At 41.5% G+C, this 66640-nt stretch overlaps 1 protein-coding gene, 1 long non-coding RNA gene and 1 pseudogene across 2 annotated transcripts; 1 reads left to right on the plus strand and 2 right to left on the minus strand.

The window, feature by feature from the left end:
- Positions 1-17238: 17238 nt before the first annotated feature.
- LOC143416131 (uncharacterized) lies at positions 17239-21475 on the minus strand. Its single transcript, XR_013096484.1, has 3 exons — positions 21309-21475; positions 17694-17842; positions 17239-17374 (listed from the first exon to the last, which is right to left on the minus strand). It is a non-coding gene; the product is annotated as an uncharacterized LOC143416131 (long non-coding RNA).
- An 845-nt stretch (positions 21476-22320) lies between these two features.
- LOC112433449 (tonsoku-like protein) lies at positions 22321-23830 on the minus strand (annotated as a pseudogene).
- A 3266-nt stretch (positions 23831-27096) lies between these two features.
- LOC112433448 (uncharacterized) lies at positions 27097-35520 on the plus strand. Its single transcript, XM_076881533.1, has 5 exons — positions 27097-27334; positions 30117-30332; positions 32359-32574; positions 34601-34816; positions 35198-35520. Exons 1-5 carry the CDS (start codon positions 27172-27174, stop codon positions 35470-35472), a joined length of 1086 nt encoding a protein of 361 aa, XP_076737648.1. The 5' UTR covers positions 27097-27171; the 3' UTR covers positions 35473-35520.
- Positions 35521-66640: the final 31120 nt, after the last annotated feature.

The following is a 66640-nucleotide window of genomic DNA, read 5'->3' on the forward strand; positions in this document are numbered from 1 at the left end:
TCAGGACGGAGGTTTCTATTTCCGAGATAGCTTTGTCCCCGTTGCTCTCACTGAATTAAATAAGAACTGTTTTTGATTCGAAATATTAAATTACTATATATGTGCTACAGGGAGGTTTATATCTTTATTAGGTATGTGTGTTTTTGAAGGGATGCTAAATGCTATCATTTTTTCTGTAAAGCAGATTTACCTTGCCTGTGGGTATAAATAAAGTTACCTTGACCTTGACCTCCTGTAATGATCCTCCTGACACAACAAACAGCGCTCACCTCATCTGCAGGTTATACATATTGCAAAGTCATGCAGCAGGGTGCACTGAACTGGATCAGATCTGGCATATTGACACCCCTGAACTAGCTGATAAGTCATTTCATACAAAACCATATATGTGAGTCTCATGGAGGCACTGCATTACTCATTCTTTCATCTCTGAGTAGAAGGAGCACATTTTAGTTTTGACCATTTTCAGCTGCCCAGGCAGTATGTGGGAAACATTATTATACACTATATTACCAGAAGTATTTCCCCTTTTGCCTTCACACACATATAACTGAGATCCCAGTCTTATTCCATAGGGTTTGATATGGTGTCGGCCAACCCTTTGCAGCTACAACAGCTTCAACTCTCATTGGAAGGCTTTCCATAAGGTTTAGGAGTGTGCTTATGGGAATTTTTGACAATTCCTCCAGAAGGACATTTGTGAGGTCAGGCACTGATGATGGATGAGAAGGCCGGCCTTGAAGTGTATGCTCTAATTCAGCGGTCCCCAACCCCCGGGCCTCGGACTGGTACCAGTCCGTGAGTTGTTTGGTACCGGGCCGCGAGAGTTGAGGCTCAGGTGTGAAATGTATGGTTTTCAGGGTTTTTATCGGTTTTCAGCGTTATTTTGTTATTGTTTTTATCGTTAACTCGGTTTTCAAGGGTCTTTTCACGTGTGTTATGAATAAATCTTCTTTTTTTCTGTACCGGTACTAGTTTTATTTTGTTGTATTTATCCGTGACACCTTAAAGGCCAGTCCGTGAAAATATTCTCGGGCATAAACCGGTCCGTGGTGCAAAAAAGGTTGGGGCCGCTGCTCTAATTCATCCCAAAGGTTTTCTCTCGGGCTGAGTTTAGGACTGTGCAGGCCAGTCAGATTCTTCCACACCAAACTCACTCATCCATGTCTTTAAGGACCCTGCTTGTGTGCACTCGTGCACAGCCATGCTAGAACAGGAAGGAGCCATCCCCAAGTTGTTCCTACAAAGTTGGGAGCATGAAATTGCACAAAATATTTTCAGTTTCTTTCACTGGAAGTAAAGAGCTGAGCCCAACTTCTGAAAAACAACCCCACACCCCCTCCAGCAAAGTTTAAACTTCTCTATATTGTGCTCGGCCATGGAAACCCATTCCATCAAGTTCTCTACACACTGTTCTTTAGCTAATCTAATGGCCACATGAAGTTTGGCGCAAACATAATGTGTCCTTCCACACCTTTGCTGATGACATTCAGATCTACCTCCCTCTGAGGTTAGACTGTAAGGACTCTCTGCAGCCGTTATTCTCCTGTTTGTCTGACATTAAGACTTGGATGGCTCTTAACTTTCTACATCTAAATGAAAGTAAAACTGAAGTCATTGTGTTTGGGCTTCCTAAAGACCCCAACCTTTCCTTTGATTTTGTGGGACCCCTAACTTCTGAATGTACTTCCTCCATTAAGAGCCTCGGTGTTACTTTTGACAGTGCTTTTAAATTTGATAAACAAATCAGCTCCGTAGTCAAGGGATCTTTTTATCATCTACGGATTTTAACTAAAGTCAAGTCCTACCTGTGCAGGAACGATCTAGAAAGGGTGGTCCATGCTTTTATTACATCACGGCTGGACTACTGTAACTCCCTTTATGCTGGTTTAGATCGTTCCTGTCTGCATCGCCTCCAACTGATGCAGAACGCTGCTGCTCGCATGCTGACCGGTTCCAAAAAGAGAGACCACATCACTCCGGTCCTCTGCTCTCTCCACTGGCTCTCAGTTGCTTTTAGGATTGATTTTAAAATTTTATTGCTGGTTTTTAAGGTTCTTAACGGTACTGCACCTCCTTACCTGGCAGAGCTTCTTAGCATTTACCGCCCCAGGAGATCTTTGAGGTCAGCAGACCTGATGCTTTTAGATGTTCCCAGGTACAGACTAAAGACTAGAGAAGAGAGGGCTTTTGCTGTGGCTGCACCCAGACTGTGGAACAGTTTACCTCCTCACATCAGATTCTCCACAAGCCTAGGAACTTTTAAAACTGCTCTTAAAACTCACCTCTTCTCATTGGCTTTTAGCAAGGTTTAACTTATTGTTTTAATTTATTGTTTTATCAGTGAGGTGTTTTATGTACTTGTGTTTTATTGTATTTTATATTTGTATTTTATTGTACAGCACTTTGGTCAGCCTCGGTTGTTTTTAAATGTGCTTTATAAATAAACTTGACTTGACTTGACTTTGGAGGTCTGTACTGACTGAATCTGAAAAAAGTTGGCAACCTCTGTGCCACAGTATCTGTTGAGCCCGCTCTGTGATGTAATGTGGTCTACCACTTTGTGCCACTTTTGAAATATTTAATATTGAGGACATTTCAAGACTGGACTTGTTGCACAGGTGGCATCCTATCATAATACCACGCTAGAGTTCACTGACATCCTGAGAGCAACCCATTCTTTCACAAATGCTTATAGAAGCAGTCTGCATGCCTAAGTGCTTAATTTTATACACCTGTGACCATGGAAGTGATTGAAACACTTGATTTCAATTGTTTGGATGGGTGAGTGAATATGTTTGACCATATAGTGTATGATACGTCCATTGTGAGATTATTATACTATTTTATGCCATGTTATACCTCTAATTAAAGCTTGTGAAATCATTATGTAGTTTTAGGTTGCATTATTCTCCTGACTTAGAAGAAGGTGATAACTATTACATTTATTAGAATGATTTGTATTACATTAGACTGCTGATTTATTGTGAATGAATGACATTGTTTTATGATGCATTATACTGCTGATTTGTAAGAAATACTGTTTTCAGAGAATCATGGCCTTATTTGTCTGATTAGAAAGAACAGAACATACTGCACAGGAAGCCAAGGTCATAACTTAGGCTCACTGAGAGAGAAAGAATGTGGATGTTTAGGTTTTATGACTTTGGAGGGGGGCTGAAGCTATAAGAGTTCTGGCGGACACCCTCCTCTCCATATCTCCCGTCCAGATGGTAATGCTCAAAAGTGTTGTATGGAACAATGAGAATTGTATGGAATAAAGAGACTGTTGATTGAACATTTATGTTGTTCTTCCTTCAGCCCAAAGATCAAAGATTGGGATATTTAACACCATTAAACAGATGTAAGTGTTCAATGGATCAACATCGACTGACAGTAGGAAGAGCATTGCATGATGACAACTTGCATCAGGATGTAGCTAGCACCTAAATCTGGACCCACAATTATTACCCAGCATAACATTGATATGATGACAATGTAGGAGCATGAAGACAAAGGTGTCATGATCCTCTAGTCCTCCTGTGCCAACACACCTTCTATCTTTCTCTTCTATATCATTGTGTGTGTGTATGTGTGCATGTGAGTAATTCTGCTGTGTGCAATCCTACGATCACTCACCTTCTAGTTAAGGCTGAAGATTTCTATGTCTTGCTTGTGTTTGCCGCTCTGTTGTACTTTTTAGTGAGGCAGATGTCCTGTTTCACTGGTATTCATGGATGCAGCTGAAAGTCAATAAACCTTTGAAAGTTTAGAACACATTTGAATGGTGACTATTAGTTTTAGTCATTAATTCATTAATTAGAATATGGTTGCTTTGTCTATGCCTCATTTGAGGCTAATATACTATACTAGACTGCATAAATAATAGATTATTCTTACTTTAAGTTTATCCTCTAATGCAGTGGTTCCCAAACTCACGTCACGCTGTGCACCACGTTATTGTTTACATGAGATGAATTGCAGAATGGCAGATAGAGACAAAATACTGTTAATCTGACTATCTTCTGTTTTTATGCGCTTACATTTACACACGCACCTATTGTCACTCTGTTTAGAAAGGCAGAGGCGTCACGGTGTGATTATTTTACGTATAGTTGTTTTTTTTCCTGTGTAATAATATTCAACATTGCTATCAAATCAAAAAATGCCTCTCTGTGCAAAATGGGCTTAAAAACATAAACAACTGTGGAATGCCGTTTTTCCGTGATTTCGACAGGGGGAACAAATCAGCCTGATATTATTTGTATCCCACTGTAACTTTACTGTATAAAGAGCTAACATCTCCAAAATGTCAGGAGTAGTTAGTCATTACAACAAGTGTTTGTGAACTAAAAATCAAGAATGTGGGATACTGTTTGTCTGTGATTTGGAGAGCCCAGTGCTGCTCCCGACAAAGGGAAAACCAATTCTGCAGGGGAGACCTACCTTGGCACTTGTGCAGGTGAAGCCAAAGGGAAGACATGCTTCACCATATTCTCTAGTCTTTGGAAGTTAGTAGAAAGAAAACTTTAGTTTGAACTTTAAACTCAAATGTTCTCTGGCTTGCACATAAATCCATCATAAATGAATGGAATGCTGCAAATAACTTGCTTTACTTAACATGTTTATCCTCTGAACAAAACAGATGCCATATTTCTGATTAATCAGACTCAACTTCAGAGTCACAATTCTGGCACACATAAATTGCCTGGCCTGAGGTGCAAGCATCATGGGCCCATTAGTTGCATTTTACGCATTTTACCCAGGTCTCTTTTGGACAACTGTTTGAAAATGGCTCCACACAGACAAGGCAGAAGCACTCTTCATCATCTGATGATGACTCTTGAATTATTTTTCTTCTTTTAGCTGCGTTGTTCTTCATAGGTCCAGATGTTTCCCCCCCTCGCGTCCCTCTCTTTTGAAACAGCTTTTTGCTAGATTCAGCCTTATTCTTTTCTTTTTCTAGTTGCTGCTTCACTGGCGTGTCGGTTAGAATTGCTGATTTGCGTTGTTTTCTTCCTTTGCTGGATGGTTTTCGGCGGCCAGCTTTTGGATATGGCCGGATGTCCTCTGGAGTTGGTAGTCCGCTGTCAGTAATTGCAGTGCTGGGTAAGGGTGAGCTCGTGATAGAGATGGTGCTGGAGCTTGGCAGTTCAGAGTTGGTGCTGGGGCCTAGCAGTGCAGAGTTGGTGCTGGGGCCTGGCAGTGCAGAGGTAGTGCTGGGGCCTGGCAGTGCAGAGGTAGTGCTGGGGCCTGGCAGTTCAGAGTTGGTGCTGGGGCCTAGCAGTGCAGAGTTGGTGCTGGGGCCTGGCAGTGCAGAGGTAGTGCTGGGGCCTAGCAGTGCAGAGTTGGTGCTGGGGCCTGGCAGTGCAGAGGTAGTGCTGGGGCCTGGCAGTGCAGAGGTAGTGCTGGGGCCTGGCAGTTCAGAGTTGGTGCTGGGGCCTGGCAGTGCAGAGTTGGTGCTGGGGCCTGGCAGTGCAGAGGTAGTGCTGGGGCCTAGCAGTGCAGAGTTGGTGCTGGGGCCTGGCAGTGCAGAGGTAGTGCTGGGGCCTGGCAGTGCAGAGTTGGTGCTGGAGCCTGGCAGGGCAGGGTCCGGAATAGGGCGATCTGTGATGTAGGATGGTGCAAACTCGGCTTCCAGAAATACATTTCTGTTGTAAGGTTGAATCCCAGCCACCCTAAAACCAGCCTGAATGTTCAATGGGGTTGCAGCCAGAGGATATGCAATTGCCACAATCCCAGGAATGTCATAAATAGACATTGTCTTCCCAGGGTTGTTCCTCATCCAGGCATCACACGTGCTGTTGATGTGCCTCTTTAGTGGCCCGTAGACAGACCTGTCTAATGGTTGGAGCCGATGTGAGCAGTGCGGTGGGAATGACAGCATGATTATGCCATTTTCTTTGGCATAATTGAGTCCATCAATGGACAGATGAGACTCGTGGTTGTCCAAAAGGAGTAAACAGGGCTTCTCCTTTGAACACTTTGTATGTTCATTGAAATGTTGCAGGAAGTCAACAAAGTGTGTGTCTTTCATCCATCCAGAGGAATTTGCCCCTCCTTTGCTGCCGGGTGGCCCGTTGATCAGGAAATGGTCACGGAAGTGGACACGTGGGAAAATAAAGTATGGAGGTAAACTATTCCCTATGGCTGAGACAGAACAGGCCAGTGTGACAAGGGTTCCCCTTTCAGCAGAGGTCAATGACCCTACTTGTTTGAATCCACGTCTGGCCAACACTTTGTCTGGTTTATGTACAGTGGTGACCCCAGTTTCATCAACATTCCAAATGTCTCCTGGTCCAAACTCATATTTGCATAACACTTTCTCTAAGTTGTCAAAGAAAGCACTGACATTCTCTCTGTTGAAGCTACTTGCCCTGGCAAGGCTAGTTGCTTCTGGCTTTCTCAGTGACAATGTTGTATGCTGCTTTAAAAAGCCTGTAAACCACTCTTTGCTGGCCTTTTCTTTTTCTGCCCACAAAGGCACAAACTTCAGTTCGTGTGCCACAGCAAACTGGTAGGCAAGCTTTCTGACCTCACTTGGTGACAGACCAAAATAAATGTCAGCTGACCTAGTAATATATTCAACAAGCTGCTTTTCCAAATCAGGGGAAAAAATCTTCCTTGGCGTTGTATAACCAACCATTGTTGTTGGCATGGCTGTCTGACTTTCAATTTCTTCTCTGGTAATCTTTTGACAATACCGAGTTAGAGTACGGTAATTTATGTCAAAATCCTTTGCTGTACTTCTGATTGATTTGTTCTGCATCTTTACCTGCCTGACTGCCTTTAACATAATGTCAGGTGGTGTTCTGCCACGCTCTGTCTTTCGTTGATAATTTCGAACCATCTTACTTTCTTCCTTCCTTCCTTCCTGCCTCTCCTTCCTTTCTTCAAAAACCTTATTACAAATACAAATGAATTACAATATCAATTTTTTGGAGCATTTATTTGTACTGGGGCAAGTTGTCACATGTGACGACTTGCCCCAAAGTTAATGAGACAACTTGCCCCAAACTGACATTTATGCTAAATTTGGCTAAATGTCAGGGTTAGCTCAACATAGCACATCAGCTGAAGTATCAAAAGACACGTTAATGTCTCCTCTATTTTGTGTAAAATAATAATTTGTAACATCTATACCTAACAAAGTTGTACTGATGAAAATTTAAAGTGATTTATTTTTCCTTTTAGGTCAAAAAAATAAAAAAGATGTGCTCACCTCAGATTAGAGCAGTCTTGACTACATGTGAACAGGAGGTTGACTATAGAAGAAGAAGTCACACAAAGTGGCTATTTCATTTTTGAGATAGAGCCTCTAGTGTTGGAGTTATGAACAGTGTGACAACTTACCCGTGTGACAACTTACCCGTGTGACAACTTACCCCGCTCTCCCCTACTACATGGAAGCTCCTGTCAGGCATCATATCGGCTAAGATGAACAGGCACATGGGTCAATACATGAGCAGGACACAGAAAGGGATTGGCAAGAATACCAGAGGCGCAAAACACCAGCTACTGGTAGACAGAACAATCAGCCGAGACTGCAAGACCAGACTGACCAACCTGTGCACTGCCTGGATTGATTACAAGAAGGCCTATGACTCAATGCCCCACAGCTGGATACTGGAATGCTTAGAATTGTACAAGATCAATGGGACCCTAAGAGCCTTCATCAGGAACTCAATGGGGATGTGGCGTACAACACTAGAGGCCAACTCCAAGCCCATAGCACAAGTCACCATCAAGTGCGGGATCTACCAAGGAGATGCTCTGTCCCCACTGCTGTTCTGCATAGGCCTGAACCCCCTCAGTGAGATCATTAACAAGACTGGCTACGGATACCGACTACGGAACGGAGCAGTTGTCAGCCACCTCCTGTACATGGATGACATCAAGCTGTATGCCAAGAGTGAACGAGACATCGATTCACTGATCCACACTACCAGGCTATACAGCAATGACATTGGAATGTCATTCGGACTGGAGAAGTGTAGTCGGATGGTAACAAAGAGAGGGAAGGTAGTCAGAACTGAGGGGATTGAACTACCAGAAGGCAACATTGCAGACATAGAGGACAGGTACAAGTACCTGGGGATCCCGCAGGCGAATGGGAACCATGAAGAGGCCGCTAGAAAAGCTGCAACCACCAAGTACCTGCAGAGGGTCAGGCAAGTCCTGAGGAGTCAGCTGAATGGTAAGAACAAGATCCGGGCCATCAACACGTACGCCCTGCCCGTGATCAGGTACCCTGCTGGGGTAATAGGCTGGCCAAAGGAGGAAATAGAAGCCACTGACATAAAGACAAGAAAGCTCCTTACCATGCATGGAGGGTTTCACCCCAAGTCCAGCACCCTGAGGCTGTACGCTAAGCGCAAGGAAGGGGGCCGGGGACTGGTGAGTGTCAGCACCACAGTCCAGGATGAGACAACGAACATCCAAGAATACATTGGGAAGATGGCCCCAACTGACCGAGTGCTCAGTGAATACCTCAGGCAGCAGAAACCCAAGAAAGAGGAGGGAGACGAGGAACCATCATGGAAGGACAGGCCCCTGCACGGTATGTACCACCGGCAGATAGAGGAGGTGGCTGATATCCAGAAATCCTACCAGTGGCTGGACAAAGCTGGACTGAAAGACAGCACAGAGGCACTAATCATGGCAGCACAAGAACAAGCTCTGAGCACAAGATCCATAGAGGCTGGGGTCTATCACACTAGGCAAGACCCCAGGTGCAGGCTGTGTAAAGATGCCCCAGAGACAATCCAGCACATAACAGCAGGGTGCAAGATGCTAGCAGGCAAGGCATACATGGAACGCCATAACCAAGTGGCCGGCATAGTGTACAGGAACATCTGTGCCGAGTATAATCTGGAAGTCCCGAGGTCAAAATGGGAGATGCCCCCAAGGGTGGTGGAGAATGACCGAGCTAAGATCCTGTGGGACTTCCAGATACAGACGGACAAAATGGTGGTGGCTAACCAACCGGACATAGTGGTGGTAGACAAACAGAAGAAGACGGCCGTAGTGATCGATGTAGCGGTTCCGAATGACAGCAATATCAGGAAGAAGGAACACGAGAAGCTGGAGAAATACCAAGGGCTCAGAGAAGAGCTCGAGAGGATGTGGAGGGTGAAGGTAACGGTGGTCCCCGTGGTAATCGGAGCACTAGGTGCGGTGACTCCCAAGCTAGGCGAGTGGCTCCAGCAGATCCCGGGAATAACATCGGAGATCTCTGTCCAGAAGAGCGCAGTCCTGGGAACAGCTAAGATACTGCGCAGGACCCTCAAGCTCCCAGGCCTCTGGTAGAGGACCCGAGCTTGAAGGATAAACCGCCCGCAGGGGCGTGCTGGGTGTTTTTTTTATTTTATTTATTTATATATATATATATATATATATATATATATATATATATATATATATATATATATATATATATATATATATCTGTCCATTTAATATGCCCATTTCACTTACCGGTAGCAGTTTTAGAAAGATATAAAATTAGTATTTAGCAGAATTGAGTTTAGCTTATCGGTGTGCCCCTCCACAACAGTCCCAGTTTCCCTTTGGGGTAAATTAAATTCCCACCCCTGCTCTTGACTGAAGGTGGCACTTGGTTTTTCCACTTTATGCAAAGAATGGATCAAATTGCTAAAACTGTCTTCATGAAGCTCTGACTGGGGTTTATCCCAGCTAACAAAAAAAGAAAAAGAAAAAAAGAAAGAAAACCCTTGGCTGTGCTAAACTTGCTTTGCAGTCTGGTGTGGTGACAAGAAATATTTATATCAAAACTTGAATTACCTCCAGCTCTGATACATTGTTATCAAATTTAGCTTCCATAAACACTCGTGTGCACAGATTTCTGCCAAACTGGCTGAACCCTTTTCATCTTCTTCTCTCTAAACATCAGACCATGTGTCCCGTGTGTGGGCGCTGAGACACCTGTAATGGATCACAACAATTTACATATCACAGCTCACTTCAAGCTGCTCCTTGCTGTCTAAAAATAAGTAACTCCAAGCTATGGTGGTGATGGAAATTAATATCAGGCCTAAATTATAAACATATAAATTGGGGCAGGGTATAGGGGAGAGGCAGATCATGCGTGCACGGGGAGGCCTCCCAGATCCTGTGTTTAGAAAGAGAAAAACGTGCCGTACCTTGTCCGTCTGAGCTTCATGCTCAAATGAGGACTTACCATAAATATTTCCGACAACAGAAATGGGAGAATGTTATCAAACGCAAAGGTTGAATGCACACACATGGCACACGCATGTTCAAAATACATGGGTCTTTAATGTGGCATGTACAGTCTTAAAAATAAATAAAGACAAGCTTTAAAATGTTACATGTCACAGCTATGCTTTCCTCCACTGGGACACTTTGACTGTTTATCTAAAAATAACAGTCTTCACAATTCGCACGGCAATAGTAGCCAAGCTCACACGGGAAACATTTTTCTTCTGTTTTCCTCACAGAAATGATCACAAATCTTAAACCCACAGAATCTGTGATCTAAACATTTTAGGGAGTTGTTCTAAATGTTGAACAACCCAGAGGACATTTTAGATTCTTTCAGCTAATTGTTTTGGTTTCACCTCGTCTTCACTCTCACTTTGCTTATCAATTTCCAGCAGCTGAGCATGTTTGGTAAATTCAGCATATACAGTAGTATACCTACCCAGCTCCAAAAAGAGTTAGCATTATACTTTTTAAAAGAGAAAGTGTGCACACAATGTCTCACTTCATGCTTGCTCTTCACCAACCTTTGGTGTCACTTTGTCATCACTCGTGTTGTTGTTATTGTCTTATTTGTTACGATTTAGGGTCTGTGAGCATAAGCAGAGGTTTTTGCTCAGGTAGTAACTGTGACCTCTTTTTCAGAGGCTTCTCTAACATTTAATGGTTGCAAAATATGTCAAACTTTTTGATAAGGGGTTGCACTGAGGATTTTGGACGATGGTGTTTAAGTGTTGTCACTGCCCAGGATTCGTGGACACAGATTCTTGTTCACTTAGCCGCTGTTTACAGTTTAAAAGTCTCCATCAGAACAAACACTTCTAACTGTACTTTGCTCCTCATTGTCTTTGAAAAGCAAGAGCTGATAAAACAGTTAATGCCCTTTTATCTTTAAGTTTGGTATAGTATTCTGTCTTAATCTATTTTGTGTTTTATTTACTATATGGGGAAAAGTCCTGTCAGCCCTGTGCTGAGAGGGCTGTGGTCATCAATCCATCCTGTTCTAATAAAGCCAAATTTCCGGAAGACTTTTAGATGTGTTCAGTTTTATTCATATAGCACCACTGTCAACAAATCTTTTATCAAGGCACGTCATATTGTAAGGTAAAGACCCTACAGTGTTAATCTAGGACAAATGTTCACTCTGATTCATTGATGAAGCGAATGCAAGTCAGTAATCAAAGGAGAGTTTTTAGCCATAACTAACTACATATGTATAGTATATCATGAGTGGACAGACATGGATGTAAAGCACACCTTAACTGTTTGGCTGAGCCAAAACAAGCACAGCAGTGGTCTGGATATTGTTAAATGTGCAAATATTGTTTCACTTTTTTGTATGTCAGGTGTCATGTTTGAAGAAAGCACTTTGAAGCCACTTGAATGTATATGAACACATTTACATGAGCACAAGCTGACAAAAAGGTTATGCTGTCATTATGTTTTAGTATAGTTTATGAGTTGAGGACAATAAAAGAATATTAAAAATCAAATGTATCAATGCTCTTGTGTACTACTTGTGCACAGATAATTTTAAGTCGTTTTGGGGGCATAAAGTGTAGGAAATACACGTGTAAAAGTTCAGGTATCCCTTTAACAAGGCTTTTTCTATTGCTTGTGCCTTGATGTGGTAGAGATATCTCATTATAATTAAAAAAGAGAAAGCTTTTAATCACTGTAAAATCTGAAATTTCTATAGTTGTGAAATAACAGGAAGATTTCTATCATTTAATCATTTATTTATTACTTTGGTATAATTTAAATAGCTGTGAGGAAGGTCTTTATCAGCAGAGGAAAATGCAAAACTTATAAAACACAGTTAAATGTCCAACATTTGTGTTCTCCCTCACATTTTCCTTTGGGCCGGATTAGTCCTTGCTTGGCCCCTGGGCCTTACACCCCTGCACACACACACCTTTTTTTTTTTCTTGCTGTGCACCAACCAACTGATGTTATTTTAGCCAAAGGGACTAGTTTTTATTTGCCACTATTTTTCAACATTTATCTCATTTTCACAATAAAAACTTAAACAGTGAACTTGCAAACTAATCCTATGAAGACTAAGAGGAAAAAACAAAAAGGTCTTGGCACATGCTATTTTAAGACTTATTTCCTGCCACTAGAGGGAGACAACACTACATATTTGTTACCTTTCTTGATCGCTGTACTGGACTGTATGACAGCCCTCTGTCATATTACACATAATCATTGTTAGGGTGATGGAAGACATGTCCTAACAAGCCAGGTTTAGAGGAGTATTAGGTATTAAAGCAACATACTGTGATAATCTGTTTATTGGAGGCTGGATTTTATTACTCTGTAATGTTCTGTAATGTTCAATAACTGGTATTGTAACTGGTATGTGGCTTCCTGCTGTCATTCTGTTGTGTCATGAATTGATGTGCACAACAGTTCATGTTCAATAACTGGTATTGTATATATTCTATATTACATACAACACTTCGGTGTAAGCAAAACAATTGTCAAAAATTGAAAGTGAGGAGATAAGAGCTAAGATGGTTATCGTTAGCAAGAGTTTGGATGTTTGTTTGTTTTTTTATGTACAAAGGCAAAGTAAGTAAGTAAAAGTAAAGTAAAATCTATTTATATAGCATGCTTCACAGATAAAAATCACAAAGTGATTCACAATACAGAGAATGAAAATGAATAAGAATGAAAATATAAGAAATAACAATGTAAAACAACATAAAAACAACTAATTAGTTGACAACTTGTGTATATAAAAATGTCTTTAGCTGCTTTTTAAAAGAAACAATGGAGTCAGTGCAGTGTAAAAACAGTGGAAGAGAATTCCACAACCGTGGTGCCACTGCCTGAAAGGCCCGATCACCACGAGCTAGCAGACTCTGACCTGATGACCTTAGAGCTCGGGAAGATGAATGAGGTTTCAGCAGGTCAGACATATACTGAGGAGCCTGACCATGTAGGGCCCTAAAGGTTAAAACTAAAATTTATGTAATCAGCAAACAGCTTCATGTAATGTCAGTGTAGGTTCTCAGTCATCCAGGTCACAGTAGTCTAAGAGCATGAAAAAAACAACAACTGGACTCCTCTATGTTTCACCTGGTTCAGAAGGCTTCTTCTCTTCTAAGACCAAATGGTGCAGAGTCCCGTGTATTTAAACGCTAGTGGGGATGGTCACTTAAGAGGGTCTTTAACCCACTATTCAAAGTCTAGTTGCTTTCTTTTCAAAGCTCCTTAGACAACTTCATGTGATCTTCAACTGTACTTATTTGATTATTCTGATTTTTAATTATAATGTGATAAGACATTATTTTACCATTAAAGGCTCTGTCTTTATTTCCACGTGTTGTATTTTGTCCCCATTTATCCTTTGTCAGGCATCCAATAGCTTCACATCAGTGTTTGTAATCATTTTCAAGTAATGGTTTTACCTGTGTAAAATTATTACTTGAAACAGTAAAGAAAGAAAAAAAAAGCCACCTCTTTCCTATTGGTGGAAAAATGTACCATGTTGAGCAATAAAAAAAATGGCAACACGTGAGATTTGGTTGTTTAGGAAGAGGGGAAAGTTTTGGGAGTGATGGCAGCGAGAGAGAGTTTTGAGATGTGAAAGATTTGTGACGTTTAGCGTGGAGCTTATAGTTAGTGTGTTGTGTGTTCGTTGCTTTGTTTTGAGTGTCGGTGAGGGTACTAATGAATGTCACAAAAGCAGATTGCAATGTAAACACTGTCTCCAAATGGAAAACTGGATCCCTGTGGAGTTCTCTTCTGTCTTGTGGCGGACAAACTATTTTTTTATTTTTTTATTTTTTTACAGGCACAAATAATTTGTGTGGCATCTTATTGTGACACTTGATCGTTCTCTCATTTTAGCTATCGTAGTACTTTTTAATGGTTGTCCAAAAAAAACCCACTACATGCACTGGCTGCATTTTTAGATAAATAGTTGTATATAACTTTATTGTTTACAAAGTTTGTGCACAAGTTTTCAAAATTTACAATTTATATTTGCATTTCAAGTTATGAAAATAATTCACTAAACGTGTCTGTGGTACTACTAACTACTACTCGGATTTTTTGTTTTTCTGTGATTTCAGATCAGTTGTGTTAATACACTGCGCAGGTGACCAAAAATTACACAAGCAGCTCATAATTGCATAATTGGGAATGTAATGGCAGAAGCCTGCAGGCCTTGAATATTTTCAACATGCTAATGGGAGTATGTTGAGCACAAAGTAAACAAAAACAACAACAACAACTTCTCTGATCTTATCAATTAAACGGCCTCCTTCGCTGTCACCTCATGATTCGCTGATTGAACAATCACGTTTCTCAGTTGGGTATAAGAAGAGCTGCTTGCAGTCGTAGCTGTGTGTGCAGTTTGGACTTGAGCAGCATCCTGCTGGCACAGCTGGCTGTGGTCCGTATCATCAAAGTCATGGTTAACATATGTTGAATGACAGAGCTGCCACAGTGAAGAGGCATTTTTAGTAATAACATCACCGTCATGCATTTAGGATGTCAAACTGTTTCACAGTTTAAGGTTTTTATAATAAAACCGAGATGCCCTGACGATGATACCAATGGTTGATTTTCATTGTTATACAAGACTTCCACCTGGTGGTGAAAGAGTTTCAATGAGTTCTTTGACTTTTTTGGCTTTTTCTGACGACGCATCTCCCCACACACAGCTTTAATGTCAAATCAGGCTAACAACCTAATTGTTAACCTTAGTATAGAGACGTCTTCATCTCTGTACTAATGTACAGACACAAACTTGTATTGCTGTTGTCTCAATCACAGGAAGAAAGCTGACTATAACTCATTCATTTAAGAAGAACCATTAAGTTTATTCCTACAAGAAAGTTACAGCCGTGTAATCAAATAGGCTTTGATAAGATAAGATAAGAGGTAATCTATCTTCAATGTGGTTTTACATAAATGGGCTTCTTGTTGCACCAATCTCCATAAAGTGAGGCGTCATACTAAGAATAGTTGTCTTGCTCTGATTTGTCCATGTTGTGGCTGCTTTGATCATTGCCAGAGCCCAGGTACAGTTCTCCTCACAAAGTCCCCACATCTTTCACCCAGCACAAACAGCACCTGGCATGTAATGTACAAAAATGTAATGTACAAAAGCAGCAAGCTGTCAAAATTCAATAAAACTTTACCGTTGTATACTCCTGGATGAATTGTAGTATTTACAAAACTCGTATATATCCAAAAGCTGATGAAACAATTTCCCAGCAGCAGCTCTGAGTGAATAAATGACTGTTTACAGACTTAATGTGTCTGTATTTGTCAGTTCATCAATGAAAATATGAATAACAAATTTAAAAATATTCCAGCTGATGACAGGAGCTGACGAGTAGCCTAATTTACACCGACAAGTTGAATCAGCTGACACTTGCACCAAAGATCACAAAAAACTATCAGCTTCATTTATCACAAAGTCCTACTTTGTGATTCTCTGAGACAGTTTGAAAAGCAGCCTCTAAGAAGGCATCCACACAGTGATCTTTCTGTGCTGATAGAAGAAATGTTAGTTTAAAGAGTCTTCACATTACAACCCAAAAAAGAAAATAACAGAACTATTTCTGAATGAAATAAGCCTGTTGTTGGGCAGCATCTTTCATTTTTTGACTACTAAGTAGTGATGTGACGTTCTGTATCGAGGCTTCGAAGCTTGTGTCGAGTAATGGAGGGGGCGTTTCCGCGATGCGCGTATCGAGGCTTGCTTCATTTATGGGAGGAGCTGAAAATGATGACGTCCGAAGCCTCGCTGCCCGGCTGTACCACGTGACTGGTTCATGAAGTGGTTCGAACTTTGCCGCGAGCTATGACAGCGATATAAACCCCTCAGACTTCATTCAAAATGTAGGTGTTTGATGGAGAGTTGCGGTTAGAGAGAGTTTGGAGGTTTAGAGAGAAAGTCAGGAGAGAATGGAGCCAGCTAAGAAGAGGAGGATGTCCTCCGCTGTGTGGGAACATTTTGATCTTATTCCTCCCAACAAGGTATGTAAATTTCCACAGAAGATGTATTTTCATAATACTGATGGTGCAATACAATTTATGTTAAGCTGTCTGTACTTTTGTACAAGGTGAAGTGTTTGCTATGTGCCAGGGAGCTGGGATATAACAACAACACCTCATCCATGCTTAGGCACTACAGAGCTTTGCATGAGAATAAGGGGAACACCGATTGTGGAGCAAGACCAGGTGAGCCATCAAATGCAATGATAATATAGGATGCAGTAATGTTACTAAATGATATAACAATATTATACAACTGTAATAAGTTACGTGTGTGATATTTATATTTCTGCTTTGTCTTTATTGTCTTTCCTCAGGAGAACAATCTCAAATAGATGAAGACCTGGTTAGCATGGTGATTGAGGACTCCCAGCCATTTAGCATTGTGGAGGACAAAGGATTCAAAAGATTTGTTAAATCATTAAATCCTAGCTATGTTCTCCCCACTAAAAGGTCATAAAAGCAGTGAAAATTTTGTTTTTACAGAATAAAATGTGAACAGGCAGGACTGAGGCTCAAAGCCTCAGTGTGTAGCTGTCCATACCTCAACGTTACAAAAGCACAACCACTGTCCACACCCCAACCACACCTCACCTCACAGTAAATGATCATTTCCATTTTAAGCATTTCCAAATGATCATTTTCCATACTGCCAGTATAAATATACACAGTATGCTGCCATCACTACAATATACATGTTTTACACACTCCTTTAGTTGTTGACATTTACAGGCTGTGTGCAAAAGGCCACACTCTTCAAATTCATGCCAACTATTATTTTTACATCCAGTAGATGTCCTACTAGAGCAAATGAAGCTTCAAGAAGCTTTGCACTGGGGTGAACCAATTGGATGAAAAGCTTCAGTGCTTCATGAAGCTTCATCTGCCCATCACTACTACTAAGAGTTTAAAACTAAAGACGACTTGAATAATTTTGACTCACGTAATGAAAAGAGAGGTTTGTTTTACTTACCCTGAAGGCTCTGAGGACTGCTAATGGGTCATCAGCTGTGAGTCTCTGCAGGAGTGCTGGCCAGCAGTGATGAGCCACAGGCAGCAGTTCATTTTCCCTGTCATTCAGCACCTGAACGCACAACTCCAGCACGTCCAGTACCTAAGGACAAAGAAACACAACACACCTAACAATTATCTCTGTTTTGATCCTGATTATATGTGAGCTGAAACTAATTATTGAGGTCTTCATTGAGAGCCCAAACTCCTGAGCAGGCACGACTTCAGCACAGACTTATTTCTGTTTCACTCCTGGACCAGACTGAATGTTTTTCCTTGATGAGCATTACACCACTGAACAGTCCTCCACACAGTTCTGACAGGATGAATTGTACCAACGCTGGCGGTCCTACCTTCACAAGAATGATTATTTTTGTTATTAGTCCAACAGTTGACTCTACATAAAACTACTGATACAGTACCTTGAGTCGGAGCCTGAGGCTGGGATCAGACAGCAGATGAATGCAGCGCTCCATAACATCCTTAGTGATGCTGAGGTGGGAGGGAAGCTCTGCTTTCACATCAGGACTACCAGTATCTTCAACATCCTCACACTCAAGGGGAAGGACCTCTGCAATGGAGCACATGTACAGTTAGACCGCCAGTTTTGCAGTGAGGTTCAGATTTCTATGACTCTTAATTACAATGATCCATCTCCTCTACACTCTGAATCTAAAATAGGGCTGCCGCAAACGATTATTTTGATAGTCGACTAGTCACCGATTATTTTTGCGATTAGTCGACTAATCAGATCATGCATCCATTGGACGTAAAACGTACAGCTTATTCCACCAGCAGCATCTGCTCTTATATAACTATCTTTAGCTTACAGCTTTAAGTGTTTAAGGTCTGTGCTAACTAAAAATAAAGACAAGATGATAGTTTATTAAATTTTAATGAAATTTGCAGATTGTTTCGGTGAAGTTTAATAAACTCAGCCGTCTGCTCCTTGCTATCTAAAATATAACAGGACACTGGAGTATATTCTCGAGCATCTCACACTTCTGATAATCAGTTGTCTGCTTGACGTTTATTCAGCTGTGTAAAAACTATAACTTTAATCTCAGCCAAACCGACTTACTCAGGAATAAATAAAATTATCAAAAAAAGCCAAACAATAACATGTTTAAGTTATCTAAGTGACTTATATATCATGTTTAACCTGAGTAGCGAAAGGGTTTGAAAACGATTTGCAGGAGTCCGGTGTTCTCACAGGCTCTAGGCTGTAGTGATGTGCGGATCAATCCTGAAATATCGATTCCTCCGATACCAGTCATTTATGTTCTAGAATCGATTCTCACATTAAAATATCGATATTTTTTAGTAATTTAGGGTAAATTTGTAGTTTATCATTAACAGCAACACAGTGGAAAGAAACTATAACATTCGGATTGTCTACATTCAAAGGAACTACTTCCGCCTTTCATAGTCATGTGCGAAATACGGCTGTATAAATGTCTCGCAGCCCCTTGGCGCGCGCACTCACAACAATGGCAGAGCGTAATTGTGCGGACGTATTTTACCTCCACAAACAGCTGAGACATGGTTTGCAATACATGTGGCAAAAAAGTGCTCCAACAGTGAGGTGTGGTGGCTATACTTTCCCAACCTTGAGACCTCAGAATTAGGGAGACATTCAAAAGGGCTGTTGGGGGGGTGATAAATACATTTTACAGGGTTTATTTATCGGATAAAATACGTTAAATGTCACCGTTATTATTAGCCGGCCCGGAAACAGCGGGGGTGTCGAAATTCAGAGGCTGCTTCCACCTGAGGACCCGCCCTTCGCGGTCTAAAGAAAGCCGGGTGGTACGTCATGAGTTCCCTCGGTGGAGTGAAACTGCCGTCTGCTCCTTGCTATCTAAAATATAACCGGGCGCTGGCGTAAACTCTCGACCGTCTCACACTTTGTTTAATTAGTTTTCTGTTTGATGTTTATTCAGCTGTGTGAAAACCCCGGAGGAACCCTCCCGAGGGATTAATAAAGTTAAATTTAATTTGATCTAATCTAATAACTTTAATCTCAGCCAAACCGATTTACTCACGAACAAATAAAACACTGAAAAAGCCAAACAATAACATTTTTAAGTTATCAAAGTGACTTATATATCATGTTTAACCCGAGTGGTGAAAGATCGCGGGGGTTTGAAGACGATGTGTCGATCGGCTCAGATATTTGAAGTTTACACAGCTACATTCTCACCTGAAAATATGTTAAAAGTTTTGTTTTTGTTTTTTGCGACCCAGAAAGAGAAATAAGAGTAATATTAAAACTAAGTTGCTGCCGCCATTGTTGTAAACTGGAATTGGCTGGGCCGTGCTATGAATGCTGCAATATGGTTTTTCAATGTTGTTGTCCAGGTGGAAATTTGGGAGAATGGTGGCTCCGGGATTCTCCCGGAAAAATCGGGAGGGTTGGCATGTATGGTTGTGGCAACATCACTAACCTTGTCAAACACCTCAGAGTAAATCATATCACAGAATATGAGGCGCGTATGTTGAGACGAACTGAAGAGGAGGAGGGGACAGGTGCTGCTAGGGCGAGACAGACCTCTCTCATGGAGTCCTTTAGTGCTGCAGGCAGGCAAGGTGTTCAAATAGCGCACAACTTCAGTTTTTTTTATTTCTACATGATAATTCTGCATTATTAAGTGATAAGAACAAGTAATCTGATATCCTGTAATCATTATGATGCTATAATTTGAGATACAATAAATAAAATACGTTTTTGTATAAAGTATCGGTATCGGATCAGTATCGTCGATACCACCCTGAATATTACTTGGTATTGGATCGGAAAGGAAATCAGTGGTATCGCACATCACTACTAGGCTGTATCCCAATTCAGGGTCTGCAGCCTTAAAGGCCGCATTTTAAGGCCGATTACGTCACCGCGACGCGACGAAGGCTGTCCCAATTCGAAGGCTGCTCGAAATGCGGCCCTCAAATGCGTCCTTCATTTCCCTGAATTTTAAGGACGTGGCGGTGTAGACTTCGTTGGCCCAACATATCCCAGAATGCATAGCGCGGCGGTGGGTGTGGATAATTTTGCCGAAAAAAACAGCGGATGAGGGGCGCCCGAAGAGTAAACTTTAAGTACTGAATATTATGTCACTTATTTATGTGCAAATGTTTAATAACGAAGAACATTAAAACATTACTGTTGGCCACATGTCGGCAAAGTTATGTGACATTAGTGACGTTTGTACTAACTTGGTTTTAAAGCCTTTACTTTAAAATATACGCCGTTCAATAGCTGAGCTTAATCTTACAGAGAATGATCAAAGCTCATGTAGAAACAAACAAACAAATGAACAAAAGATTTTCTCCTTCATTTCTGTCAAACAAAGCTGTATGAAACGTTTCCAGCTGTTAGTATCATGGTTGCTAGGAAACCTGGGCTAGACCGTCCCATTTCACAAGCCTCGCACTTCCGGCCTTAGCAGTCTTTAAGTACGCGGCCCTTGAGGATCGTTGAGGCTGCGTACTTTGGCTGCAGACCCTGAATTGGGATACAGCCCTAGTGAGCCTTGCCCCCAGTTAGCTATCGAACTAGTGGGTAACAGACGTCTCCGAAAACGTGTGGTGTCTTGATAAACTGAGCAAATATTTGAGGTTTACACAGCTACATTCTCGCCTGAAAATATTTTAATCGTTTATTTTGTGACCCAGAAAGAATAATAAGAGTAATATTAAAACTAACTAGCTGCCGCCATTGTTGTAAACTGAGCTGCGCTGCGCTATGAATTCTGGGATACAGCTTCTTCTTCTTTGGGGTTTAACGGCAGCTGGCATCCTTGTACATACAGTGCTGCCATCTTCTATTTCAGTCCGTTATTACACTCTTAAATCCTACTACTTATTCCTGCGTCTTTTGTGATGCTTCAAACGAGGCGTCGACTATTAAATCAGTCGTCGACGATTTTGATAGTCGACGTAATCGTGACTAGTCGACTAATCGTGGCAGCCCTAATCTAAAATAATCACCACTACAACATATAGCTTATATTCCACTGGCCCTTAGACAGACCTATTACCTTGGTCTTCAGTGTTATAATCATCCTCTATTCCAATGCCCTCTGTCAGTTCTTTCTGTTTGCGGTAATTCAGCAGGAATTGGTGAATGCTGAGGTCTTCCTGGTCACTGGAGCTCTACCTGGAGCTGGCAGACGTACTGGTACTGCTACAATTGGAAGGAAACCACCTCGCTAAAGGAAAAACAAGACAACAATATCAAAATAGGTTTGATTACAATAAAATAAGTCAGTTAATCAAAATCAGTGTGACACAGACGCTGATTTTTTTGAGAAGAGCCCATTAGTGACATTTAATTCCATATTTTTACCGTGAGGGCTTGTAAAACTGCAAAAACTGCCAACACCTATAGTGCCGCTGTCTAAATATTATTATGAATATGAATTCTACAAGAGAAAACGACTGAGCATTTAAACCATCACAATGTATTAAATGTTTCCAGAGATACTGATAATTTGATAACGAGCAAAGTTATTTCTCCTCAAAAAAGTGGGATCAACCAGTACATATAATATTCATCCTGCTACATTTAGAAAGTGGCAACAACAGTAAACATGAGTAACTTCACCGTGTGTCTATCCGGTCTTTAAGTGATGACGTGATCAATCCTACTTCTGGGCCCAAACTACTCTGCGTTTAATAAGGCTGTTGTGTTTTTAACATGTTTTAATGCTTTGTAACTTGTTCTATTTAATCTCAACAAGCCCCTTACAAAAAGTAAGCGATCACTGTCGGCCTCTCTCAGTTTTCTAGCGCATCTGTGGCTGTGTACCATTCGTGGTGCGTTGGCTCCCTCTACTGGTATGCGCCTCATTCAAATGTCGCCACACATTTAAAATTGCAGGGTGTCTTTACACTGTCATAGCTCCTAGATAGATTTCTTCAGAGACCTGAAAATCGCTGTGATTATTCACCATAGCCTGCTGAGTCTTACAGTGAAAGAACGATGTCAACGTATAGCATCGTTGGTTACTTTAATTATGTTTGGTTTTTTTTAATCAAATCCTCCAAAACAGGACCATTGTGACACAAAACCTCTCACACACTAACACAAACTCTTTATACAGATACAGAGCTTTACATGTATAAATAAGGCAGACAAAAATGCATAAAACACAAGCTATCCACAGACTGTCGGTGGACGCCATGTCACTTTATTTTGTTTTTATCTTGTTTCTTTTTGGTGTAGCCTCATTAAACAAAATGTTTATAAAAATGACCACTTTTATTATGAATTATTAGGAAATTAATAATTCATTATTAATTATTTATTATGAACACACCTGCCACCCTCAAGTAGAGGTGGCAGAGAAAGTGTCCGTGTGACTGAGTCCTGTCCCAGCTCTGCTTCAAGGTCTGTCGGTCCAGCTTGTTGAGGGCCTGAGAGCAAAGACGGATATCCTGGACCAGCTCTGACAAACTGTCCAGGTCTTGACTCTCACACACGCACACCTCGCCAAGGTAGCTACACTGCTGTCTGTCAGCCCATTTGCAGCCAGGCTGAGGTGGGTCAGAGAGCACTCGTCCTGCAAAAACACAAAAGTCTTAACCTGATTGCACAATTATATCTTTCGACAATAAATGACATTGCATGATTTTTGCATGCACACCTGTGACAGGACTTTGGCGAGGTGTTCCAGTGCCGGGTAATCAGCAGGCCCTCTGCAGACAGCTGACAGGTCCACGTGTGGGAGGCAGTGGAGGGGCAGTCTTTTTAACACCAGCTCAAAGCCGGTGGAGCCTAGGGGATTGAGGGACAGGCACACTGCTTTCAAATGGCCTGTGCCTGAACGTTCAGAAGATGTAAAGTTAGTTGCAGTTTTGCTTATGGGTGGGAGTTCAGTGAAGCTTAAGGCTTCAGTCAGCTGCTTGTTAGAGTCACCTGTGAGCGCGCTGGCTAGCAGCAGTCGATGCTGCTGAAGGAAACGAGCAGTGAGGCCGCAGGCCTGCAGAGACCGCTTGGCTAGCACAGGGCAGCAGGACAGCAGACAGGACAGAGACTCAGACATGCCGTCCCCCAGTGGGTTCATACTGAGGTCCAGCTCCTCCAGGCACTTTGAGTGGAAACGAGCAGAAAAAGCAAATGATCACGAGAGCCAATTCTCTCTGACAGATATCATTGATATGAATCAGGTTAGCTTGTTATTAAGATCTAAGGTAGTTATTAAGACCAGAGGTACTTAAATACAGGTTAGATGGTAAACCTGGAGCTGCCACTATTGGCTAGCTGAGGCCCTTACCGGGAATGCAGGTGCACTCTGTCCCTTTAAAGCATTTACAGCCTTCTCCAGGCCGTCCCCTGTAATGCAGTTGGCAGAAATGTCCAGCAGCTGCAGACGAGGCATGTGAGCGTTGTGGCAATCAGCTCAGGGAGAAGGTCGTCAGACATACGGTTTCCAGAAATTCGCAGCTCCGTGAGGCTGGCCTGAAGTTTTAGGGCACGGAGGAGCGGGCCGAGGGAAGAGGCGGCCAAACCGAGACACTTGGAGTCCTGACACGGAGGAACCCCGGTCCCGAACCTCATAGCCGGGAGACACGCTTGTTCTCATCTACAGGTAGAAAGAGATGGTACTTCATAACAGAATACAAGAATGCACATGTGTCCGTTTTATAATGCATTTCCTCTGTGTTGCTCACCCACTGCCAGACTTTGACAGGCCTTCTTGTATCGCTCAGGGAGAGGAGGGAGATCCGAGCAAACTTCAGCCAGAACCTGCAATACAAACCCATCAGTTATCCTGCACTGGTGCAGGAAAGTGAAGCCAAGGATTCAATCCCAAAAACTGTGATTCCTTCAGTGTCTTCTGGAAGCTGGCTCCAAAAGCAAGTCAGCATCCAGTCTGGTAATAGAAATGGTTCTAATCTTTACAGTTTCTCAGATTGTAGTTTCTCAGGCAGCTTAACATAATCAGCCCTTCACCTTCTTACCAGAATCATACAGTCTAAAACCTGCACGCCTCATCTGGGTAATGAAAGATGAAGTCATTGTGGAAGGACCTAGAACCTCCATTCCTTCTATCAGTGATTTAAAAAAGACCTCTGTGTCTATGAGAAAGTCTATTTTATGAATTTGGGCCATACTTTGCCTAAGAAAAGGAGTATGCTCACTGGCTGACATGCAAGCTGTTTCACAGTCATAGCCGTCCTCTTGTCACTGTGGGTTTTTTAAAAAAAAAATCCAAGATAGCAACAGTGACAACATTTGTCTTAAACACTCGTGATCAGACTTCATCAACCAATCATGGTAGTCTTCAGCATCTTTTAAATTGTCTGTGGTCCAAGTATGGTCACTTCTGGCTCTCCTCAGTGTCACCTCACCTCTTCATTTGTGTGCAGGACGGCCAGTAGCTGGTCCTGCGGGGAGAGCAGAGCGCCTTCTTTCTGCAGAGAGAGACGAGGCAGGAGGCCACATTTCTGGTAGTAACGCTGAGCTGCCTGCTCACACAGCCACGACACAGAGCAGGAGTTGGCCTCACTGGGATGCAGAGCAATGACCGGCGATTAAACAGAAATTAAAAACAAAACAACAACAACAACAACAAAAAAACACTATACCAATCAGATTGGGATTTATTTTTATATAAGATAGGTTGATCTTAAATATGATCAACCTATCTCTAATAATCGGCTATGTACCACAGGCCTTCAAGCTGGCTGTAGTTAAACCTTTACTCAAAAAGCCATCTCTAGACCCAGCAGTCTTAGCTAATTATAGGCCAATCTCCAACCTTCCTTTCATATCAAAAATCCTTGAAAGAGTAGTTGTCAAACAGCTAACAGATCATCTGCAGAGGAATGGTTTATTTGAAGAGTTTCAGTCAGGTTTCAGAGCTCAGCACAGCACAGAAACAGCTTTAGTGAAGGTTACAAATGATCTTCTTATGGCCTCTGACAGTGGACTCATCTCTGTGCTTGTCCTGCTAGACCTCAGTGCAGCGTTCGATACTGTTGATCATAATATCCTATTAGAGCGATTAGAACATGCTGTAGGTATTACAGGTACTGCACTGCAGTGGTTTGTATCATATCTATCTAATAGACTCCAATTCGTGCATGTAAATGGAGAGTCCTCTTCACACACTGAGGTTAATTATGGAGTTCCACAGGGTTCAGTGCTAGGACCAATTCTGTTTACATTATACATGCTTCCCTTAGGCAGCATCATTAGAAGACATAGCATACATTTTCACTGCTATGCAGATGACACCCAGCTCTATCTGTCCATGAAGCCAGATAACACACACCAATTAGTTAAACTGCAGGAATGTCTTAAAGACATAAAGACCTGGATGGCCGCTAACTTTCTGCTTCTTAATTCAGATAAAACTGAGGTTATTGTACTCGGCCCTGAAAATCTTAGAAATATGGTATCTAATCAGATTCTTACTCTGGATGGCATTACCTTGGCCTCCAGTAACGCGGTGAGGAACCTTGGAGTCATTTTTGACCAGGACATGTCCTTCAACGCACATATTAAACAAATATGTAAGACTGCTTTCTTCCATTTGCGCAACATCTCTAAAATTAGAAATATCCTGTCTCAGAGTGACGCTGAAAAACTAGTTCATGCATTTATTACTTCCAGGCTGGACTACTGTAATTCATTATTATCAGGATGTCCAAAAAACTCACTGAAAAGCCTTCAGCTAATCCAAAATGCTGCAGCAAGAGTCCTGACAGGGACTAGAAAGAGAGAGCATATTTCTCCTGTTTTGGCTTCCCTTCATTGGCTTCCTGTTAAATCCAGAATTGAATTCAAAATCCTGCTCCTCACATACAAGGTCTTAAATAATCAGGCCCCATCTTATCTTAATGACCTTGTAGTACCATATCACCCTATTAGAGCGCTCCGCTCTCGCTCTGCAGGCCTACTTGTTGTTCCTAGAGTATTTAAAAGTAGAATGGGAGGGAGAGCCTTCAGTTTTCAGGCCCCTCTTCTGTGGAACCAGCTTCCAGTTTGGATTCGGGAGACAGACACTATCTCTACTTTTAAGATTAGGCTTAAAACTTTCCTTTTTTCTAAAGCATATAGTTAGGGCTGGACCAGGTGACCCTGAATCCTCCCTTTGTTATGCTGCAATAGATGTAGGCTGCCAGGGGATTCCCATGATGCATTGAGTTTTTCCTTTCCAGTCACCTTTCTCACTCACTATGTATTAATAGACCTCTCTGCATTGAATCATATCTGTTATTAACCTCTGTCTCTCTTCCACAGCATGTCTTTATCCTGTCTTCCTTCTCTCACCCCAACCGGTCGCAGCAGATGGCCGCCCCTCCCTGAGCCTGGTTCTGCCGGAGGTTTCTTCCTGTTAAAAGGGAGTTTTTCCTTCCCACTGTCGCCAAAGTGCTTGCTCATAGGGGGTCATATGATTGTTGGGTTTTTCTCTGTATCTATGAAGCGCCTTGAGGCGACTTTTGTTGTGATTTGGCGCTATATAAATAAAATTGAATTGAATTGAATTGAATACTGCTCAAACTTAAAAGTTTTCACCGACTTTTGTGGAACTGGGATCAGGAAGACGTCTTCCTGAACCCGGACCCTCATTCTGATTGGTGGAGGAAGTGACGTGGGCATAGGAGCAACCAAAGTTTGAGTTGGAGGCTAGAGTAAACAAAATAAAACATTCAAGCACTGTTAAAACATCTGTATTTAATGTCATCAACTCTTTGTAGAAAGACAAAGCAGAGTCTGTACTAGAGAAATCAGGAGACCTGACGAGGGCAGTATTACGCCTTTTATACCTCCAGCCTACCGTAAATTCAGTAGAAGAAGAATAGCAGCAATGGCGCCATTGAGAGATCCCATCGCGATCCTGAATTAAGTTTGAAGATGTTGGTTTGGCCGTGTCGGTTGTTGTTGCAATAATGTCTTCAGTTCAGAATCTTAGAGAGTTTATCAAGGAGAGATTAACTTCTGCTGCAGAAGAAATCTTCTCAGAGTTTGAAAAAACGATCGTCCGGTATGAGGAAGAGATCCGTCAGCTAAGACTGCTTGATATCAGACCCGGGATAAAGTCACACAATACAGGTGTGGAGGTGTGAGGGTTGCGGGATCATCGTGTGATTCACGTGGGCATGATCTAAATGCATTGAACTAGTAATACACCACAGTAAAGTGTATGAAGTTATATCTGTGCAGTGTTGAGAAGGTTACTTTTAAAATGTTTTCCACGAAAGATTACAGAATACATGGCCCAAATGGAGTTTGTAACTATTCCATTAAGTTACTCAATGTGAATAACGTATTCTGAATACTTTGGTCCGGATTACTTTATTACTTGCTTGTTACAACTACTTGAATGTACTATTGCTGTGTGAATTATTGCTATAACTGAAGGCTACTAGCCACCGAGCTAACATTGTTAGCTGGCTTTAGCTAAAGTTATTTCATAGACTAAAGACTGTTAGACTTGATTCATAGCATTAACATCCTGCTAGCTACAAACAATCATGTGCAGTTCTGAAAGCAATCTCAAGTAAATTTTTAAATCGTGATGTAAAATGAGTAACAGTAGGGTGGACATTAGGCAAGGCTGCAGTTTTTGCAGCGATCTCGTATAGAACACAATTTCTGTATCAGTAATAGGTTTTCTTTCTGTTTGCTTTCAGAACTGCACATAATTATTTGCAAGTAGCAGGTTGTAATGCAGCCTTCAGTAATAGTAATGAGTCACACAGCAATAGTACATCGAAGATTCTGAAGTGAGACATAACCTAGATAGCTACATAAACTAATACAAGGTAGTTGTAGTAGGCTTACGTTAGGGCTGTACAATCAATAAAGATGAGGCAGAACCTGGTAGCTCCAAACAGAAGGACCAGTCAAAACAAATTGAGGATGTTATTCCTAAATGAGGGGCTCCCCCTGTTGCATGGACATGGTTTGGTTATGAAAAGTCTGACACGGATCAGAAAACTGTACTATGGAAATTATGCCCAGACTGGTTCCCACCACGGACTCAAACACGACAAACCTCTTCGACCACCTACGCATGAATCATGTGAAAGTTTGTGGAGAGAGTTTATAGATGAGAAGCAAAAAAGAGCCATCAGGTGCTCAAAATAAACCTTAGACTCATACGTTAGAACAGGCTTTTCCCCCACGTGTAATAAATACTCAAAAAGAAAATGGCGGCCGTTACAACATATATCTAAAAATATATAGTGCATTGGTCAAAATACTCGACTCCAGGTACACGACACCCAGCTGAAAACACTTCATGAAAGTCAAGTTGCCCGATATTCACAGAATTTACAGAAAAAGCACTATTTTGTCATATATATCATTATCGGGACGAGAAACGTCTTATATTGGGATATGAGATTTTGGTCATGTCACACAGCCCTAGCTAATGTTAGTCTTTAAAAAAAGAATGTACTTCCAGATGTTTCTTTCGGGTGGAGTCTTTATAGTTGAGAGCAGCTCGGTTTCTGGGTCCATTGTATAACTGACGCCACCAACATTACCAAGAGACTTACACTAGAGCTTCTTGTTGCGTGTTTTGTTTGGGTTTCCGGTAATGCGTGAAATCAACAAAATTAGAGAGGGTATAGCCTGACATATGAAACAGGAAAAGACCATCGTGTAATCCATTTATTTAGAAGTAACTGTATTCTAATTATTACCAAATTATCGGTAACTATCGGCGGCACGGTGGTTAGCACTGTTGCCTCACAGCAAGAAAGTCCTGAGTTCAATTCCACCATCAGGCCGGGGTCTTTCTGTGTGGAGTTTGCATGTTCTCCCCGTGTTTGCGTGGGTTCTCTCCGGGTACTCCGGCTTCCTCCCACCGTCCAAAGACATGCAGCTTGTGGGGATAGGTTAATTGGATAATCCAAATTGCCACTAGGTGTGAATGTGAGTGTGAATGGTTGTCTGTCCCTATGTGTTAGCCCTGCGACAGACTGGCGACCTGTCCAGGGTGTACCTCACCTTTCGCCCTATAACAGCTGGGATAGGCTCCAGCGCCCCCCGCGACCCTGAAAAGGATAAGCGAATGGATGGATGGATATCGGAATACAGTTACTCATGTTTTGTATTTTAAATGCATAATGCCAGTACATGTATGCCGTTACTCCCTAACACTGCATCTATGTAAACATACTTACGGCCACTTTGTTAACTACACCCGTTCAACTACTCTTTAATCCAAAATGTAATCAGCCAATCAGATGGCAGCAGTCCATGCATTTCAGCATATAGCGATCAGTGACGGTGATTGAAATCACTTTGATCATGGTGTGGGTGTTGGTGCCACATTGGCTGATCTGAGTATTTCAGAAACTGCTGATCTGTTTAAATTTCCAGCACAAACATCTGCATGATTTACAGAGAGTAGTCCAAAAAAGAGAAAATATGCAGTTCCCTTAAAATGACATTGAGTTCTCTGTACTCGGGTCTCCAGAGTTACCAGCTCTCAACCCAACAGAGCATCTTTGGAATGTAGTGGACCATGAGATTTGCATCATATTTATTAGTAAAATGTTAAAAGATTAGCATTAACAGCATATCTTACCTGCCGTCGTAAAATACTTTAAGCTTTCATGATCATATTCAGATCATGCTGCTGTTCATTTGTTTGTTTATTCACAGTGTGTGATGATCACTGGCAGTCACATCTAAAAATCAGACCCCAGACAGCTGTAAGGTTATCAACATCATCCAGTGAACAAATGACTATCAGTGAATGTTTCTGTGGCAACATAAAACGCAAGCTAAATTCTCAATAGGTGACCGTTTTCATCCTTCTTGAGCTTTCTTATCATCACATTAGTCACTATTTTCTTGTGTCCTTTTGTTGAACACGAAGGTCTGGATGATCAGCAGTTCTGTGACCATGAGAGGAGCTCCAGTCTCAACCAGGAGGACCCAGAGCCTCTACAGACTAAAGAGGAACAGGAGAAAATCTCCACCAATCAGGAAGGAGAGCAGCTTGCACTGAAGCAGGAGGATGAAGGGATTAATGTCTGGACCGGAGAACAGCTGGATTTGTTGTGGAAACCTGGATCACGGCTGACCAGATTTGGTATGTAAAAGTGTAATAAGCAGATTTCATAATATAGAAATGAATATGACTTATAACAAAATGTCACAAAGACACATGGCGTGCATTACCGCCTGGGATACTGCCTCACTGGAGACATGTTTTCTGTTTCAGATTTAAGTCATGTTAGCCCAGAACTGTACGCAGAATGTAGAAAAATGTTGAGACAATGAAAACTGTGGATTATTGGCCACAAGGACCAAGTTGGAGTAGTGAGCTGTACGCCTCATAAATGATGACTTTCTGCATGTAAACAGAATTCTTCTCTGTTCGCTGCATGAGAGAGAATATTTAAATATCGCTCACATATCTGAGAGACCTGCTCACAGTGTGACTTTTTTCTTGTGTGTTCTGTCCATCAAGACCTCCCACAGCAACATGATTGTAAGGAAAATGAGGATCTGGATGACCCGCAGGTCTGTAGCCAGGAAAGGAACTCCAGTCTGGACCAGCAGAACACAGAAACACTATAAAATAAAACTACAATATAAGACGAGAAACGTCTTATATTGGGATATGAGATTTTGGTCATGTCACACAGCCCTAGCTAATGTTAGTCTTTAAAAAAAGAATGTACTTCCAGATGTTTCTTTCGGGTGGAGTCTTTATAGTTGAGAGCAGCTCGGTTTCTGGGTCCATTGTATAACTGACGCCACCAACATTACCAAGAGACTTACACTAGAGCTTCTTGTTGCGTGTTTTGTTTGGGTTTCCGGTAATGCGTGAAATCAACAAAATTAGAGAGGGTATAGCCTGACATATGAAACAGGAAAAGACCATCGTGTAATCCATTTATTTAGAAGTAACTGTATTCTAATTATTACCAAATTATCGGTAACTATCGGCGGCACGGTGGTTAGCACTGTTGCCTCACAGCAAGAAAGTCCTGAGTTCAATTCCACCATCAGGCCGGGGTCTTTCTGTGTGGAGTTTGCATGTTCTCACCGTGTTTGCGTGGGTTCTCTCCGGGTACTCCGGCTTCCTCCCACCGTCCAAAGACATGCAGCTTGTGGGGATAGGTTAATTGGATAATCCAAATTGCCACTAGGTGTGAATGTGAGTGTGAATGGTTGTCTGTCCCTATGTGTTAGCCCTGCGACAGACTGGCGACCTGTCCAGGGTGTACCTCACCTTTCGCCCTATAACAGCTGGGATAGGCTCCAGCGCCCCCCGCGACCCTGAAAAGGATAAGCGAATGGATGGATGGATATCGGAATACAGTTACTAATGTTTTGTATTTTAAATGCATAACGCCGGTACATGTATGCCGTTACTCCCTAACACTGCATCTATGTAAACATACTTACGGCCACTTTGTTAACTACACCCGTTCAACTACTCTTTAATCCAAAATGTAATCAGCCAATCAGATGGCAGCAGTCCATGCATTTCAGCATATAGCGATCAGTGACGGTGATTGAAATCACTTTGATCATGGTGTGGGTGTTGGTGCCACATTGGCTGATCTGAGTATTTCAGAAACTGCTGATCTGTTTAAATTTCCAGCACAAACATCTGCATGATTTACAGAGAGTAGTCCAAAAAAGAGAAAATATGCAGTTCCCTTAAAATGACATTGAGTTCTCTGTACTCGGGTCTCCAGAGTTACCAGCTCTCAACCCAACAGAGCATCTTTGGAATGTAGTGGACCATGAGATTTGCATCATATTTATTAGTAAAATGTTAAAAGATTAGCATTAACAGCATATCTTACCTGCCGTCGTAAAATACTTTAAGCTTTCATGATCATATTCAGATCATGCTGCTGTTCATTTGTTTGTTTATTCACAGTGTGTGATGATCACTGGCAGTCACATCTAAAAATCAGACCCCAGACAGCTGTAAGGTTATCAACATCATCCAGTGAACAAATGACTATCAGTGAATGTTTCTGTGGCAACATAAAACGCAAGCTAAATTCTCAATAGGTGACCGTTTTCATCCTTCTTGAGCTTTCTTATCATCACATTAGTCACTATTTTCTTGTGTCCTTTTGTTGAACACGAAGGTCTGGATGATCAGCAGTTCTGTGACCATGAGAGGAGCTCCAGTCTCAACCAGGAGGACCCAGAGCCTCTACAGACTAAAGAGGAACAGGAGAAAATCTCCACCAATCAGGGAGGAGAGCAGCTTGCACTGAAGCAGGAGGATGAAGGGATTAATGTCTGGACCGGAGAACAGCTGGATTTGTTGTGGAAACCTGGATCACGGCTGACCAGATTTGGTATGTAAAAGTGTAATAAGCAGATTTCATAATATAGAAATGAATATGACTTATAACAAAATGTCACAAAGACACATGGCGTGCATTACCGCCTGGGATACTGCCTCACTGGAGACATGTTTTCTGTTTCAGATTTAAGTCATGTTAGCCCAGAACTGTACGCAGAATGTAGAAAAATGTTGAGACAATGAAAACTGTGGATTATTGGCCACAAGGACCAAGTTGGAGTAGTGAGCTGTACGCCTCATAAATGATGACTTTCTGCATGTAAACAGAATTCTTCTCTGTTCGCTGCATGAGAGAGAATATTTAAATATCGCTCACATATCTGAGAGACCTGCTCACAGTGTGACTTTTTTCTTGTGTGTTCTGTCCATCAAGACCTCCCACAGCAACATGATTGTAAGGAAAATGAGGATCTGGATGACCCGCAGGTCTGTAGCCAGGAAAGGAACTCCAGTCTGGACCAGCAGAACACAGAAACACTATAAAATAAAACTACAATATAAGACGAGAAACGTCTTATATTGGGATATGAGATTTTGGTCATGTCACACAGCCCTAGCTAATGTTAGTCTTTAAAAAAAGAATGTACTTCCAGATGTTTCTTTCGGGTGGAGTCTTTATAGTTGAGAGCAGCTCGGTTTCTGGGTCCATTGTATAACTGACGCCACCAACATTACCAAGAGACTTACACTAGAGCTTCTTGTTGCGTGTTTTGTTTGGGTTTCCGGTAATGCGTGAAATCAACAAAATTAGAGAGGGTATAGCCTGACATATGAAACAGGAAAAGACCATCGTGTAATCCATTTATTTAGAAGTAACTGTATTCTAATTATTACCAAATTATCGGTAACTATCGGCGGCACGGTGGTTAGCACTGTTGCCTCACAGCAAGAAAGTCCTGAGTTCAATTCCACCATCAGGCCGGGGTCTTTCTGTGTGGAGTTTGCATGTTCTCACCGTGTTTGCGTGGGTTCTCTCCGGGTACTCCGGCTTCCTCCCACCGTCCAAAGACATGCAGCTTGTGGGGATAGGTTAATTGGATAATCCAAATTGCCACTAGGTGTGAATGTGAGTGTGAATGGTTGTCTGTCCCTATGTGTTAGCCCTGCGACAGACTGGCGACCTGTCCAGGGTGTACCTCACCTTTCGCCCTATAACAGCTGGGATAGGCTCCAGCGCCCCCCGCGACCCTGAAAAGGATAAGCGAATGGATGGATGGATATCGGAATACAGTTACTCATGTTTTGTATTTTAAATGCATAATGCCGGTACATGTATGCCGTTACTCCCTAACACTGCATCTATGTAAACATACTTACGGCCACTTTGTTAACTACACCCGTTCAACTACTCTTTAATCCAAAATGTAATCAGCCAATCAGATGGCAGCAGTCCATGCATTTCAGCATATAGCGATCAGTGACGGTGATTGAAATCACTTTGATCATGGTGTGGGTGTTGGTGCCACATTGGCTGATCTGAGTATTTCAGAAACTGCTGATCTGTTTAAATTTCCAGCACAAACATCTGCATGATTTACAGAGAGTAGTCCAAAAAAGAGAAAATATGCCGTTCCCTTAAAATGACATTGAGTTCTCTGTACTCGGGTCTCCAGAGTTACCAGCTCTCAACCCAACAGAGCATCTTTGGAATGTAGTGGACCATGAGATTTGCATCATATTTATTAGTAAAATGTTAAAAGATTAGCATTAACAGCATATCTTACCTGCCGTCGTAAAATACTTTAAGCTTTCATGATCATATTCAGATCATGCTGCTGTTCATTTGTTTGTTTATTCACAGTGTGTGATGATCACTGGCAGTCACATCTAAAAATCAGACCCCAGACAGCTGTAAGGTTATCAACATCATCCAGTGAACAAATGACTATCAGTGAATGTTTCTGTGGCAACATAAAACGCAAGCTAAATTCTCAATAGGTGACCGTTTTCATCCTTCTTGAGCTTTCTTATCATCACATTAGTCACTATTTTCTTGTGTCCTTTTGTTGAACACGAAGGTCTGGATGATCAGCAGTTCTGTGACCAGGAGAGGAGCTCCAGTCTCAACCAGGAGGACCCAGAGCCTCTACAGACTAAAGAGGAACAGGAGGAAATCTCCACCAATCAGGAAGGAGAGCAGCTTGCACTGAAGCAGGAGGATGAAGGGATTAATGTCTGGACCGGAGAACAGCTGGATTTGTTGTGGAAACCTGGATCACGGCTGACCAGATTTGGTATGTAAAAGTGTAATAAGCAGATTTCATAATATAGAAATGAATATGACTTATAACAAAATGTCACAAAGACACATGGCGTGCATTACCGCCTGGGATACTGCCTCACTGGAGACATGTTTTCTGTTTCAGATTTAAGTCATGTTAGCCCAGAACTGTACGCAGAATGTAGAAAAATGTTGAGACAATGAAAACTGTGGATTATTGGCCACAAGGACCAAGTTGGAGTAGTGAGCTGTACGCCTCATAAATGATGACTTTCTGCATGTAAACAGAATTCTTCTCTGTTCGCTGCATGAGAGAGAATATTTAAATATCGCTCACATATCTGAGAGACCTGCTCACAGTGTGACTTTTTTCTTGTGTGTTCTGTCCATCAAGATCTCCCACAGCAACATGATTGTAAGGAAAATGAGGATCTGGATGACCCGCAGGTCTGTAGCCAGGAAAGGAACTCCAGTCTGGACCAGCAGAACACAGATCCTCCACAGACTAAAGAGGAACAGGAGGAAATCTCCACCAATCAGGAAGGAGAGCAGCTTGCACTGAAGCAGGAAACCAAAGGCATCATCATCTGGACCGGGCAGGAGCTGGGCATCATGTGGAACCCTGAAGTAAAGTTGCACAGAATAGGTATGCAAAACTTTAATAGATAGATTCAGTTTTGTATTAAGAAATCTAACTCATGTTGGGTCCTAATCAGACCTCCAATATACTTTATAGAGGCACATGAAGAATTTAAAGACCGACTGCAATAAGGAAACTGACGTAATATTCTAAGAGCCAAAATGTCTAGCCCTCCCAGTGTCGCCCCTGTCAGGACTGTCTTATGTTGAAAATAATTGAGTACAAGAGAGAGGAAGACACCCTACAATGAGTTGAAACGTCAGCTTGTTATTTATTCCTCCATATTCATATTTGTCATTCATATGGTCACTTTGTTTGTCCCTCCAAATTGCAGTCGTCACTCCTTCGCCTGTGCTGCGCCCCTGCACCTGCAGGCACACTTACAGTGAATATCAAATTTAATAACAGGAAATTAACTAGGCATGTACTTTTCTTTCTTTTTTTGGCCACATTTTTCAAGTGACCTATATTTGACAACAGCATATAAAAAAATAAAACAAAAAAAAGAACTTTAAATTATGTTTTTGGTGTGCCATCTCAATGTTTTCAGTGGCCCCCATATGGCCACCCATATGAAAAAATTCTGGAGCCGCCCCTGTACATTATGACTGAGTACATCCACTAAACCTTTTGTGGATAACATAACAATCCCCATGAGGACTGAACGATCAATTTAAAAATAAAATATATCGATTTGAAACTAAGCTTTTAGCAAACCACACAACACTATGATAGGTGTGTCCTTGTGCCATGTGTTTCTGGGTCTTTCTTCTTCTTTCCCTTTGGATTCCAGCACAAGGCCTGTGTAGTGATGTTATTGGTGGACTTCCTGATTGTGTGGCCAATCCAGCACCACTTTCTCTCAGAACTGTATTGCTATTGGTTTCTGGTTTGTACTTGTCCACAGTTTGTAATCCTCTCTGGCCACTGGATACGGAGGATTTGTTTTAAGCAGCTGCTGATGAATGTCTGCAACATACAAAGCGCTGTCTTTGCTTCATGTTTACGAGCTATAGAGAAGTATAGGTGTGACCTTGATTTTAAAAATGCTCAGCTTCAGAATCAGAATCAGAATACTTTATTCATCCCGAGGGAAATTAGGGTTACAGCAGGCAGCACGCTAATGGCGCATGCGCACTTACAAAGGAACCTTCTGACCAACTTTACACAAACATCACATTGGGCAGACATGGACATTATGGACAATGCTGGGCATCCTCTGCACACGGCCATTAACAACCAGAAGAGTCTGTTCAGTGACAGGTTGCTTCTCCCAAAGACAAGAACTAACAGACTTAAAAACTCCTTTGTCCCACACGCCATCAGACTGTTTAACTCCTCCCTGGAGGGGAGAGGGAGGGGAAACAGGAGGACAAAGGAGGGGGGAACAACTAAGCTGTAGTGCCTCTTCACCTCACTGTGCAATACCTTTTGTGCAATACTTTTGTAAATAGTCAACGGTGCAATAGACTCAATACTTGAAATGTGCAATTCACTTGTATTTTTATTTTTATTCCTATTTATTCTATTTATCCCCTTCGTATATTTTATTTATATTGTCTCTGTATTTATATATATGTGTGTGTGTGTGTGTGTGTGTGTGTGTGTGTGTGTGTGTGTGTGTGTGTGTGTGTGTGTGTGTGTGTGTGTGTATATATATATATATATATATATATATATATATATATATATATATATATATATATATATATATATAATATTCTGTAACTCTGTAACTTCTGTCGGTGCTGTGCTTTTTTGGAAATCGAATTTCCCAGAGGAACCCACCCGAGGGATTAATAAAGTTCTATCTAATCTAATCTAATCTAATCTAATCTAATCTAACATGTCAGAAAGGTAGGCTGATAGGAAAAAACAACGAAAATACACTACATGAGGTAAGAGGAGGAGAAAAAAAACTCCACTCAGACTGAGCTCCTAGTGGGAGAACAGTTTGATAACAGAAAAAACACCTCAGCACAAAAGCACATGACTATCAATACACCATAGAAACACAAGACAAGCAACAGGGGCGGGTAAAGGGTAAGAGAGAGCCGGTGTAGACAGCGCATCCGGTCCTGCAGCATCTGTGCTGGTCCAGTTGACTGCTATCTTCCCCGGTAGGGCACAAGCATCGAAGGCGTTGGAAAGGGAGAGGGGATGAGTGAGTGCTTATCAGTGTAAGTGTGTGTGTCTGCGTGTCCATAGTTTAGCTGAGACAGTGTCCTTCGGCCTATCAGGCTAATGTTAAGATTCAGTATTGAGGAAGGGTACAAGAGGTGATCGAAGAATAACCACACCGATCCGGCCGGGTAAAGTCAAACGAAGATTTTAATGAATACACGCGTGGGAAGACAATTCTGTACGCAGACAGGAAGTAGTCTTCGACTTAATCAAAGCATGAACAGATATTTTATAGCATCAGGGTTTATTTACTGACGCCCCTTCATACGTCACAGATACATTTTATACATAGATCAGATCAACATCATCATGACTTTTCACCTAGAAAATCATCTCCTATTTTCATGGCTAGCCCTTCCTGTCTACCTTTCAGTTCTTGTCTTGTTCCTCTTTCTTGCCGAGACACCAAGAAACGGTTCCTCTTTTACCAAGACAATTTTGCAGTTACAGCCAAACATAACTAACCTCTCCTCTAAATAAATCTAATTTAAAGTGTGTGTGTGTGTGTGTGTGTGTTGACCTCACATGCTCTTTGTGTCACCTCTTCACCTACTGTCTGTGTCTCGTCCTCAAATGCTCTTTCTTAATTCACCTGTTGCACTTCTGACCTTTTACCAGACCAGAAGCTCACTGAGACTATGTGTATGTCTTCTACTAAATAAATGTTTTAATCAAGAACCTCTACTTAAACCTTAATATAAAATGACCTGATATATAAGTGTTTTGTAAGCATGTATTGCAATTCCTTCTCTGGCTCCAAGTCACTTGCACAATAGATTGTCCGAACATCGCGCCGAACAAAGCTTCCGACCCCCAATTAATTGACCGAGCTCCAACTCTTTAATCAGCACAGATATGCATTGTGTATAAAATAGTCATAGCTGCTTAAGGCCTTCTTAAAGCTATCTGTTACATTGTTAAAGCCTCGTCTTAGCCTGCGGCTCAAAATAACTTCCTGCTTCTTTCTGCATACAACTTCCTGTCAGCCTGCAACTCAGTCTTTCTAAAAGAGACACTGTTTAAACCTTGGAATGCAATATCCATGCTGCAGATTATATTATTAATGCAATGACAATTATTTGACAATAGCAGTAAAATAATTTCCCTCCTCGACACTCCCCCTTTTGACCTCTGGAACACCAGAGGTCACAATACATTGTGTCCTCACGCAGACCCTTCTCTGGTGGTCTCGAACCTCGAGATCTCCAGGGTCCTCGCCCCTCCTGTGGTCGCCGAGATCTTCTGCAAAGGAAACAAAACACCTTTTCTTGCATCTCCCTAACTTATCCTATCTGGGACTCTTTAATTAAAAGCCTGATCCTAATTATCTTCTTAACTTATTGACTTGTATTTATGTATACTCTTCAACGTTACTCATCCCTTTAGAACTCTTTAAGCCCTGCTTTCACGTCCGATTGCTCGCTCTATTTTCCCTTATCTGATCATCAACATCCTGTGCACAAATTGTCACTACTACAAGTTCCTCCACTCTAAAAGAAAACAACCACTTTAATCAATTAAGTTTAAGCATATAAGCAATTACTCCTGTATACATTTCCTCATAGCTAAATGCTGCCTTGAAACAACTCCTATGTGTTAACTTCATTTTAACCTCACATTTCCTATGTTATAACCCATTTTGGTATAGCCTTTTTATTTCATTTTGCTCTTTAAATGTAACCATACCTTCTAATTCTAATTTATCAGACTTAACCAAAATATATGCTTTCCTTCCTCTTTGGTCCTTCTTTAAGTTCAGTTAAAAGCTAAATGAATTTAAGGCCTTTTGCCTGGAATCAATACTGTCATGTGTGTTCCTTAACTCTGTGTCTGTAAGCGTGTGCAATCCTTCATGAACTCATATTATCCTCACAGTAGATTGGCTAATCATAGCGCTAGCCAAAGGCTCGTGACCCTCCAGAGACAAATTTGAGCCACAACTCCTTTAAAAGCACAAAATGCAATATGTATAAACTCATTTCTATTTATAAGCTCCCCCTTTATCCTAAAAATACCTCCTATGTAATATCTGTATGTGTAAGCCTACATTATAACCACTTCTTCTAAAGATCAAAAATCAAAGCTGTTCTACCCCTTCAACCCTCACTAATTTTCCCTCTAAGATTTATTCACAGCTTTGAAAAACCGGCCTTGTATCTTCTAAACAGGATTCAGTTCTGTCATGGTCCTGGGCCATGTTGGCCCAGTATTCTTGGTTCCTTGTATTTTCGCTCCTTATTTAGGCCAGGTTTTCTGAGGTGTCCTGTTGTGGTGTTCCCTAAGTATTTTTCCTTTGTGACTCTTACCCCCTTGTGCCCCTCTGTGTATTTATGAGCTCTCGTCTCTCTTTGTGTTTATTCCATGTTTTCCCCCAGCCTGTTATGTCTGTGTTCTCCCCGTGCTTTCTCTCCTCCTGTCTGAACCTCTGTGTACTTCCTGTTTTACTTTGACAGTCTCTCGTCAGTATGCGTAATGTTGTGTTCACTCCTGCCCTGTCTCGTTATGTTTATCAGTGTCACCTGTGTTCTCTGTGTGTATTTCCCCGGACCTCCCTGCATCCTCGTTTCTGGTTTGTGTTATTAGCTTACCCAGTTTTCCGGTTTCTTGTTTTTCCACCAGTGCTGTTTTGTGCCCACCGTTGTAAATAAATATTCACCTGCACCAGAGCTGCCGCCTTTTGGGTCCTTTTCTACAACTCCACACGGCTTGCCTCGCAAACCGTGACAAGTTCACTTTTAATCCTTTAACCTTAACTTAAAAATAACAGTTTCAGTTTTACCATATCCAAATGATCAAAAACCCAAAAGGTCCTAAAATGATCCTAAATTATTAAACAATTAAATTATTAAACCCTAAACCCCCCTTTATCTTGATACATTTCATGTGTCAAGATACTATACAAAACTTAAAACTGCTCAGTTTTCCCCACTCATGATCCAATCTATGTCATAAAAATAAACTTAAAACAGAACAGTTATCAGTCCTGTGTTTCTACAATCAATGGTAACTGAGTTACATCAAAAAATATTTCCCCTTTAGCATTTGGCATTCTCCCAACAATATACTATAATCTCATAATCTAACCCCACCTAATAAAACAAAACAGAAATTTTCTCTGGTAAAAACAAATTGTTTATCCACATTTATTCATCCTCACCTTCATCCAGTCACACATTCACTCACATACAGTCACACCATGTATTTGCTGATAGTGGAGCCTCCCGCACGATCAGATACTCCACCCTCAGCAAAATGAGCTCCGTCATTTTTTATTTTCCATAGGAAAATATTTCATTATGCTTTTGGACTGGATTGACTCGCATAAAATCCTTTTTACAGGGACTTACGACCTGAATTGTCCCCAGGTAGCTTTCTCCTCAGCCAATTGTAATCTGGAAAGCCGCCTTATATTTGCTCCTCCCGATAATTTTCAGCGCCGTTATTCACTGTTGCAGGCCTGCTTAAAACAGAAATGAAAAATAGAGCTGATTGTTAGCTCATAAAAACAAAACAAACTCACCTGACAGGTTTTCTTTAAGTGCACTGTTACAAAATAATGGGCCCAATTTTAGACATGTCCATGTTTCCTAAAACTCCCTCTATTTAAAACAAAAACACCAACAACAACCTACCTGACAGAATCAACCCATCACCACAACAACCTTAAACACACAAATCTTGCCACCACATAATTTCACCTCCTCAATACACCAAAAGTCTCGTTAAAACCACACAATTTGCAAACAAAAATCACCCCCTTATACTCTTAAATTCAGCATAAGACCCCTTACGACATCATACAATCACTAAACTATAAATTCCCTACCCCAATCTGCACTTCTCGTCTCTGCTATGCTTCCTCTTCCTGAAAGTCACAGTCACACACACACTCCAGCTGATTTGCATACTGAATCATCTCTCAAGAAGCTGTAACAACAGAAACATATGTTTAAACATTCCCAACTCATTAAATCATTTTATTTCTTCCAACAGTGATCACTAGTGTTGATCACTCAGTACGAGAGCACTCCTAAGTCACTCTTTTTTAAAACTACTTTAATCCCTTTTTCGTTTTCATAACTCCCTTTGTCATATGGCTTATTCTATTCCTCAATTACAAACTCAAATGTATTTTATTAAACATTCACACCCTTGTATCATTCATACAAAATAGCAAGCTGTTCTTCATTGCCTATGTTTGTGTTCTTAGCCAGGTTTAATCAGTGTCTATGCATTAAACTCCATGAGCTTGTCTTGTCTTTATAAGTTTAATGCATTTCCTGTTTGTGTGTGAATTTGCATACGGTGCTTTTACAGTGTGTCAGACTCCTTCATAATTTTGCCTTTAAACAGTCAATTTTCTCCTCCCCAAATTTACTAACCCAAATTCTGATTTCCTACCTTAAATAGCAGCATTCCTTGTCCTCAGCCAGAAGGTAGGGCTCCACTTGCCACTTTCCACCTCCACCCTAGCCCAGCGGTCTTACCCGTCAGGACCCGTCTTCTTACTGAAGCCGAGAGTAATCGTGACTGTGCCTGCCTTAGGTTGTCCCAGGGTTTCGAGGTGGGATCTTACCCGTCATGGGCTATCCAGCCTTCCATACTCGCCTGATACGGGGCCCAAGTGGGCAGGGGAGGGAACACACTGGCTCTGGGAATTAAAGGAATGTAAGCTGCTTCCTTCATTGCATCTTATGTTAAACTATCTTACTTCTGACTCCTTCCTAGAATAATTTCTCATATGGCACTTTGTGTATGTGTGTTTTCTATTCATTAATGTAATTGTCAGTTATTTTCTCTCTCGGTCAGGGAACCACATTATTTTCTCTCTTCATTTTACCTTCTTTTGTTTGTTTGTGACGTTCTACTTTAGTTCTACTAAACCTTGATGTAAAAACAATACTCCCTTATTTCACGCACACACTCTGCCTTTTGCCTACACACACACTTCTCTCTCAGACTTCCTCTGTTCACACATCACCTTATATGGGCATGCAAACTTCCTGTCACCCACACCATTTCCTGTTACACACACACCGCACGCAGTTGCTCAGAGCAGCTCAAACTGCTTTGCTGTTTCTCCAGGCTAATCAAACTTATTTTGTATTTACAATCTACAAACCCTCTGTAATTCTACTAACTTTTGACCTAAAATGTAGCATCATTCACACAATGATTTCATAATCCTCTCACACACACCTTTTAAATAAACTAAACTCTTATAACATCACTCATGCCTCTCTCAAATTAAAAACACTTTCAAAGTTTAAAACGTCCTACTTTACATCACCCAAGAAATACCTCTCACACCTTTATTCATCATGTCAAAGCTTCTAGTCACCGCATTCACACTTAAACTGTGACTAGAGTTAAGGAATATAACTCAACACACTTTCCTAAGAGTATTTTAGACATGCTTGTCATAATCAAAAAGAGCAAGTAAAAAACAAACAAACAAAAAATTGAAACCTCCATTAATTCTCACCGCACACACAAGAAATTGAAAAAATAAAACACACCAGCAACTATTGCTGGAGAGAAGTTACTACTGAAAGTAATATGTTAATCTTAAGTATACACAGTGCACTCAATATATTTATATATCTACATCCAACTTCAGTCAATTACCATACATCCACTACGGCAACTCAAAACTTTATTTATAGTCCTCTAATAAACATAAATGGCATTTTAAACACACACTCTACAATGTTTGCAGCAGTATTTGTAAAACCAACTGTGGCTTAAACAGTTCACTGCTTACTCATTTGCATTTTCACTCACACACACACCTCCAAAAATAGCAGCAGGCAGTCAGTGCATTACTGACTCGACACACAAAGATCTCTCACACCAAATTTTCTTATTCTATATTACAACGACGTCTTATATTTACAACCACTGTCAGATCTGTCAGCTTTCGCGCCTAACCAATTTAGACAAATTTAAAATAACCGCCCACCAATTAACCAGTATCAAGACTTTAACTGTTTCTGGCCTCATTTCTAAAATCCCTAACTCAATTTAAAAGCGTCAACCAACCCAAACTTTGCCTGAAGCTCTATTTTTGGCATTTCACAGCCAAGGCTTACCTCGAAGTGTTAAGTTAAAGTTACACGCCCGAAGACCAACTTCTCCTGTCCAAAAAAGCGCAGATACCGTTGCAAACGGTAAGGAGACTCTAACTCCTAGTTATTCTGGAGTGCCCCAAGCTCCACAGTGACCAACTGACTATCCCTCTTCGAGGACAATGCATAAGCGTCCTTTGCATTGGCAAGCGTTACCTCTGAGCACTGCGCTTCCTAGCAGACTCGAACTGCCGTTCTAGAATAATTTATAATACTTTGAAACAACAATCAACACTCGAAACAAGTGTATAACTGAAGCAGGTGCAACCTAGTGGTCAAATGGAGACTCCAACTCACAAAATGACCGCTCAGGTCCACTCTTATGACCAAATTTGGACTCTAACCAACACAATAACCAATTCCCTACCAAACTACTTGAGACTCTAACTCAATTTCTTTGGGACTTCAACCCAGTATTTAAACTTTTCCTGGCAGACTCTAACTGCTTTAGCAGACTTTACTGCTTTCATTTCTTCATTCTTCTTAGCAGAACTCTAACTGCTTCAACTCATGAGATTTTTCATCAAAATCAAAACAGACATCCACCAGTAACTTCAGTGAGTAGACTTAAATTTTATCATATCCAATTTGGCACACTTTGGAAATAATTCAACAGGTAGTGCCTTACCTTTTGGATAAGCCGGCTTATGCCCACTCACTTAGACCACTGGAACTCATGTCTGCCCGTCAGACCACCCAAGACCACCAAATTTCTCCATCTAAACCTCCAACTCACCCTCCTCAATAACCGGACGAAGCCCCCAAATGTTAAGATTCAGTATTGAGGAAGGGTACAAGAGGTGATCGAAGAATAACCACACCGATCCGGCCGGGTAAAGTCAAACGAAGATTTTAATGAATACACGCGTGGGAAGACAATTCTGTACGCAGACAGGAAGTAGTCTTCGACTTAATCAAAGCATGAACAGATATTTTATAGCATCAGGGTTTATTTACTGACGCCCCTTCATACGTCACAGATACATTTTATACATAGATCAGATCAACATCATCATGACTTTTCACCTAGAAAATCATCTCCTATTTTCATGGCTAGCCCTTCCTGTCTACCTTTCAGTTCTTGTCTTGTTCCTCTTTCTTGCCGAGACACCAAGAAACGGTTCCTCTTTTACCAAGACAATTTTGCAGTTACAGCCAAACATAACTAACCTCTCCTCTAAATAAATCTAATTTAAAGTGTGTGTGTGTGTGTGTGTGTGTTGACCTCACATGCTCTTTGTGTCACCTCTTCACCTACTGTCTGTGTCTCGTCCTCAAATGCTCTTTCTTAATTCACCTGTTGCACTTCTGACCTTTTACCAGACCAGAAGCTCACTGAGACTATGTGTATGTCTTCTACTAAATAAATGTTTTAATCAAGAACCTCTACTTAAACCTTAATATAAAATGACCTGATATATAAGTGTTTTGTAAGCATGTATTGCAATTCCTTCTCTGGCTCCAAGTCACTTGCACAATAGATTGTCCGAACATCGCGCCGAACAAAGCTTCCGACCCCCAATTAATTGACCGAGCTCCAACTCTTTAATCAGCACAGATATGCATTGTGTATAAAATAGTCATAGCTGCTTAAGGCCTTCTTAAAGCTATCTGTTACATTGTTAAAGCCTCGTCTTAGCCTGCGGCTCAAAATAACTTCCTGCTTCTTTCTGCATACAACTTCCTGTCAGCCTGCAACTCAGTCTTTCTAAAAGAGACACTGTTTAAACCTTGGAATGCAATATCCATGCTGCAGATTATATTATTAATGCAATGACAATTATTTGACAATAGCAGTAAAATAATTTCCCTCCTCGACACTAAGTAAACAGTCCTCCAGCCAATCCAGGTGTCCTTGCATGGGATGGGAAGAATAGCCGTAACACAGCTTGGTGAAATTTCTGACCTCTTGAGTTTCAAACATTTTTTAAAATGATGTTGTTTATTTTTTCTTACTTTTTTTTACACTAAATTTACTAACCCAAGGTGTTATTCACCCCTACTGAGATTTTCAAAGGTCGTCAGCTCAATTCTCCTGCTTTTGTTGTGCAAACCACCCATTATCTTTGAGGCCTGGCACGTTTACTCAGAGTAGCTCAGATCCAAGGCAGGCCAAACCTCTGTGTTACAACCTTCAGAAATGCCTGCCGTATCTATACAAAATATCCCACACATTGACTGACCTGCAAATGTGTAAGACACATTCACAATATATGGAAACACAAGTCTGTTTTATTTATAAAAAATTGTGTGAAAACAGAATGAAAAGTTGCTAATACAATGACATGAGTGACATGTGTGATCTCCCCAGCGTTGCATGTTCTCTCCTTTGCCTGTTCATGTAAAAATAGCAAAACATAAAAAATTAATTCTGTCCCTCAGTTCCAGGTTGGTTCATCTCTTCATCTTTCTGCCTTTTGTCTTAGGTTACTCTCCCACACAGTCTGTCTGTCTGTGTCATAGTCTGTTTGCAGCATTCAGCAATGCAGTTCCTTGACTCTCACCACAGATCTTCCATTGTGACTGTGTATGTGAGGGAGTGGCATTGCATTACTTCAGCACAGTGCTGTGCATAAAAGCAGACAGCCCAGGCTGGAGAATCATTTCTTCTTCGCATTTCTGACAAGGCACATCAGGATGGCCTCTGTATCACTGCCTCACAGGAAGAACATCTGCGCGCAACAGGCGCGCATCCATTTCCTTGCTTCAGGAAATGGATGAAGCAGACTCTGATGGAGGAGAGGTTTCATTTGTCCAGCAGGCCACTGATACCTCCTCAGAAGAATCTAAAAAGGAGACGGAACAAGAACCCAACATGCCTCCATGGAAGAGGCACCGTGGTACTGGGAAGCCCAGTCTGAGCCACACGGCAAAAGACGGCACTGTGTGGGTAGAGGAGGACATTGGAATGCCCAGTGCAGTAGCAAATCGCTCGTGCTTCACTCGTGCTGGACCCACAGAGTCTGCTAAGGTCTGTCATTGCCATAGTACGTAGGGCTGCTCAATTAATCGAATTTTAATCACGATTACGATCTGGGCTTTCAACGATCATTAAAAATGACTGAGCCGATTATTAGCCCCTCCCTAATTTATCCGCGACACCTTAAAGGCCGGTCCGTGAAAATATTGTCGGGCATAAACTGGTCCGTGGCGCAAAAAAGGTTGGAGACCGCTGATTAAGAGGACCCGAGGGAAGCTCGGAAAGCTAAGCAGAAGTTATTTGGAGAGTGACTGCCGTTGGTTGAAAAGAGAGTTTAAAAAAAAAAAAACTTCAGTGGTGTTGCACACTATTTTATATTATTTTTTTAAAGTCATTGTTAACCCTTTAAAGCCGGTCAGAGCAGCACGCTCCGTTTTGCGTAACTATTTTTAAATCCCTGTAGAACCTGAACCGTGTAAGCTAGCGCAATAATTTGTTTTGCATATGAAACCGGAGGAGTTGTACTTACATCTGATGCCATCAGCTTGTCCTCGGTCACGGTTTCGTTCCACATATAGCTTTGCAAAAATTGCATAAAAAGCGCTTGCAGGAACAAAAACATAATATTCCAGAAACACGCTTTGCCGTTCCTATCAGCTGTTCGTAACACTTCCCACAGTGAAATGATGCACATGCTGTTTTCTTTGCAAATTTGCATCATAGGATTGTTTTTTGTTTTTCCTGCAGTATATAAAAATTGCTGTATCTCCAAAATAAAACTATGAAGACACTCAAAATAAATTTCCTGTGGTGGGAAACTATTTTTTGCAACTTTATTGTATTTAAAGTTTTGAGGGATAAGCCCCTTAAATTTCTCCAAGTAGAAATATACAGTGGGGCAAAAAAGTATTTAGTCAGCCACCGACTGTGCAAGTTCCCCCACTTAAAATGATGACAGAGGTCAGTAATTTGCACCAGAGGTACACTTCAACTGTGAGAGACAGAATGTGAAAAAAAAATCCATGAATTCACATGGTAGGATTTGTAAAGAATTTCTTCGTAAATTAGGGTGGAAAATAAGTATTTGGTCACCTCAAACAAGGAAAATCTCTGGCTCTCACAGACCTGTAACGTCTTCTGTAAGAAGCTTTTCCGTCCCCCACTCGTTACCTGTATGAATGGCACCTGTTTGAACTCATCATCTGTATAAAAGACACCTGTCCACAGCCTCAAACAGTCAGACTCCAAACGCCGCCATGGCCAAGACCAAAGAGCTTTCGAAGGACACCAGGAAAAGTATTGTAGACTTGCACCAGACTGGGAAGAGTGAATCTACAATAGGCAAGCAGCTTGGTGTGAAAAAATCAACTGTGGGAGCAATCATCAGAAAATGGAAGACATACAAGACCACTGATAATCTCCCTCGATCTGGGGCTCCACGCAAGATCTCATCCCGTGGGGTCAAAATGATCATGAGAACGGTGAGCAAAGATCCCAGAACCACACGGGGGGACCTGGTGAATGACCTGCAGAGAGCTGGGACCAAAGTAACAAAGGTCACCATCAGTAACACACTACAACGTCAGGGAATCAAATCCCGCAGTGCCAGACGTGTTCCGCTGCTGAAGCCAGTGCATGTCCAGGCCCGTCTGAAGTTTGCCAGAGAGCACATGGATGATACAGCAGAGGATTGGGAGAATGTCATGTGGTCAGATGAAACCAAAGTAGAACTTTTTGGTATAAACTCAACTCGTCGTGTTTGGAGGAAGAAGAATACTGAGTTGCATCCCAAGAACACCATACCTACTGTGAAGCATGGGGGTGGAAACATCATGCTATGGGGCTGTTTTTCTGCCAAGGGGACAGGACGACTGATCCGTGTTAAGGACAGAATGAATGGGGCCATGTATCGTGAGATTTTGAGCCAAAACCTCCTTCCATCAGTGAGAACTTTGAAGATGAAACGAGGCTGGGTCTTCCAACATGACAATGATCCAAAACACACCGCCCGGGCAACAAAGGAGTGGCTCCGTAAGAAGCATTTGAAAGTCCTGGAGTGGCCTAGCCAGTCTCCAGACCTCAACCCCATAGAAAATCTGTGGCGGAAGTTGAAAGTCCGTGTTGCTCGGCGACAGCCCCAAAACATCACTGCTCTCGAGAAGATCTGCATGGAGGAATGGGCCAAAATACCAGCTACTGTGTGTGCAAACCTGGTAGAGACCTATAGTAAACGTTTGACCTCTGTTAATGCCAACAAAGGTTATGTTACAAAGTATTGAGTTGTATTTTTGTTATTGACCAAATACTTATTTTCCACCCTGATTTACCAATAAATTCTTTACAAATCCTACCATGTGGATTCATGGATTTTTTTTTCACATTCTGTCTCTCACAGTTGAAGTGTACCTCTGGTGCAAATTACTGACCTCTGTCATCATTTTAGGTGGGGGAACTTGCACGATTGGTGGCTGACTAAATACTTTTTTGCCCCACTGTATTTGTGTGGGCTGAGATTTTACTTTCAAAGAAAACACAGTAATGATCAGATAAGCCCACATCAGACACAGTAATGTTTGAAATGCTCAGGCTCTTGGAGATCAGTAGGTCAAGAGTGTGTCCTCTATTATGTGTGGCCTCTGTTACATGCTGAGTCAGCCCAAAGTTGCCCAGAGTGTTACTCAGGTCTTTAGTCCCTTTGTCCTGAGGGTTGTCCACATGGATGTTAAAATCCCCAACAATAATTACACAGTCGAAATCAACACAGATCACAGACAGCAGTTCACTGAGGTCATTAAAAAAGTCTGTGCAGTATTTGGGAGGCCTGTAAACATTAAGAAACACAACTTTGGACGGGGCCTTCAGCTGTAAAGCCACATATTCAAAAGACTGAAAACTTCCAGGAGATAGCTGCTTACATTGAAATGATTCATTAAATAAGACAGCAACCCCTCCTCCTCTCCTGCTCACCCTGGCCTCACTGATAAAACTGTAGTTAGGAGGGGTCGTCTCGATGAGAACAGCTCCACTAAGCGAGTCATGGACTAAAGTAAAACAGTATGTTGGATGTGCCATGCAATGCTCAATTACATGGGTGGGAACTAGTGTGTTAGCGCAGTTAGCTCGTTAACGTGTTGGCCGTCTAGCCCCATGCACGGGGCGATCGGTGGTAGCTCGTTAACGGAGATTTGCCGTGTTGTGGCGTTAAGGTCATTTCAACGAGATTAACCTGAAAGCACTAGTGGGAACACAACGACTATGACTGCACATTTACGCCGACATCATCCTAGTGCAAAGACAAAAACAACAAGCATGCTACTAACTATAGCCGAGTCATTTAGACAGCTGTTAGCACATGATTCTCCTTATGGGGACCTGATATGTTTAATATGCTGCTGAGAATATAGCCCAGAAGAAGCGGATAGTATAGCTTTTATTTTGGAAAGAGACATTTCTCTGTAATAAACTCTCTTTTCCAAAGATGAGTGATTCCTCAATCAGATACAGGGCTCGCAAAATCGCTAGCCCGACATCCTGGGGCTAGCAATTTTTTCAGTCGGGCTACCAAAATCTATCTCTGCCCTGCCCGTCGGGCTATTGTAGGAAGGAAAAATATATGTCAATGCTTTTGCATTCTTTCAGAAATGTAGCTGGGTAATTATGTCATTGGCATCGGTGAGCCACTGTCAATATGTGACATATTGAAATCCCGTTTGAATTTGCGCTTGTTTTTTTGCTTTCACTTTGCAATTTTACAGGTCACCAGAGAACTTCAATCTATACATCTAAAAACCACAGACCAGGCGAGAAATTTGGGTGTAGTGATGGATGCAGACCTAAACTTAGAAAAACACATTAAGACAATAACAAAATCAGCTTACTATCACCTCAAGAATATTTCAAGGATAAAAGATCTGATGTCTCAACAGGACCTGGAAAAACTAGTCCATGCATTCATCTTTAGTAGGCTTGATTACTGTAACAGCATCTTTACAGGTCTACCTAAAAAATCAGTCAGACAACTACAGCTCATTCAGAACTCTGCTGCTCGAGTCCTCACTAAGACCAAAAAAGTGGACCACATCAGTCCAGCTCTGAGGTCTTTACACTGGCTGCCTGTCCGTCAGAGGATAGACTTTAAAGTTCTGATGCTGGCCTATAAAGCTCTGAATGGTTTAGGACCAAAATACATCAGTGACCTCCTAACCCAGTATGAACCTTCCAGATCCCTCAGGTCATCTGGATCCGGTCTTTTATCAGTTCTCAGAGTCAGAACCAGACACGGAGAAGCTGCATTCAGCTTTTATGCTCCTTATATCTGGAACAAACTCCCAGAAAGCCTCAGATCAGCTGAAACACTCAGTTTATTTAAATCCAGGTTGAAGACTCACCTGTTCTCAGCTGCATTTGAATAAAGCACCAAATCCACACTTTTAAGCTTAAATTTCAAAACTTACACTAACTACTGATCTTATCTATTTCTGATTTTATCTGTCTTGATTTTATATACTGTTTTGTTTGTTTGTTAATTAGTTAAGCTTAAATTTCAAAACTTACATTAACTACTGATTTTATCTACTGTTCTGATTTTATCTGTTTTGATTTTATATACTGTTTTGTTTGTTTGTTTGTTTGTTAAGTGGGATTAGAGCTCTGGGTAGCTCCCCAGCTGGGTCTAGACTGGGTCTAGAGAGTATTTTAAATTCGGGGAATTTAAAACAGAAAGTAGCTCGTCCACAGAAGGACTGGTAGCTCCCCTTACGATAAGGGTTCAGATCGCGCGAACAGGTGTGGGATTAGAGCTCTGGGTAGCTCCCCAACTGGGTCTAGACTGGGTCTAGAGAGTACTTTAAATTCAGGGAATTTAAAATAGAAAGTAGCTCGTCCACAGAAGGACTGGTAGCTCCCCTTACGATAAGGGTTCAGATCGCGCGAACAGGTGTGAAATGTGTGTGTTTAGTTAGTTTGTTTGTTTGCTTGTTTTAATCAATTTTAAATCATGCTTTTTATTTGTTTTTGTTTCTAATGTCTCTGTAAAGCACTTTGAATCACCTTGTTGTTGAATTGTGCTATACAAATAAATTTGCCTTGCCTTGCCTTGCCTTGCCTTGCTTACCTTCAGGGTCATACGTCACATGAAAACCAAAATAATTCCAAACGCCAGATCTGAATGAGGGTGGGGGAGGTTCATGTTGCAAGGAGAGCTTAACTTCTGTCTTGCTAGCTTGCCCTGCGCTCTTCATTCTGACTATGCTGTCTGTGTTGAGCGCTCAGTGAATCTGTGTTCGACTACTCCGCCTAGGCTGCACTGTCGAGCGCAGATCCACTGAGCGCTCCACACAGACAGCATAGTCAGAAGGAAGAGCACAGGGCAAGCTAGCGAGACAGAAGTTAAGCTCTCCTTGCAACAGGCAAATTGACCCTCATTCAGATCTGGCGTTTGGAATTATTTTGGTTTTCATGTGACGTATGACCCTGAAGGTAAGCGAGTCATGGACTAAAGTAAAACAGTATGTTGGATGTGCCATGCAATGCTCAATTACATTGGTGTGAACTAGTGTGTTAGCGCAGTTAGCTCGTTAACGTGTTGGCCGTCTAGCCCCATGCACGGAGCGATCGGCGGTAGCTCGTTAACGGAGATTTGCCGTGTTGTGGCGTTAAGGTCATTTCAACGAGATTAACCTGAAAGCACTAGTGGGAACACAACGAATATGACTGCACATTTACACCGACATCATCCTAGTGCAAAGACAAAAACAACAAGCATGCTACTAACTTTAGCCGAGTCATTTAGACAGCTGTTAGCACAGGATTCTCCTTATGCTGCTGAGAATATAGCCCAGAAGAAGCGGATAGTATAGCTTTTTTTTTGGAAAGAGCCATTTCTCTGTAATAAACTCTCTTTTCCAAAGATGAGTGATTCCTCACCAATTCCTCTGACATCGTCTTATTAATCGTTAGCTTACTATGCAAACATGACAAGTGAAATCTCCCGCAGCTTAAACATGTGAGAGGTTGATCGCGCAGAGAATCGCTGAGCTTATGTGAGTGCGCGTGTAAAAGCATTTCAGTTCTGCTGAGCCAAATAAGACAGGTCAGGGTGAAGAAGTGACAGCCAAATAAAAGCTTACCACAAAACGGAGAAGTTATGACAAATCAGACTATAAGGCAAAAAGAAAGTGCAGCTTTATGGTTTCATGGACAAAATAATTTCTGTGGCTGCAATATGACGAGCTATATAACCAGGGCTGCACATAAGTGGTCCACAGGTGCGCATTCGCTGTCAAAATAAAAAACGCGCACAAGGGTTAGGGTTAAATTTAAAAACTGTACTTTTGAGTTAAAATATATATTTATAATTTTAATAAATGACAAATTAAAAAGGCATGAACATTTTTTTTGTATCGAAAAAATATCGAACCGTGACACCAAAGTATCGAACCGAACCGAACCGTGAATTTTGTGTATCGTTGCACCCCTAATATATATATATTGGGGGTGCTAGTAGGTGTTAGGTTCAGGGAATTTACGCAAATTTGCACGGGGTTAGTAAATCTAGTGGTAGGGACTTGCACCAAGAAAAAAGTCAGTATTTCTAGTGTTAACCATAATGTAAACCAACAAGAGGCCACCAGACAGGAAAACATACAAAGAGACTTTAAGAGAATGCTAACTGCCCCAACAGTACTGACCTAAGCCTAATCTTAAAAGTAGAGAGGGTATCTGTCTTCCGAATCCAAATTGGCAGCTGTTTTCACAGAAGAGGGACCTGAAAGGTGAAGGTTCTACCTGCCATTCTCCCCAACTTTCAGGCAATGAATGGTTAATCTAAAAAATAAACAAAAAAATACTGCAGTGAGTGTCCTGTAAAGTTTTTAACTAATTTTAAATAAACTTTTAAATGTTTTGTGCACTTTGATTAAAAATTTTCAGGGATACGACTTTGTTTTGTTTGATTATATATCGTCTTTATTTTCTCATCGTAGATGGTCTGTTTATATTATTTGTAGAGTTTGTAAATGAGCAGCCAAAATGGTTTTCACTGAGTCAGCAAAACTGTTTCTCCCCACAACATGATTTTCATTGGTATATCTAAGCAACATGCTTACCATGTGGAGATTTGCTAATGGTTAAGGCAAAAAATGTATGCTTTTTGATCTGTCCCTTCAGATTTTCCACAACATGACTGTAAGGATGTGGAGGGGCTCACAAATCAGCAGGTCTGTAACCAGGAGAAGAACTCCAGTTTAGACCAGGAGGATCCTTCACAGATTAAAGGGGAACAGGAGGAACTCAGTACCACTGAAGAGGAAAAACCGCTTGTACTAATGCAGGAGACTGCAAATTTTCCATCTCGTGAAAAAAGTGACCACAGTGAATCAGAACCATGCTGTGACCAGTGCCTTTCTCACAACTCTTCTGACACAGATGAGGATGAAAGCAAGGATGGTAACTCACACAGAAATAAGTCGGAGCAAATCGTATCAGGCTTGTCAGTTCAAAATTCCAAGACAGCTAAGTTATGTAGAACCTGTGGGAAAAGATTTATTTGGAAGTCAGACTTAACTAAACACATGCGAATTCACACAGGTGAGAAGCCACATTGCTGTAGTAGTTGTGGGAAAAGATTTCATGTAAAATCAAATTTGAAAACACACATGCGAATTCACGCAGGCGAGAAGCCACATTGCTGTAGCACCTGTGGGAAAAGATTTACTGTGAAGGGTCATTTGAATATGCACATGCGAATTCACACAGGCGAGAAGCCACATTGCTGTAGTAGTTGTGGGAAAAGATTTCATGTAAAATCAAATTTGAAAACACACATGCGAATTCACACAGGCGAGAAGCCACATTGCTGTAGCACCTGTGGGAAAAGATTTACTGTGAAGGGTCATTTGAATATGCACATGCGAATTCACACAGGCGAGAAGCCACATTGCTGTAGTAGTTGTGGGAAAAGATTTCATGTAAAATCAAATTTGAAAACACACATGCGAATTCACACAGGCGAGAAGCCACATTGCTGTAGCACCTGTGGGAAAAGATTTACTAGCAAGAGTGAGTTGAATATACACATGCGAATTCACACAGGCGAGAAGCCACATTGCTGTAGCACCTGTGGGAAAAGATTTACTAGGAAGAGTCACTTGAATATGCACATGCAAATTCACACAGGTGATAAGCCACATTGCTGTAGCACCTGTGGGAAAAGATTTACTAGGAAGAGTCACTTGAATATGCACATGCGAATTCACACAGGCGAGAAGCCACATTCTGTATTACTTTAGTACAGTTGAAAATGCATTTCGGAAACCATCCTACATGCTAAGTTTCATTCTTAGAAAATGGTGATGGCAGATCACATAAACAGTGTTTGGATCATTTAAAAATGAGCATTCGGAAAAAAAAAACTTCATTTTGAAAAGGTTTTCAGAAGCTCAGTTTCTTTTTTCACACATGGACAAGAAAAAGTGTTTGTCTCGCAACATGAAATGTTTGCACCTTTATCACATTTTCTGACATCCATTTTTTATTGTTTATGGGCTTTGTCTTTACTGAAGTTTCTTCATTTTCTTTGGCATGGCCTCAACAGTGCTTGAGATATTTTTGGGTCTTGACATAAAAGAACTATTTCTCAGAATCACACTTGGAAATATCAGTTTAAAAAAACTACCCGTGTACATGCGGTAGCCTTTATTGAAATCAGTTTTTTCTCTGAAGTTCACAGTTTGAAGGTGTTTAAAGCATGAGACAGTTTACTAACTGTACACTGTTCGCTAACTTGCACACTGCCAGAACTCCTGTTGGGATTTTGTTTTTTTTTTTTAATGAATTTATACACTAGATTGACATTAATGGGAAGTGCTTTGTAGATGGAAAGGGAATATTTTAGGGAATGACAATGTTAGGCGGTTGATTCAAGTTCTCGTATTGTTTGTGACCCATATACTTAGGTCATTTATTATTCATATTTTTAACATAGCTTGCACTACTGTTATGTGAACACCTGTTGATACCCAGCTGTTGTTTTGTAAAAGGACCTCAGAAGAGTCCCGGGAGTCTTCATCTTTATTTATCTTGATTGGTGTTTGGCCTGCATGTACTTATGGCGAACACCGTAGTGGGCTTTTCTTTCTTCTAAATCTTTGTTAATCTTGTATGTTCAATAAAACTGTTGGCATCACACTTCACTCATCTCCTGTAGATTTTGTGTTTTGGTTTCAATTGTGTTCCAAAAGCCTGAATCAACATCTTTCCAGCCTATAGAAATTCTGCAAAGCCTTTAAAATTTGCGACCCCACAATCCTGCTGCTCTTTGAAAAACTAACAGTACTTCCAAACGAGCTGTTAAACAGGGCTTCGTGTGATCTGCCTTTTGGTGATCAACTGGTCAGAAAGATTCAACGCATTCAAGTGGATAATCATGCTAACTTCCTTGATTCTTGTCCTCACTTTCCAGGTCCTCAACGGTACTCCATCAATGTCTCCTGAAGTTGTGTGTTTCAGAACAAAAGTGGAGCAAATAATAGCAAACACTGAACACACACCTCCCCTGTCTGCCAAGAGCATGTCTAAGACTTTTCTATACCACCATCAGTGACGTGAAGACAGATTGTTCAATATTAGATTATTCTGTTATTATATGTTACCTTATATATGTAATCAAAGTAGTTGAATTAGAATACTGCTGTAGATCACATTATACCCTTTAATATAGAGTGTGTGAGCTGTATGTAGTTTAGTTCTCATTATACTTTTGAGTTAACAGAACATATTCACATATTAGTTCATTAGATAAATGTGCAGAAATGAAATAGAAGTTGATTTAAGGAAAAGCAGATGCTGGCTTCACGGTGCAGTTGAACGCTGGCAACGCGAGAGCGAAACACGTCCGTAGGTTTGGTTTATGATACGGCGTGTTCCGGTGGTGCGGCCGTGAAGTGCAGTAGTGGTTGGTGCTAGTTTTAGTACATTGGATAGAGGTTTTGACGGTGGTTTGTGGCGTCAGTCGAGTTTTAAGGGCTGCGGTCATAATACAAAGTAAAATTTTAAGTACATAGAGCAAAACCTGGTTTATGATGTCAGGTATAACTTCGGGGATGCAAGCATCACTTTTATGATGCGACTTTGCCCCGTTGTGGCGGTCATAAGCGCAGAGAAAGGGGTATTTTGGTCTATGGTGCAGTGTGCTTTAAGAAGATCTAACAGTTGAGCTCAGAAGTTTCTGTGTAATCTTCCACTGATGAGGAACGCTCTCTGTGTGTCTCACTGATGGTGTAACGCGCTGTGTGTGTAAGGCGCGCTCTGGCTATGTGTGAGGCGCGCGCTGAGTGTGTTTCTGTGTGTGAAGTGTGAACACAGTGACAGTGACGGTTGATGTGTTTGATTAGGAAGACATTAGAGCAAAGACACATTTTAGGATCAAAGGTTGATGCCTAGTGTACCTGTGGAAATAATTTTCCCTAGGAGTGGCGACCCTCCTGTTCGTGGACGCGCGGCCAGGACCGGCGGCGTCCGGGTGCCGAGGTGGTGACTTGGGGAGGTGAGGGCCCCCGCATAGCTACGGAAATAACACTGGAACGGCCGTGTAATCACGGGTTCACATTTATTCCGGACTAGAACAAGACACATTTTGCGAACAAAGGTTGAGTCTAGATTAGTAAAGAAATATAAAAAGGTTGAATTCCTCGTTTCAGTGGTTGAAATTGTTGTGTGCCTGTCCCCTGACGAGTGTGAAATTAAAATAAAGAGGGAATTTGGAGCCACATAGAGATAGACGGGCATAATTGGGTGTATTACTCTGTGGTGTAATAAAAATAAAAAGGAGAGATAGTAAGAGGTGTGCAGTGGAGAATTATGGAGGAGTACAGAGAGGAATGTGTTGGGAGACTGACGTACAGTTTACGCTGTCAAGGTAGGCGGGTTGCCTGCTTATCTGTTTAACATGTGATGAAAATGAAATGAAATAAATCTCTTAGTGTGTTAATACAGGAAGCTGCGGACCTGGACCAACTGCCCCCACAAGCACAGCGGTCGAAGCAAAATTATAGGTAATGGGAACCACACCCAGCACGAATCAGCAGCTGTGAAAAAGACAGCAGCGAGGAGAGAATTAGAGGAGAAATTAAGAGAAGTTTTAACACATAAAATTGGGGCCAACGGACTTGTGGAGGTTGGGAAGGCGTCCGGAGCATCACAACAAAAAGGTGAAACAAAAACACACAAGCAGAGAAATCTGAGAGAAAGGCTCCTTTTAAGGTAACGCCTAGTTTGAGAAAAGATAAAATTAACCTGCTTTTATACAAATGCACATACACGCAATGAAGAAACAGCTTACACTCATGAACACGTGAAGATTTTCCAGCAAGGTTAAAGAAAAATTAACATACTTAAATGATGAAGTCTATACATTACTGACAAAGAAACCCTCTGGGTTGCAGGACAACAATTTAACTAAAAAAAAAAAAAAAAAAAAGGAACACTGGTCTAACCAACCAGGCAAGACACAACAAATTTAGTGGTTAAAAGATTCAAATTGTGACATGTTTTCTGTTGATTGATTAATAAAAGTGATTACTGAATGAAAGAAAGTTCCTTTTTTGGGCTTTTAAACATGATCTTAAGAATTTTAATATGTACTTGTGTTGTCCTGTCAACTTGGTGGGTTAGGAGTTGATTATATCGGGAGACAAAAAACAAAAAAAAGGGGGAAAGAAGGCTGACACAGGGCCTGGCCCCATTGTCTCCCCTCTGAATAACACAGCCAACACAACATCATTTTCCTGTTCGTTTGTTTTTGTTTTTTGTTTGTTTTTGTTTTGTTTTGTTTTTGTTTTTTCTATATATATTTAATTACAGGCTGCTTTGCCGGCCCTGAAAGCCGAGGCTGACTGGACTCCTGCTCTCCCCCATACGTGACACTGACCAAATGCTGCAACAGCTGGACCCACAACAACGACCTGAGAATGTCAACAGACCTGCAGGAATGTGATCTCATGCAGCCGAGACGGAGAGCACTAAACCTAAGGCCCGTTTCACTACACGGGGGAAAATTCCCAGACTGCGTCAGCTGACAGAGCTGTGACGAGACGCCCGCCAAGCCCGAATGAAAAGTAAGGCCGAGCGAAAGAATGCTGACCTTGATAACTTTGCATTCACACTGTGCAGGACAGTGATGGACCAACACGGATGATCGGGTGGCGAAAAAGGGCGTGACCGAGACAAGAGGAGTAACTGAGGACAGAAGGCACCTCAGAATGGACAAAAACACACAAGAAGATGCAGGTTTCACCTGCGGTGAACATCGACACTGGAGAAAGGACTGCCCCAATTGGGGTCAGAACCAGGACGGACTGAATTTTGAGCAGCAGCAGCAGCAATGGTCGCAAACAAACTGAAAAGGAGGGGGGGGCAGGACCCCAGGGCATGCTTCAGGCCGTGGTTTACCCAGAACACCAGAACAGGAAAGTGATGAACACACACACACACACACACACACACACACACGTCTCCAAACACACAGATTCAGAATGAAGTGAAATACACACATGAACACGTGCACTCGTTGAGTGAGTGAGAAATGACACACACACACATATACACACACACATACACACACACACACACACACACACACACACACACACGGGAATGCTGATTCACTGAGAAGTGATGCACACACATACACATGCACACGCTTGTGCAATGAAGAGTGATCCACACGCACACACACATACACGCTGATGCAATGAAGAATGCTTTGCTTATGCTGATATGCAAAATGGTGCACACAAACATCCCAATGCATAATTTTTATGAGGAGCCATTGATTACCATTAAATACTTAGAATGTGTTATATGTCACCCAGAGGGCATTTATGTAGATTTTAGGAATAAGGTCTAAAACGGTTTGGTTATGAAAACAATGTCTGTGCGTGATGTCTGTTTATGGCTCAAGGCCTTGACTGAATTCTTTGCTGTGCTTCACACAGCCCTGATGAGGAACAGTGGCACAGAGTGAAAATGATGAATTAATAGTGTAAGTTTTAGGTTGGAGTACGGCATTTTCTGTGATTGAGTTTTAATTCAAGGAGGAACAAAAGGTGTTACGGCACCTGAGGTTCTCATTCCCACACAATATTGTCCCGGCAGGAAGCAAAATGTTCCTGTGAATTTCTGGTTGATTGTTTGGTTTTGTTTAGCGCTAGCTTGATTTTATCAGTGAGCTTTGGCTTGTGTTCTTTCTCGTAAGCGAGAGAGGGATAGTTTTATGCTTGGACATGTCTGCAACGGGCCCTAGTTTGTGTTATTTTAGTAGTATTTTGTTGGTTATGTCTGTTTTCGTTTTTGTTACAGTGCACTGAGATAAGAAAATCTGAGAGGTGTGATCCACCGGTGGTGATATGGTGATATGGTGATATGTTGATATTTTGTGAGTTCATGATTTAACAATCAGCTCTTTAAACAAGGCCTGAAAGATTGAAATTTAAAGCGCTATAAAATATTCTTACAAAAACAGTTGCAAAGTGTGCTTCTCCATGATTGTAATTGGCTTGGGAGAAATTCACTTATAGGGAACACTGAGAAGTTCTGAGTCTAAAAGGATTGCACCGAGTCAATCCGGCCCAAAAAACAACAAGGAATTGTTTTCCTTTAAAATGATGACGTCATCTTGCTGGTGATGAAGGCTCGAATAGGTTGCGCGGGAGACTCCATTATCAGCAACATCTGGTATGAATGTGTATGGAGGTATGCATGTGAATGGACTGTGATGGACTGACGACTAAAAGTTTTGACTGACTTGATACTGAGACAATGACTGCACCAACTTTAGGATTCGTAAATGCCAATAAACAATTCACCCAGCCGACAAGAGAAGGGTGGATGCTTCGCTTTGTTTTGTTTTGTTTTTTCAGGAGCAGGAGGATAAGAGAGACTGGAGGAGGAGACTCTAGCTTCACATAAGTATGAACTGCAGACTTAACACTGTGGTTGCTGATTTTGAGTTACCGATGTTTGCATTAAGAAAACTGTGCTATATTAGCTGTGTTTTGAGTAAGGTATCATGTTATATTATTGGGAATGCCAAATGCTACAGTGGAGAAGACTTTTGATACCACTCATGACTGGAATATGTTATTATTAACCATAGCAGGCCACTGTAAAAAGTCAATTAAATTTTATAGAGGAAAATCGCCAAAATTGAACAATACCTATGAATGACTGGCCACATTCAGAATAGAGATATGCAATAATAAACATTGGTCCACGTGATTTAGGTTCTCACTTGAAATAGTAAGTTATTAAATGTAGAATATAATCGACAGGGACATTTGATAGGATGTGGTACTGAAAAAGAACAAGAGCAAAGTAAATAAAGAAAATATTGTGTTTAGTTTGGATAAATTCAAATTAAAATGTACCATTACACTCAGAGGATCAATATGAAATAAAACATATGCAAAATTTGTAGGAAGTACATGACTGATAACTGTTCTGTCCTGAGCGTTTGTTTCTAGAGCACCCACTTGACCACACCAACAGTTTCTCGCCACCGAGGAGGGGTACTTGCAAAAAGAATAAAATAAAAATCTGAGTTTAACAAAACATTTTAAATGTAAATATCAAGCTTACCTTTCTTTTTCCATGAAATGTGCTTGTGGGCACGCCAGCCATTTTGAAAAGGTGGGCAAAACAATTGGCAAGGCCACACCCCCACACATGTGATATAATTTTAAAGGTACTGTTGCCCTCTCTAAGAAACATCAGGAATTAGAGGAGTGGCAAGTAGAGTATGCGAGCTACAAGCAAAAACTAAAATGTGTACTACAGTGTGCAAAAATGAAATACTGGGTCATCAGGGGGTCATGAGGGACATTTATAAAACTAAAAGTCCCACTAACCTTAAAGTGCACTTGAAAAGCCCACACAAGAAGGTTAACCTAGCTTACCTAGAAGACCTCATCAGGGGGAGCACACTCCCCCTCCTTGAAGAGCTCACCCACTCAACCCGCATCCCCAGAAAACAGCTAACCCCAGATAAGGCAGCGTGATGTATCCCGAGACAACAGGACTGGGACATCTAAATAAAGGTGTGAAACAATCGCCTTCAAAAGGTTATCAATTCACTTCAACGAAAATTAGGACCACTCGGTGCGGCAAGAGTTAATAGTTATTAGTCTCAACACCCAAGGATAACCAGAAGAGCTTGACTGATATGATGGAACTGGGATTTTGTTACACTTAATTTTTTGCAAAACACAAATAAAACTAAATTGAAACTAAGGATTTTCAGAAAATAAAAACTAAACTAAACTAGCAAACAATTGGTAAAAACTGATTAAAACTGATGAAAATTGCAAAACTATTACAACCCTGGTCCAGACTAAGATGGTGTTGGACATCTTCAGGGCAGAAAAGGGTTGGTGTGACCAGGGTGTGGTTTTGCTTGTTGTATGTATATTTGAGATCATATGGCTCTGGATGGACCAGTTACCAGGGCATGGAAGGATGACAGACTTTATTACATGAGGAGAAGGGACATTTTCGGGATCGAAGATCCTCAGGGATGACAAGGCTGGAGCAACGGTACTCGAGAGAAGAATTTCTGATACTTTCTGAGATATGATGTCACCAACCTTCTCTTTTAAGTGTCTAGCTCCAATGAATTGACACATGGGAGTGTGTCAAAACGGGGGAGTTGAGTTTGAACATAATATGGTAAAACTTAAGCATATAATGGGTTAGACTTAGAGATGACTCATTAATTTTTGATTTCTTTTACACACACATAGATTATGATTAGAATAAGTCCTGAACATAATATTTTGAACCAAATTTGAATCATTAGAAGAACAATGGATAACAATATTAGATTATCAAGGCTAGGGAGAGAGGTGTTTTGGTTTTCTGTCTCTTGCAGAGAAAGGAACAGACACCAGACGGGGACCCGGAGATGTGAGGACCCTTCACAGCAGGGACAGATGTAGGGACTGCCGAGACAGCAACTGGGGTCAAGTGTCATGACGTTTGGGCTCCTGGAGAAGATGGATCCCACAAACACAGCAATAACCATGAAGGGGTTGGCGAAAACCAGGAACACCAGACCAACGAGGTTCAAGAGGCTCTTGGCAAAAAGGGGGACACGCCGGTGACCCCAAAATACACAGATCTTTGTTTGAAATCGGGGCAGAATAATCCCCAGAACTGTGCAATGACTAAAGGGTGGTCTAACCCCGGAGGTCGAAGAAAGAAGCTGAGAATCACCCAACTGGAAGACACTGGTAGCTGCAGCAATAAAAATAAAGGTTAAAAGCTCCTTAGACAGAGGTTCTAGTCTAAGTACATTTGAAAGGTATAAGGGGGCATTAAAATGGGAGTGGAAAACTGGAGCACCAAAATAAAGCTGTGGGAAAATGGGGAGTGATGGGAGTGTCATCTGTAACTGCTGTTATGGTTGTAAATCTAACTTTGCTTGCATCTCAACTGCGTGAACACAGAGGTCATCCCACATATGGTCCACCCGTTAAAGGGGGACAGAGGGCCTCAGGATCAAGAAAACTTGGACCTTGCGACCCTGGAGTGCATGTTGTAAGTGATCTCTTTCAGAGATCAAAAGGGGGAATTATTAGATTATTCTGTTATTATATGTTACCTTATATATGTAATCAAAGTAGTTGAATTAGAATACTGCTGTAGATCACATTATACCCTTTAATATAGAGTGTGTGAGCTGTATGTAGTTTAGTTCTCATTATACTTTTGAGTTAACAGAACATATTCACATATTAGTTCATTAGATAAATGTGCATCACTCTGTATCCTTGATCTGCTGGGAATGTGTTACACTGTTTTCTTGACATGCTTAATTGTTGAATCATGAAGAGAAGGTTGTAAGCAGGAGACTCTGTGTCTAAAGACAGGGGAGATAGATAGACCACATTCCACACCCCCACCTTACAGAAAGCAGAGAAACAACTGCCGAGGTCATAACTTAGGCGCTGTAACAGAGAAAAAATGTGATGTTTTGGCTTTTACGACTAGCTGGGGGCCACTAGAGACTATAAAAAGCTGAGCAACCCGTCACCATTTTGAGACATGTGCCTGACCCTCTGGTAGCATCTCTCCCGTCCGGACGTTGTAATGCTCTGACTGTTGAATTGTATGGAAATAAATGATTGTTGATTGAGCATTGATACACCGAGTATTGTCCCTCCTTCAGCCCAAAGATTCAAAGAATTGGGAGAATTCAACATCAAACAAATCTGCGATGGTATTTTCAGATTAAGTTAGCCAATTAAACATCAAAGTGGACTTAATTAATGCAGTCAACAATTCCTTAGGAGGTATCATGGCTCGTGGGGTGAGCTGTGTGGAATTTAACTAGGACCCAAGATGCTGGCAGCTGAGATGCAGGAGAGTTTTATTGAGAAGATGGAGATACAAACAGAAACGGCGGAGGTGTGTAGGAAACTAAGCATAACCTAAACTGTAGAAAACTAACAAAACGAACCTGAAGCGCTAACTGGAGACCCGGGAACATAGAAATATGCAGGGAGGAACACAGGTTGACACAGGGAATTAACGCAGACGAACTAGCAACAGGCAAGAGAACACACAGGGCTTAAATACACACAGCAGTAACCAAGGGATGGGAGACAGGAGGGGAACACACCTGGGACAAATCAGAGCTGACGAGACAGGGGAAACGTAAACTGACCACACTCACATGAGACAAAGACCTTCAGAATATAACAGGAAACTTACAGACACAAAGAACCAGACAAGACACTGAACTCAACAGACAGACTCACAAGCAGACACAGTAACACCATGGACAGACAGTCAATAAATAAATGTTTAATAAAAAATGTCATGTAGGCTATTACAAGTAAACTAGTGTGAAATAAGAGGACTGTTGATCAGCCTACGCTGTGGAAAGCTGTGACTCTGTCACTGACACGTGTGGCATGATGGATGCAGTCATGCTGGGAGAAGCTACGTGAGTGCAGAAACCTCTGATCACCAGACGATCACGTGGTCATCAGTTTTCAAACAGCTCATTGCAGTTTTATAAATCATCTTCAGAGGTTATTTGAACCTTGTCTTTGCAGAGACCTGCAGACCTGAGGCAGTAATGCAGTGATAATGACCAGCACACAGTGTAAGTCATGCTGCAGCTGCCCTGAATCTACAGTGTTGGTTATTCCCACCATGTCTCTATGTTTCTGATCCAGTGTGGACGAGCTCTTTATTCAGTCTGAACTGGTTTTAAAACTAAAATACAATTGATTTGTTATTCATAGATTTTCAGATTTACTCTTACACAAAAAAGTAAAACATTTTTGTTGCCAGATCACACGTATTTACTTCCAGTCCTGAACAGAAGGAAATCGTTTTGATGCCTAAATGACATTTTATGTTCAGTGACAACCTGGTGTGCTTGGGTCCATGAATGCAGTGGTGTCGTGAGTGGGCCCTGTTACAGTCGTCAGTGCCAGCATGAGGTGTCAGTGAATATATTTACACATTACTTCATTTAAAGTACGAGTTTGTGTCTCTGTCCACAGGCAGTCAACCCCGGCTGTGTCCTGGAGGATTTTGTGCGCTGGTATTCACCTCGGGATTACGTAGAAGAGGAAGTGGTCGATGAGAAGGGCAACACGATGGTGACGGGGACACTCAGTCCCAGGATGAAGATCCCAGGCAACATGTGGGTGGAGGCTTGGGAGACTGCCAGGGTCACACCTGCACGACGCAAAAAAAGACTTTTTGATGACACCAAGGAGGCCGAGAAGGTCTGAAGCAGGTCGTTCGTTTTGCCGCATGCGTGTTTTTAAGCCAAACGTGTTTACTAAGTGGATCACAAAGTGTTTTCATGAATGTTTCTGCTGATTTTCAGGATCAGCTTCTGCCATGGGACCGTTTTGGCTCATGTATGTTGAAGCATTTTCACATGTTGATGAAAAAGGATCTGATGCTGTCACACACGATGTTTAACTGACACACAGCAGCTCTCTGTGGTGTGATGGTGTTAAATGAAGAACAACTTTAAACCAGCTTCTATTAATGATCCGGTCGGCTTTATGGGAAAGGGACAAACAGTAACTGGGGTTAGTTGTTTCCTCACCCAAAGAGGGTCCTGGATTTGGACCCGGGCAGGTCCCTGCCAAGCGTTTGCATGTTCTTCCTGCACATATGAAAGCAGAGCTCGGAGCTCCAGTTTGCACCATCACTGAAAATGTTGCCTGTCTTTTAAAGACATTGTTTATCCAAAAAGAGAAAGTTAAAAATAATGCTCACTGATAGTCTTATGACAGATTTAAAGATCTGGGTATGACCGGTCCCTCTGTGAATAACCATCATAGAGAAAGGTCACCGTTTATCTGGAGTCTTCTTCAGAGGCAGCCTGTTGGCTGTGCAAAAATATTCTGTTGATCTGAAAGAGCAAAAAGAAAACAGAAGCCAGGAAGACTAAACTTTTTGGGGGTTTGTCTTTAGGTTCTGCACTACATGGCGATGCAGAAACCTGCAGACCTGGCCCGTCACCTCCTGCCCTGTATACTTCATGCAACTATTCTGAAGTTGAAGGAAGAAGGTAAGTCCTCACCGTTTGGTTGAAAAACATGTTTATATGAAATAAAATCAGGGAAAATAACTCTGAGCCCACAGCAGGTAAATTACAGTAAGACCAAAATACAAAAAACTAAAGATATTAAAATAAGTACTAAGAAAATGAAATGCAACCCGAGATGTTAATGCAGAAAAAAAACCAGAAGCTGCATCTTGGACGCTGCCAGCATAATGCACAGGCTTTTGACGGGGCTCGCACACAAACACAAAGCAGATGATGAAGCATCACCAAATATGTTTCTGTTGTGATATTTTGATACCATGGTAGTAGAGCTGGGCGATAGAACGATAACGATATGTATCGCGATATAACTTTTACTCGATAGAGAAATT

This window comes from Maylandia zebra, unplaced genomic scaffold, assembly GCF_041146795.1.
Source record: "Maylandia zebra isolate NMK-2024a unplaced genomic scaffold, Mzebra_GT3a scaffold17, whole genome shotgun sequence".
Lineage (NCBI taxonomy): Eukaryota > Metazoa > Chordata > Actinopteri > Cichliformes > Cichlidae > Maylandia > Maylandia zebra.

Coding starts and splice junctions, on each gene's coding strand:
- LOC112433448 (XM_076881533.1), top strand. CDS start 27,172: ATGTCTTCAGTTCAGAATCTTAGAGAGTTTATCAAGGAGAGATTAACT. Junction 32,575..34,600: donor ATCACGGCTGACCAGATTTG/GTATGTAAAAGT, acceptor TTGAACACGAAG/GTCTGGATGATCAGCAGTTC. Junction 34,817..35,197: donor ATCACGGCTGACCAGATTTG/GTATGTAAAAGT, acceptor CTGTCCATCAAG/ATCTCCCACAGCAACATGAT.